This window comes from Hylobates moloch, unplaced genomic scaffold (genome assembly GCF_009828535.3).
Source record: "Hylobates moloch isolate HMO894 unplaced genomic scaffold, HMol_V3 SCAFFOLD_17, whole genome shotgun sequence".
Taxonomy (NCBI): Eukaryota; Metazoa; Chordata; class Mammalia; order Primates; family Hylobatidae; genus Hylobates; species Hylobates moloch.
Window position 1 is genome coordinate 65,877,410 of NW_026652292.1, and position 63,571 is coordinate 65,940,980.

The 63,571-nt window shown below is 37.2% G+C and overlaps 2 pseudogenes; one reads left to right on the forward strand and one right to left on the reverse strand.

Annotated features, from left to right (window-relative positions):
• Positions 1-19,843: 19,843 nt before the first annotated feature.
• LOC116456692 (shieldin complex subunit 2-like) lies at positions 19,844-22,219 on the forward strand (annotated as a pseudogene).
• Positions 22,220-40,580: 18,361 nt separating this feature from the next.
• LOC116456959 (large ribosomal subunit protein eL21-like) lies at positions 40,581-41,066 on the reverse strand (annotated as a pseudogene).
• Between the last annotated feature and the right edge of the window lie 22,505 nt (positions 41,067-63,571).

Below are 63,571 nucleotides of genomic sequence, written 5' to 3' on the forward strand. Positions count from 1 at the left end.
TAGTCACATAGCCCTGACTCACTGGCAAAGCCTGAGAAGGGAACCTCTCTGAGTGCTTAGAAACAAAAGACCAAACAGGGCCTGGCGAGTTCATGATAATACCCATGAGACAGCATGTATTGTTATCCACTTTGCAGAGAAAGAAACTAAGATTTAGAGAGTGCTTAAGAAACTTGCCCAAAGGTCACATGGTTTAGTAAATTGAGTCTGATCAAGTCAGTAAATCAGAGCACATTATCTTCCACAAAAAGTGACAACAGACCACAGAAGAGTGAGAAGCCTTTACTATTGGGGTAAAACAAGTACATATGATGTGGGAAGAAACTCACTGAAGAGGAACTAAAGCTAGAAACAGACATCTCTCTTGCATCCAATTATCTCTGCTTTAAAGACCCCTTTCAGGACACTCAGCAGATTTTATTCATTCATTTTATATTTAAAAACAATTATTAGATGCACACTAGCTATCACACACTATTCCAGATGTTTAATGTACCAAACAGATTTTCTGACCTCATGGGGCTTGTATTTTGGTTTGCAGATCCAGAGAAGGATAACCATGTTTTCTGATTTTGTTTAACTTATAAGAGAAAGTAAAATAATGTATTGAGAGAATATGGGTTAACTTAACGTAAAACAAACAAAAAATAACTAAAGAATTAAATTTGTACAGAAACTATGGCTGCTCTAAGTATCTATATAACAAACTAATGGGGAATGTCTTCGGTGTGGAACAATTGGGATAAATGGACTCCAAACATTTCAGTCTTTAAATACTTTGATTGACACTCAATTCCAGGAAGAGGTAATCTAAGTGAGCTGGATGACATTTCAACCTTTTGGCTAAGGTTGAAATATTTCAACCTTTTGCCTTCAAGGAAGGTCCCACCAAGACAGTTAAAAAAGAAAAAGAAAAAAAAAAAGGCTGGACGTGGTGGCTCATGCCTGTAATCCCAGCACTTTGGGAGGCCGATGCTGGCGGATCATGAGGTCAAGAGATCGAGACCATCCTGGCCAATATGATGAGACCCCGTCTCTACTAAAAGTACAAAAAAAAAAAAATTAGCCTGGCATAGTGGCACGCACCTGTAGTCCCAGCTACTCAGGAGGCTGAGGCAGGAAAGTCATTTGAACCAGGGAGGCAGAGCTTGCAGTGAGCCAAGGTGGTGCCACTGCACTCCAGCCTGGCCACAGAGCGATACTCCTTCTAAAAAAATAAAAATTAAAAAAAAAAATAAAAATAAATAAATAAATAAATAAATAAATAAAAAAGGTGGCCAATAATTATCTAAAATCATGATTCATGAAACAATTACTAGAAAAATAGGAAATAGATGTAAACAAACAAAAAGCATCAGAGTTACCAAAAATCCCTAAAAATAAATTAATTTTAAAAATTACTTCAAAATGTTAAATATTATGAGAAAAAAATTGAGTGACAGAATAGAAAATAATTGAGAGAGTAAGGTAGTTTAGATAAGATGGATAAGGCAAGCTGCCTTAATTTCCTCGTCATTTGAGTCCTGAAGGAGGGGATGCCAGTCATGAAATCAGCCAGGGCAAGTAACAACACAGGCAATAACAAGATCCTGGGGCAGGGCATGTTTTTAGGAGCAGAAAATTTGCTACTATAGCTCAAATATAGTAAGAAGCAAGGGTAGAGAGTGTGTGGAATTCACACCAAGTTATGATGGATTGTTAAGTTTAGATTTTATTCAAGAGGCTGTTGCTATTTTTAAAAAGTGCATATTAACTCAGGAGTGTCAAATAAGTGGATTCTTCTTTTCTTTTCTAGGAGAACATAAGAATTCCTTTTGTCTTTTGCCTACTCTTCTCCTACTACCTCTTTTCTACTACAATGTTATGATAAGAGGAGCTTCCTTGGCAGTTTCTAATTGCAGGTAAGAGTCTTAGAGGTGCCATCTGTTCTTGACAGCTCCTTTGGTTGATAACTCTCCTGTCCCAAGGGTAACACACACATTGGGAGTAACTCCTTGGAGTAACTCAACCCAGGATCAGTTCTAGCTGAGCCACTTCCTACTCACGTGGCCTTGGGCAAGTTATTTAGCCTCTCTAATCTCAGCGGACTCATTTTTTAAGGAATACAATAATACCAAATTCCCAGGGCTATGGAACAGGCTAAATGAAATAACATATTTTAAGTATCTAGTCTATTCCCCAAAACATAGAAAGGGTTCAGTAAATAGTAACATTGAAAAAACATTGTGAAACACAGAATCAGGTGCTCAAGGAGAAATCCAGCAGCACTCACTGCAGATGTCAGAGCACTTCAAAACAGAAGAATGAGATTTCTGGAGTCCTGTCACAACCAGATGATTCTTTGTGTTATTTGGAAATTGACACTCATACGTTTGTCTGCTTTTCTCTGACCATGTTTCAGCCAAAAAGGCTCACCTGGTGGATATTGTGGGAACGTATGAAGAAATCATTGGTAAAAATTTGATTTTCAAAAAGTTGAGATTGGCTTTATAACAGTCCCAAACTCATTTCATAAGAGATTTAAAGTAGCTACAAAATGATAAGTGAAAATACAATATAAAAGATAAGATATACTTAACTAATACATTAAGTCAAATTTAATCAACCTTTGTTTCTTTTATTTATACCTTAACTACATTAGGAATAAAAACTACTAAAATACAGAACCAATATTATAAGTTAGATAATGGTGAAAGGGAAAAAGAAAATAAGCAAGAAAAATAACGTGAAATGAAGACATAAATATGGGAAATATGTTACAAAAACCAAACGGTGCAAAACCAAATAATTAACGGGAAACAGGCACATGTTATACATTAGTGAAGGAGGCCAGTATGAGGTCATGTGGGTGGTGGAGACTTTGGTCATTTACTTCGTTTAAAATTCCTCATGTTGTTGCTAGAATTCTATGCACGTGTGCTTCTTTACCTATTTCTAAACCTATGTGTATTTGTAAAATTTCTGATTGTTCAAACATAATTTACAAAAACAAACCAAACAAAAGACATTTATAGAACAAATTAAATCCCTCAGGCAACCAATTAATGCTCCCTGCACCCAAACCCTACTCCAATTCCTCATAGGCCTTAAGGTTAGATGCCTTCTTGCAGCTAGTGCATTCGGGGGAATCCTAGTCAGATATACAATTCAAAATATCTACCAAATAAGAACAAACTAATTGTTATAAGAAGAATAATTGCGATCAGAAGAAGGGAATAGAGAGGACTTTCTGTGCTGTAAAAGGCAATGTAATTCACGTATCCTTAATATAGACATAGCAATTACTTCCTTGGTTCAATTCAACAATAGTTATCAGGTAGATTGTAGTCACTACTGATATTGGAAGGAAAAAAAATCCATTCAATCCCTGACAAAATATGGCAGATTCTTAATTTTCACAAACTTTAAAAACACAGCAATAATTTCTTAATTCCTTACTTAATCAATATTTGTTTTACATATCTTTCTAAAACTCATAAAAGAAGTGAAGTATTTTTTAGAATATACGGAGCTGTGAATTTTCTTTTTCATTCATTATTGAAAATTCTTATTACATTTTGAGATGGTGCAAAATGACACTTGAATATTTTTCAGAATGTAAAATACCTGCATTAAATACCTAAAAGGCTATAGTAATATGCATCATAAACACTGAAGATTTAATGAATGCTACTAAAACTGCTAACACTTCTAATATTTTGCATCATTCAATTTCACAGACTGGTAAAACTGTAACACTTTTGTTCATAATTTCATATAAACTACTTAAATTTTTTGACATATACTAAATTTAGATTATATTGTTGCTGTGTAATTATTTAATTTAGGTGAATTCTTTAATGGTTTAATATTTCTGGTCCATTTGTTCCTAAATATGTTTTGCACATCTTCCAAAGCCTAATAAAAGTTCCCAGGGGGTAATAAACAGTATGGATTGTAGATAAAATGTATTTTAAGGAAATAAGGAATGCATTTTCAAAATAGTTTTGTATGCTTGCAATAAAACTTGCCAGGTTTTTCTTAGGAATGTAGTTTAATGAAGACAAGTTAAACCATTCTTTGTGTAAGATTTTTCTATACATAACCAGTTATTTAACCAGAAATGGATTGAAATCAACTGCTATGTATCTGTGATTTCCACTAAAATTTAAATTTTTAGGCAGTAAAATTTGATTTATATTATATATAAATATATAACATAATGGAACTTCTCACTGTTTATGGCACATGGTAGGCACTTAATAAATGTATATTAAATAATTGATACGTGTGTGCATGGGTGAGGCAAAAACACTGTCCCTCTTTAAGCTAAAATTGCATTTAGCTTATAGCAATGATTGTATCTATGTATATGTGAGTGTGTATAGTGCTTTTATTCTGGGATTCCTAATACCAGATTGTTTTTTCTGCCTAGGGATAAGATTTCCATGCTCCAGTTGAAGCACGTTATATTTTTATAATATTAATTAAATATACAGTCTGCTCACTTTTACATCTGTACTGTTTTCTCCCTAGATACATTTCTTTAAACAAAATGGCCTTACCATTCTGTTTCCTTGTTAGATTTTTGTCAGAGGGAAAATTAATTGAAATACAAAATGAAAAAGCTAAAGAAAACAAGTGAACTACTGTGAGTCCCTCAGGTTCTTCCATTTGGACCAAAGTTTTTTCCATTGGTGAATAAGAGCCACTTACTGCTGCTGCAGTTATGGGTAATGGACACCTTTACTTAATGAATTTTTCAAGAACGACAAACTCCTCTTGTAAATTGGGAATTACCAAAAACAATGAAGCAAATTCTCCTTTACTTCTTATCCTTTACAAGGAATCAAATACAGGCAAAAAGAATTGCTACATAAAGAGAAAATAGAATTTGTATGTGCTACTTGCATTTGATTCACTCATATATTTAATATGCTTTCAGAAGCCAGCTTCTGAAACATTAAATATAAATTAGGACAGAAAGCTTTACATCAAAGACACTGAAGATTTTACCATAGTAGATAAAGTATTTAAGGTGAGAGTAAGTGTGAATTTAAAGGACAGGCATTGATTGCTTCTGGACAGGGTCAATGGCTGGCAATAGGATTTGATGGGGCAGATAGTGAAAAATTCTTGTGTCCTTACATTTCTCTTTGTGAATGAAGCCATTGTTCAAATGGTGATAGCCTATATTAGTCCATTTCATACTGCTATGAAGAAATACCTGAGACAGGGTAATTTATAAAGAAAAAGAGTTTTAATCAACTCACAGTTCCACATGAGTGGGGAGGCCTTACAATCATGGTGGAAGGTGAAGGAGAGAAGCAAAGGCACGTTTTAAGTGGTGGCAGGCAAGAGAGTGTGTGCAAAGGAACCGCCCTTTATAAAACCATCAGATCTCGTGAGACTTATTCACTTTCATGAGAACATCACGGGAAGAACCCACTTCCATGATCCAATCACCTCCCACTGAGTCACTTCCATGACACGTGGGGTTAATGGGATCTACAGTTCTAGAGATTTGGGTGGGTACACAGCCAAACCATATCATAGTCCTACTTTGGAAGCTTCTAATTAGAAACAGAGGTGATCTATACAATACATCTAACAGCGTATTGTGCCAAATGCACAACTCTCATAAAGCATAGAGGCCTCTGGATAAAATTTAAATGTTCAACATTTAAAACCCCCTTATTTTTCTTAAACTGGGAAGCCCCAAAGCATGAACTTCTCCTGATAAAGGTTGACCATAGGTCTCCAGTCGCCTAGACTGTTCTGGTTTATGAGGTATAATTATTAATAACATTGCTTTACATTCTCAAAATTGTCTCAATTTGGATGATAAATTATATGGTAATCCTATTAATAAGGTATTTTTCATTGGAGATTTGGGTGTGACAGTTAGGAAATATGGTCACTTTGGCAGGCTGAGGCTTCATTATAGGATTTCCTGAGCAGAAAACAGAAAGGTTGACGAACAAGGTACGGAAAAGACAGAGACAACCCTTCTTCTTATAGAGGAGAAGGCTGAGAGCAAAACAGGTAAAAGGAATTCTCCTAAGTTGTGCAGTTGGTAAGTGCACATGTGGAATAATAATCTAACTCCTTTAGCAAAAGCATTATTAAAATAAAAGTATTTCATAAAAAAATAATTTATTTTATTTTTTATAAATAAATTACTTTTTATTTCAAAGGTTAATCTTAACTTTGGAAATCTAGAAAGTAGAAAGCTCTACCTGAAATGTGTATAAAATAATTTGTAGTTCTGGTATTCTAAGTGTTTGTACAAGAAGACACTGCCCTCTTCTCCTAAAAAATTCAGCAGTATCTTCAGAAGCCTGGGATATGCAAAAATATACAAGAACCTAGTTTGGGATGTTTAGCATAGACAGCTAACAGAGACTCAGATATGGTTGGAAGTTGACAGCTGGGGAGACAGGAGGTAGAGAGAGGAAAAGCTCCAGCAATGTGGCAGGACGCCCAGTTGGAGGGAAAGAGGCAGCCAGTGGGGAATTCCCCATGGCAGTAATGGTAAGGGACTCTGAGAAACAGAAATGTTTAGCTGTAATTTATACATTTCAATCTCAGTGATGTAATTTTTTCAGAACATTTCATTAAACATTCTATATTCAGAACTGTGGGAAATTAAATGATTGGAATGAGGCAGGAAGCGAGGCCTTGCTATATCATCAGACATTGGTGAAGGGCATAGATGGTAATCCACAGTGAAGAGAAAGGAGATGTTGGGAATCTCTCAGAGTCCTGGGAGGAACCCAGCGACCAAGGAAAGCTGGCCACACAACAGGCTAACCCAAAGGAGGACAGGATCCAGGCTCTATTCATCCTAAATATATTAAAGAAAGGTAAATCTCAGTATTCAAAGCCCAGCTCACACCTCATAGCTATATGATCCTTGACAAGTTATGTACTCGCCAAAACCTGCCTGCTCATCTGTAACACTGGGATAATAAAAGAACCTACCTTTTTGGTCTGCTTGGAAAATTATGTGAGATGATGTTCTTAAGACAATCAGCCATGTGGCTGGAAAGTGGCCAGAATGCTATAGAAGCTAGCTGATAGATCTAGCATTAGTATATCATTTTGCATGATTTCTATTTTGTAAAAATCACTTGGTATTTTAGCATAAACATTCTCCTATATCACTAACTATTGTTAGAAAACATAATATTTAATGAATATCTAATAGTTTTCTTTAATGAATCACGTTAAGTAATTCTCCAGTTTTTTGTCATTTATTTATGTTGCTTCAAATTTTTAACCATCATAAAAGACAATGTCAAATTTCCATGTTTAAAACTTGATACACATTTTGGTTATTTAGTCAGATAATATTCATTGGATACTATTTATGTGTGCCAAAATATACAAATATTTTAAGATTCTTCATACATGAACAATTTGTGTTACAGGAAAAGAATACCATCTTACACCACTTTGATTATGGTGTTCCAAATTGCAAGTAAAACACAATTATCAAACTGGCTTAAATAACAAGAAGAAAGTATTAGATACTCCAAGGGTAGGGAAGACTTCAATGTTGATTAAGCACAAAATCATTAAGAACCTATCTTCTTTCCATCTCATCCACCTGTCTTTATTGGTGTTGTTATCATACTCAGGCAAATAGCAAGGTGGCTGTGAGAGTTTCAAATGTTCCATCCGGACAGAGCAAGGCCCAGTGCCACTTTTATACAAACAAGAAAGTCATTCAAAGAAGCCTCCACAGGCTTCTCTGGTTATTGGTCAGATTGACCATGTGTCCACCCCCAACCACTCCCTCTAAGGGAAGTTGGATGACCATAATTGACCTGACCAGTTACTTAGGATGGACTGGGGGTACAGAAATCAATAATAATAATACCCACGATTTCCATGTCAGTGTTGGTCAGTATGACTTTGATTTCATCCTCACCAATACTACATATTTTGGTAAACTTCCATTTCTGTTTATATCCCATTAGAAAATGTGTTTGGGTACAACATACTATGGTTCTGCACAAATACTGTTCACTGACCCTTGGACTGAATTACACAATTAATGACTAACTGATGTACTGGGAGTTACCAAGTCTTTCGTTCAATTGAGTTGTATTCTACAAAGTTGAACACTACTAGCTTGAGAGGAGATGGACCTTTTAAAATACAAAGGGGATATTATATGAAGTGAAAAGGTCTTGAGCAACATTACCCAATAGCTAAATCATTATTTGGGGGACTCTATAAATGAACTGTAAATTAAAATGTGAAAATGATTGTAGAAAGAAGTGAAGTTTAAGCTCTCAATGGGATAATCCTTCAGCTGAAATGGCCTCACACTGTTTTTCTTGGATTATTTTGAGGCCCATTGTATTATCTGAAGGAAGTCTATTGAACAGTGATTGAGTGGTGCTGACCTGGTGCTCCACTCACTTTGCACAAAAGCTTCTCTGCTGTAATGCTTGGCGAGGCTATACATTGAAGCCAATTGTGACCCTGAAACAAAACGAAACCACTTACTCACTCCTTAAAGGTTTTAAGTATGACACATTTTATTATAATTTTGAAAAGCATCATTTTTCCTGATGGCTAATTATTAACTTTCAAATAGATGCTGTGAAAATTGCAATCAAATATCTTTACTTTATTGAATGCATATGTTGTCAGGAAATATAATTCCACATTAAAGTGTTTCACAGATTTACTGACACCCAGATCTCTTTGTTCTGATTTTGGTCTCCCTCCTGCTGCTCCTGGCAAATTGAAAAACTACTTTATTGAGCTCCATGCTTCCAAATTCCCTGATGTGTATCACAGTACAACTAAGGTTACTTCTAAGCTTTTTGTTGTTGCCATTGTTTCTTTCTTTACTTTTACCTGAATGCTGTGGAGAACCTATGGTCCAGCAAAAGTGTTTAAATAAGAACACCAAATATTATATGTAAAGATGTTAGGTGCATATACACACTTCTGTCCCAAATTTTAACTTGACCATTGTTCACATCCGGCTTTGGAATCTGTTTATAAAATGGTTAGGATCTTTGGGTCCAAATAAATATGTATACTTATGAATAATTATATGCATTTATGAATAATATGAATAGAAATGTCTATATATACAAAAATATATATGCAAATATGTATTATGTATAGTATATAGAGATATTTATATGGATGTGATACATATATATGTACCTGTGTATAGAAACAGACACACATAGTATGTGTACATTGTGTGTGTGTGTGTAGGTATATACATGTGTGCTAAAATTGACAGTATGTTTTCATTAAATCTATCCCTCCAGGTTTAGGTAGATATTTCTTCTTTCTGTTCTTTATCACTCTGCATGTTCCTGTTCTGTAGCACTTATCAATTTATATTGCCAATGCCTATTCTACAATTAAATTGTTAGCTTCTTAAGAGCAGGACCAGCACGTTTCTGTACTCCCATGCCATCCATTTCCTGGATCTAAGCACTCAACAATAATATGTATTGCATAACTGGATTACTTAATAAAAGAAGAAAGAGACCTGTTTAATATTTACCCCCACTTGAAAAGGTACTTTAAAAAATATTACATTGCAGGAAAAAAAACCCATAAATGATGTCTTAAGTATTGTACTGCTAGATTTTTGAACTTGCAACGCAAAATGATTGAAACAACTGCTAAAAGAACAATAAAACAAAAACATTATAATTGGCCTGGCACGGTGGCTCACGCCTGTAATCCCAGCACTTTGGGAGGCCAAGGCAGGCGGATCATGAGGTCAGGAGATCGAGACCATCCTGGCTAACACGGTGAAAACCCGTCTCTACTAAAAATACAAAAAATTAGCCGGGCGTGGTGGCGGGCACCTGTAGTTCCAGCTACTCGGGAGGCTGAGGCAGGAGAATGGCGTGAACCCAGGAGGCGGAGCTTGCAGTGAGCCAAGACCGTGCCACTGCACTCCAGCCTGGGCTACAGAGCGAGACTCAGTCTCAAAAAAAAAAAAAAAAAGTATAATCTACTCTAAACAATATTGGAAAAAAAATGAATGAATCCAATAATTAAAGAAGGACAAAGCATAAACTCTAATCCTTGCACATTCCAGTGACCTAAGTCCCTTAGATCCCAATAAATAACATTGTGCAAATTGTGAGAATATCAATGACACTAAAGACTGTAGGATTCTGTCTTCAAGAATCGTTGTACATTTGAGATGTGTGGCTTCTCAGACATAATCTAGTTTTGCCTTTCATTTTATGTGTGAGATAGCAGACTCCCAGAAATAGGATATAATTTGCAAGGATTAGCTCCTGGACATGGAAAAGGGAGGAATTCAGATATTGAGTAGTCAAAAGTACACAGCATTGCTGATGACTGGAAAGGTTAGAAGTGACAACTGCAAAATTGGATAAGCAAATATTATGCATCCAGATCACTCAGAAAGCTTTCGTAAGGCAGGAGATGACACTAGTATTTTATCCTCAGGAACAGTGGTTCTTAACAGGGGCCAAATTTGCCCCTCTGGGGATATACAGTGATATCTGGAGACATTTTTGATAGACAGAAATGTGTACATGTATGTGCAGGGGGGTGGGCAGTGTGGCAGGAGGATTGCTACTGGAATACAGTGGATAGAGATTGAGGATGCTTCAAAATCCTGCAAGGCCCACAAGAGGTGAATAGAGAGAGTTTTGTTAGTCATTCTTTAAAGTGCATAGAATTGCACATACATACACAAGTATAGTCATGTGCGGCATAGTTGAGCTGTGCCCAGCGGAAGTAGCTCACAAGGTTAGTATTCACAGATGGAAAGATTCCTCAGCTGTGCCAGCATGCGAATTACTATGAGGCCATATATCTGTGAAGTTGTGTTACCTGTGGAGGAGAGCCTAGACATAAAATGGCACTTGGAATCTTAACCAGGAAGTCAGCCAGCAGTCAAGATTGCACCTGTTTTTCCCTCTACCAAGATGGCTGTGCTCCTTTATCTCCTGTCTTAGTGTGCTTTATGTTGCTATACTAGAATATCACACTGGGTAATTAATAAGGAAATAAATGTATTTCTAGCACTCTCACTGGATGGCACAAAGTTCAACATCAGGATGATGGCATCTGGTGAGGGTCTTTGTGCTGCGTCATCTCAGGGTGGAAGGGCCAAAGGGCAGGAGAGCATCCAAGAAAGCAAGATGGAGGCAAACTCACCCCTTTTATCAGAAACTCATTCTAGTGGCAACTAACCCACTCTCATGATAACAGCATTAATCTATTTATGAAAGCAGAGCCATAGCATCTTCCGGGGCAAGGAAGATAGCTCCTTCCTTCTTGGCAAAAAGGTTTCAGCTCAAACACCAGCTAGCAGCCATTTTTGACGATGGAATTTAATTTGACTTTGCCATCTTCAGACAATTTATGACATCACTGCTTTCATGATCTGAAATAAGAACCTTTGTTCATTTGTTTGCTTGTTAACTATTTTCCTCCACCAATCAACCAAGAGTAAAATTTTTGGAAAGGCAAACCTATTTATAGTCTTTTTCATGATGATACTTTTAGTGCTTATTGTAGGTGTTCAATAAATATTTAATTTTTCCAGTTTATTCAACCAACATTTATTGGGTGCCTACTGTATAAAAGATACTCTTGGCCAGGTGTGGTGGTTCATGCCTGTAATCCCAGCACCTTGGGAGGCCAAGGCAGGTGGATCACCTGAGGTCAGGAGTTCGAGACCATCCTGGCCAATATGGCAAAACCCCGTGTCTACTAAAATACAAAAATTAGCCAGACGTGGTGGAGCAGGCCTGTAGTTCTAGCAACTTGGGAAGCTGAGGCAGAAGAATCATTTGAAAATATACTCTTTTTTGGGGGGAGGAGGGGGAAGGACTCTCTCTCTGTCGCCCAGGCTGGAGTGCAGTGGCACCACCTTGGCTCACTGCAACCTCTGCCTCCTGGGTTCAAGTGATTCTCCTGCCTCAGCCTCCTGAGTAGCTGGGACTACAGACATGCACAACCACGCCAGGCTAATTTTTGTATTTTTAGTGGAGATGGGGTTTCGTTATGTTGGCCAGGCTGGTCTCGAACTCCTGACCTCAGCTGATCCACCCTCCTCGGCCTCCCAAAGTGCAGGGATTACAGGTGTGGGCCACCGCGCCTGGCCTAAAAGATACTCTTATAGTCATGAAGAAAATTAAGATTCCTGGCCTCATGGAGCTTGTGAATGAGTAAATAAATGGATAAATACATGAATCTACCTAGAAAGCCTAGGTAGTAGTGACAAAGAAGAAAACAATAGGCTCCCAGAAATAATAACGTAAGCATAATGAAAGGAGGTCAATAAAAGTAATGAATCACCATACTTATGACTAGAGTTTACCAGAATGTTACTTTTACAATGACTGTGGGGCAGCTAAACGAACTGAATGTCTGAGGCAGTGTTCACCTTGTTGGTGGAAATAGTTATACCCATTGATAGTAATTGAAAATGTTATAGTATTGCAATTAAGCCTTAACATATTATTCATTTAAGCTTACACTCACAGATAATACTTCTGCGAAGGGCCCATCTGATTATCTTGAGTCCTGTGAAGTCGAATGGATAACTAACATATTCATATTATAAATATGAGGACACTGAGGCTAAAATAGATAAAATAACTTGTCCAAGATCACACAACTACAAAAATACAAAACATAGCCTGTATGTATGTCATATGTATTTTCCTTACTTTTTTTGTGACCTGAAATAATTTTGCAGTATTTACTTAGTGAAGACTTTAGGTGAAAAAGGGAGATTGGTAAAGGGAAAAACAGAAGATGTGCATTTGTATAAACCAGTGAGTATAAAATTAGGAAGGGTAGTATAAATTTTAAATTTGTTTAGAAGTAGATAGACTATGAACACATCATCTAAATATGTATGTCTAAAAGGACTTTGTCTTAGGGAAATATATTTTTTTCTTTGTAAATGTCATTTTTAACTTATTTATGAATAAAACTTTTAATTTTCTTAACATCATACAGTAATAGAATGTGAAAGAACTTTAGTGATATTAGTCTTTTATTTGTTATTCTTCTCCTTTTCGAGTAATTAATTGCCATAACAAAAAGTATATATATATGAGAGGTTGATAAAACTAAAGTACAGAGAAAGCAATCAGAACTATGGAAGGAGAAAAATGTATTTTAAATGAAAATCATCCATGTTATTAGAACTGAATATCCCAGGGCACCTTGGGAATCAGAATAATTTACATAGTTTCACTTATTTAAAAAAATTGAAGCAAATCAACCACTTCTTTAGCAGACATGACTTTTTCCTGGCAGTAGATTTTATAAGTATCTTATATAGAAAAGAAAATTACTTAGTTAATATTCTAACACCATATATTCTTTTTTTTTTTTTTTTTTTGGACAAGAGTTTAGGTACGTGCAGGGATAATACGTTTCATTCACTCATCCAGTGATTCGGATGACTTCTATTGATTTTGCACATGTTCCAGGAATGTAGAAACAGACCATGTCTCTGTCTTTGTGGAATACTGAAAGGATGAAAAGGATTTTTAAATTAGTAGTCTTATGCTAAAATACAGAAATATGTAAGTATTTTGTTCTGGAACTATGGAAGTGACAGCATTCAGTTTTGTTCATGTGAGAATCCTGAGGAAGATTAGTGATTATTTTGAGTTGATTCTGGAATTGAGAATTTCACAAATTGATAAAGAATGTGATGGACATTTTAAGAAGAGTGAAGAGAAGGAAACATCAAATTGCATGAGAACTTTGGAGAAATATAAGTAATTCCATCTAAGAAAGTAGGGAGGGGTGACATTGGAAAGGCAGTTAAGGTTTTCTATGCCAGACTAAGGAGTTAGCTTTTAGGCTTTTGGAATGAAGGCCATTAAAGGATGGTAAGGGCTGAGGATTAAGATTCTATTTGTATTTTAGATGATAAGTCAGCTATATATATTTTTAAGGTATTTTCTATATTTATAAAGAATAAACCTAAATCATTTACTCAATAAGTGTTAAACATCTATATGTGCCAGGCACTGCACTGGATATTAGTAGAAAGAGCTCAATAAAGTAAACATGATCTGTGTACTCATGGAGCTTATAGACTACTCTGAAGACAGGTATTAAAAATGGTCATAAGTAACTATGTAAACAGTTACAAGTATGTAAACTACTATGAGGGAGAAATAGAAGGACCTATAGGAATGTAAAACAAGAGGGAACCTCACCTTGACTAGCGAATCTAATCTTGACAAAATAGGCTTCCCTGAGAAATTGATGTTTAAGTGGACATGTTGGTTAGATTTAGCTAGGTGATGAGAAGGATTCGCAAGACTAGAGGAGGCAGAGAGCATTTGCTGGCTTTTTAAAGATTCCTAGAGAAACCCAGCATGGCTGGAGACGAGAGACAGGGAAGAGTGGTGCAAGATGAGGTCGGAAAAGCAGGAGGGATTGAATCAAGGAGGCTTTACAGACCCCATTAAATAATTTATTCTTCATTTTAAAGGCATGGATGTTGGATATATTTATGGTATAAATTTCAGTGATAGTTGCATGGGTAAATATTTATCTCTACACTTATCAAGTTTATATTAAATACACAAAGCTTTTTGTATGTCAGTTTTACCTCAATAAAGTGGTTTATAAAAATTAGAAATAAATAATTTGATGGCCTCAGGAACTTGGTGAAGTCCTTCCTTACACAAGATTCAGCTTCGCAATAGGCCCTGATTTGTATTTGGTTCTCTATTTTCAGTAGGAAATTCTAATGTTGAATGGACTGAAAGGCCTAAGGCATGCCAACGAGCAATGGTTTTGGGTAAATGTTCAGCCATTCTTGGGCTTCTGTAGTCTGGATAATATCTTTTCTGTCAATGGAAGATTAATTTCCTCACTGAACCTGTCAGCCAATCCTTTATTTATTTAAAGGTTCAAGAGAAACATATACTTTGTGAGTGAGATATAAAATAACTCATCTGGCTTTGCCCCTTACATTTATAACAATGGAGAATGCAAGGAAAAAGCTGAATAATGTGTTGTTTTAGGGATAAGGGAAACAAACACGATGGAATCAGAAATAAGGCAGAGTTTTCACATTGGCTGAGTGATCCACTCTTAAACAGTTAAGCCCCATCTTTTGCTCACCTTACCCCTATCCAGCTTCAGGGACAGGTGCTGGGGTGCTGTTGAATCACCCTACAAAAACCTGCTATTTGGATAATAATAGTGAGGAATGGAGGTTACAAAGGCCTCATGATGCAGGGTGATACTATGTTAGAATGGAAAACACCTTAACTGGTCATTTCATGTTTTGCCGGTAACTATCCTGCAGAAGGTGGCAAAATATGTTATCGTTGACTTAAAATGGAGCCTTTTCCCTTAATGGTACAGCATAGGTCAGCACAGTGACTACTAATATTTTCCTGCATATCATATTATGCTCTGAAAGTTGTCTCATTAAATTTATATCAAATAAGGAATGAGGTTGCAGTTAGAAAACCAGTGTTGTGACTATGAAATTACAATATTTCAGTTTTATAACTTTGGCCTCATAATCACTGCAAGCATTTTTCCCCAGAGATTAGATTTTTCATCAACCATATTCTACAGGGAACAGCAAACTCGAGACCTTTTCACGCCAGTATGTAAACATCAGCAAGAACTGGTACATAGAACAACCTGCAGGTCATTTCTTCATGCAGAAGCTGCAGAGTCCCTTCAAAGCAAACATCCCTTCCACATATGGCCACCAGCGCAGGATTTCAAAACTGTCCTCTAACTCTCTCCCTGCTTCCTGTCTGCCTTGTGCCCTCAACCACAATCATCTACTTTGCATACAAATCTGCCACTACTTGCCAGATTACAATCAGGTTTTCTTACCTATAAAATTAGAGATAATATCTATACCTATTTTATAAGTATTGTCAGTGACTGTATTAGTCTGTTCTAATTTATAAAGGAAAATATCTAATTGACTCACAGTTCCACATGCCTGGGGAGGCCTGACAATCATGGCAGAAGGCAAATGAGGAGCAAAGTCACATTTTCCATGGTGGCAGACAAGAAAACTTGTGCAAGGGAGCTCCCATTTATAAAACCATGAAATCTGGTGAGACTTATTCACTACCAAGAGAACAGTATGGGGGAACCTCCCCCATGATTCTATTAACTCCACCTGGTCCCACCCTTGACACACGGGGATTACTACAATTCAGGGTGAGATTTGGGTGGGGACACAACCAAACAATATCAATCACACTACTGTCATTATCTGGTACCCAGAGTGAAGCATTTTGTAATAATATTATTAAATATTACAAAAGTAGTTTCATTAATAACCATAAAATAAGGTGAATAGTAATAATACACAGAAAAAAAAGTGATCATTTTATTTTATTGAATTTTGTGTATATATAATTATGCCAGCAAATTAAACATGAATAAATAATTATAATAAAGTAATAAATTAATATTTTTAAATTACATTGATTTTTTGATAAAGGGGAGACTATGTATACCCATGTATTAGTCTGTCACAAAAGTGAACAAGTGACAATTAAATAGAATAAGGCATTTTAATTCCAAGGATATTATTAAAATGCAGTAAACTATTTTCTGTACCACGCACAATAGCCCATCATGCATTTCTCACTATTTCATTGTTTTAAATTTTAAACTAATAAAAACTTCAACTGACCATACACAATGACAGAATAAAAGCCACTCAAAACTCACAGTATCAGCAATTATAGGATTTAAGCCAACAAATGATTTGTTTCAGGAACTACTATTTTATCATTGACATTTTAAAGAGTTACCAGTATTGGTTACATGGGGATAACAATAGTTTTACAATTGTTTTTAAATTGTTGACAGAAAAATGCAACTTCTTATTGCCTATGTAAAAGGGCAGACTGACACCACTGGCTGGCCTGTGGTATGTTGCCACTTGGATGCTGAGGAGGTTAAACTGGATTAACATCTAAAGTAGTTAGAAGAGGGCCTGGCATACAGCAAATGCTCCATAAACTTTGTTATTACTATTAAATAATTATGATGCCTCAAAATACTGTCTATGCTAAATATACTTTGAACACAAGGCCTAATCTTATTGGTATATTTAAGACCATCTATTGTCTGGTTATGTTCTAACTCCTAGTTATTTATTTCACTTAAATGAGTGAAGAAAATCCTCCAGTAACACTGAAATTTTTATTCTTAATAAAATGTATCATTCATTCACTGCCAGGTCTTCTCTTATTTTCTTGCTGGCCAGCCCTGGTTCCCCTTTTATTTCCTGAGGACCACTTCATTCTTCATTCCTCTGATTCCCGCTCACTTTTATCAACTTTACTGCTCAGATAGAAGATTCATCATCCATCTGTCCATCCATCCATCCATCCATCCATCCATCCATCCATCCATCCATCTATCCATCAGTCCATTAGTTTTCTCATCTACTATCAGAATGTTTGCAATGCTCATAGCAATATTCTGGAAGAAAAGCATGAACAAAAACGTGATTACTATCTCAATCAGCGGGAGTCTGCTGGGGAATATAGAGAAGTGGCAATTACAATTCGCTAATTTTAGTGCTATCTTTAGATATAAGAATGGAATGCAATGGGAAGAATACTTGGGAGGGTAATTTAAAGTTTGGGAGTTCACAGAAGGCTTCTTAAAGGGTATCAGAGGTATCTAACCTGAAATCCAAAATCTGCCCCAGCAGAAAGGGGTTAATAAATGGGGAGAGTGTCCCAGAATCATGAATTATAGCTTGGGGGAAAAATATACAGAGGGAACTAAAAAGAGTCTTGTGTTTTTGTAGGACAGAGAAGAAACTTGAGAATGGTGAACAAACTCTGGAGTGGTAATCTGAGGCCATATACAAAGCTCTGTCAATCCTATGTTCAGGAGTTTGGGTATAGGCTGTGAGCACCAAGAAGCCAGTGAAGGTCTGAAGAGTTTTTTTTTTTTTTTTTTTTTGAGATGGAGTCTCACTCTGTCACCCAGGCTGGAATGCAGTGGCATGATCTCTGCTCACTGCAACCTCCGCCTCCCGGGTTCAAGCGATTCTCCTGCCTCAGCCTCCTGAGTGGCTGGGATTATAGGTGCCTGCCACCATGCCCGGCTAATTTTTGTATTTTTAGTAGAGATGGGGTTTCACCATGTTGGTCAGGCTGGTCTTGAACTCCTGACCTCATGATCCACCTGGCCCGGCCTCCCAAAGTGCTGGGATTATAGGGGACTGCACCCGGCCCCACTGAAGGGTTTTAAGTGGAGAAGTTATTTGATTTACAGTTTTAAATATGACTCTGTTAGTAGAATATCGATTAAAGAAGGATAATAACTCATGAAGAAAGATACTTTGGTTGTTGTAAGGATCTTATCATGAGATGATGGATGGTGACTCCTTTAAAATGGGACAGTGGAAATGGACTTTAAGGATTTAGAAGTACAATGTACAGTAACTAGTGATTGGATATTGGTAGCTAAGGACAGGAAGGGATCAAGGATGGTTTCTGGACTGACTTCCCAGATGGACAGTAACACCAATTACTGAGAGGGAGGAGATCTGAAGAGATGATGCTGGTCACCAGGATTGGTCGTATTGCTGGTAGCAGGTTTTGAAGAAGGATGCTTTTGTTCAGTGTGAGAGGTCTATGGAACATGAAGTTGGAAGTGCCAAGGGAACATCATTTGGAATTCATTCATTAAGGGACTAGAGTGAGAATAAGCTGTCAAAAACCGTGTAAAGGGTGTGAGGAGAATCTGGCTGAGTACAGAGCTCTGAGTCATGCCAGAGTTATAGGAATGGCAAGTGAAGAGAAGCCAGCAAAATAAACTGGTTAGTGGACAAAGAGGTGCAAGGAAATCTTGAGAAAAATGATGTTGGGACAACTATTTTTGACATTTAACATTCATTAGAATTCTGTATACATTTATTCATTTTCTTGAATAGAATTCCATCTTTTGAGGACAGGAAGCATGCTTTTTGTATGCCTAGTATATATCATAGTACCCAACACACCTTAGGTTCTCAGCACATGTAAACTGATGGAAAAAGATACCTATAGTGCCCCAAAATAGAGGTAAGTTTTCAGTCTGTTATTTTTCTGAAACAGCTAAACATAGAAATGATCAGGACTGGTGAATTTAGATAGAGCTAGTGTTGTCTGCTGGAGAGAGTATGCGAGCATGTTATTCCTCATTGTGACAGTTTACACTAATCTGAATGATCTAAACGTGAGTAACCCTGGCTTTTGGTTAAAAGCCCTAAAATAGATGGCAAGTTGCAATTGTGCAGAAGAAAAGCAGTCCGTGAAAGAAATAGTGTCAGTCATAATAAGCCAGTGTAGATTCCAAGAAGTTCTGATCACATTAAATAAAACATGTCAAATGCATCAGAAACCATGGACCGCAGGGAAAAAGTTGTAATAATAATCTTGCAAGAAAGAGCCTGTCCAATCAGTGAAGGCAGGAGGTATGTGCCAGGATAGAATGATTTATGTGGAAATTTTGAAAACCTAATACACACCCTATTTAAATTAGTGGATCATGGAATATGTGGTTACTAGGTCCAAAGTCAAAAGGCTTGATTTCCTATTCTCAATAGACTATCAAGTAGGTAGTGAGGAAATGAGACTATTCCTGCCGGAAAAAGGAGTGGATAGGACAGACTTTCTCATAAAAGTGAAATGTGGAGGGAGGGGCGGGGAGGGGAGGGGAGGGGAGGGGCGGGGAGGAGCGGGCCCACGGGCAGCCGGATCTGCCCGGAGGCCCACCCGCCTCCGGTGGGGTTCTCAGTGAATAATATACTCTGACCTGAATCCTGAATTTTCCTTGATGGTCAAAAGATTAAGAAATCATGAGTGGAGGATCTCAAGTCCACATTTTTTGGGGTGCTCCAGTTGCTCCACTGAAAATGACAGTATCACAAGACACAGCTTCTTTAATGTCTGTTGCTGACCCCTGGAAAAAATTCAGCTTTTATACAGTCAACATTCTTTATATCTGAAGGATGAAAAACAGCACAAAAATCTTGAAAACTATGAAGTCCCAGAATCTATTGGTCCTCCAGATCTTAGTGGTCATTTCTTAGCAAACTGTATGAATAGCCATGTTCATGTGAAAGATGACTTTGTACATTCTGTTTCTGAAACACAGAATATAGAATCTCAGAAGATTCACTTCTCTAGACTGAGTGATATAACTAGCTCTAATATGCAAATATGTGGATTTAAAAGCACAGTTCCGCATTTAACCAAAGAAGAAAAGTATCAAAAGCTTCTCAGTGAAAATAAAATTATAGATGAACAGCCTAAACATCAGTCAGATATATGTGGTCAGAACTTTAACGCAAGTTTGTTTCAGTTAAGCCATAAATGTGCAGCTATGTTGGATTTGGTTTGTAGTGCTGAACAAATTAATATAGGGCCTGAAGTGGTACAAAGAGAGTGTGTGCCAACGGAATATCATGAAATACAAAGCCAGTGTTTGGGATTATTTTCCTCGAACGCAGTGGATAAGTCAAAGTCTGAAGCAGCAGTTAGGAAGGTCTCAGACCTTAAAATATCAACTGATACAGAATTTCTCAGTATAATTACCTCCAGCCAGGTTGCTTTTTTAGCTCAAAAGAAAGATAAAGGGCGGAGTCCTATAAATAAAGGGAATGTAAACATGGAGGCTGAACCAAAGGCAAGTTACGGGGAGATAAGAATACCTGAAGAGAATTCGATTCAGCTTGATGGTTTTACAGAAGCATATGAAAGTGGACAAAACCAAGCATATTCCCTTGAACTTTTTAGTCCTGTTTGTCCTAAAACAGAAAATAGCCGCATTCACATAAACTCTGATAAAGGTCTTGAAGAACATACAGGATCTCAAGAACTTTTCAGTTCTGAAGATGAACTGCCACCAAATGAGATACGTATTGAGTTGTGTAGCTCAGGAATATGTGTTCCCAACTAAATACCTTCCACAAAAGTGCTATTAAAAGAAGCTGCACCTCTGAAGATAAAGTGGGCCAGTCTGAAGCTCTATCTAGAGTCCTTCAAGTAGCTAAGAAAATGAAGTTGATTTCTAATGGAGGAGATTCTGCTGTAGAAATGGATCGGAGGAATGTGTCTGAATTTAAGGGTATTAAAAAAAATCATTAATAAAAAACTGTGATTTTAAAAGCCAGAAGTATAATTGTTTAGTCATGGTGCTATCTCCATGCCATGCGAAGGAAATAAACATAAAATTTGGACCAAATTCTGGCTCTAAAGTGCCTTTAGCAACAGTTACAGTAATTGATCAATCAGAAACTAAGAAGAAGGTTTTCTGTGGAGGACTGCAGCATTTTGGGCATTTACAGTGCTTCTTGGAGATATAATTTTACTCACAGATGTTGTTATTCATGAGGACAAATGGGTTGGTGAGACAGTACTACAATCAACATTTAGCAGTCAGTTATTAAATCTTGGGAGTTATTCATCTATTCAGCCTGAAGAATATTCCAGTGTAGTTAGTGACGTTGTACTTCAAGACTTATTGGCATATGTGTCCTCAAAACATTCCTACCTCAGAAATCTTCCTCCGAGGCAGCCTCAGAGGGTGAACAGTATAGACTTTGTAGAATTGGAGCACCTTCAACCTGATGTATTAGTCCATGCAGTACTAAGAGTTGTTGATTTCACTATACTGACAGAGGCAGTATACAGTTATAGAAGACAGAAGCAGAAAAAAGTTATGTTAACAGTGGAACAGGCCCAAGATCAACATTATGTGCTTGTATTATGGGGTCCTGGAGCAGCCTGGTACCCTCAACTTCAAAGGAAAAAAGACTCAGAAGACATGTGGCATCACTTCCACCAAATTCTGTTCATCAGAAGTGAGTTTAGCTGCGCATTGGAGAGTGGATTAGAATGAAGCTAGTACAGAGAAGAGGCCAGTGTTAATGACTGTCATTGATGGAAGACATGATGTTTGCATCCGTGTAGAATCAAAGCTGATAGAGAAGATTCTTCTCAACATTTCTGCCGACTGCCTCAACAGAGTGATAGTTCCTTCCTCAGAGATCACCTGTGGGATCGTCGTGGCAGACCTATTCCACTCCTTGTTGGCAGTCAGCACAGAACCTTGTGTATTGAAGATTCAGAGCCTTTTTGTGTTAGATGAAAACAGCTATCCATTACAAGATTTCTCCCTCCTGGATTTTTATCCTGACATTGTAAAGCATGGAGCCAATGCCCATCTCTGAGGCCAGAGGAAGAAATTGCAGGCATTTCAAGGAAGAAGTACTGAAATGATTTGTCTTTTGAAATAAATGAATGACAGGGCTTTTGCTTTGGATTTTTTATGAAATATATTTTACAAAGAGAATTGCACTAGATATATAAATTAAAACTTTTTTCTAAGAAAATCCTGTGAGGTTTAAAAAGATTGTTTTTGTCTTTTGATTTCTTCCTTTCTTCTGGAGAAATGATCTACCAGTCAAGGCAATATGTAGCAGATCCCTGGGAATTAAAGGTTTGCCCATTTGGTCACTGTATTTAGTCCCTACTACGTTCCAGGCATTGTACTAAGAATGGGGAACCACAGGGAAGACATTCCCTAAGAAACTACTGCAGTGCTTTCGCTTATCCCTACCTAAAAAACCGTCAATGTGAAATCATTTCCTTGATTATAACTATAATGATAATGGATTAGTTTATATGAACCTATGTTCAAGTCAAGCGTGTCTTTCTATAAAAAGTATTGAAAATGAAGGAAATGAGATCTTGTTTCAATTTATTAAAGCAGGGAAGAGCATTCTGTGGTTAGTTCGTGTCTAGGATTTGAGTGCCTTACTGAATGTATTTACCAGCAAACATGTAGCAATCTGTTCTCTCATTGTGATTGTGGAAGAAGCTCATGTAAAATGGAAGTCATTAATGAGGAAGTATGGCGTGGTACTTATTCTGTAAGTTCAGAGTATGCCGAGTGTTAATAGATTATCATATCGCCTGAAAATAAATTTATGATGACATGAAAAAAAAAGTGAAATGTGCTCAGAGATAAGTAGGTTTGATACCTAATTTATAGGCAGTTGTATGTAATTGAAAGAGGACACGTTTTGGTTTTGGAGTCCTCATAACCTCAGTTCAAATCCTAATGTAGCGGCTGGGCGCGGTGGCTCACGCTTGTAATCCCAGCACTTTGGGAGGCCGAGGCGGGCGGATCACGAGGTCAGGAGATCGAGACCACGGTGAAACCCCGTCTCTACCAAAAATACAAAAAAAAAAATTAGCCGGGCGTGGTGGCGGGCGCCTGTAGTCCCAGCTACTCGGAGAGGCTGAGGCAGGAGAATGGCGTGAACCCGGGAGGCGGAGGTTGCAGTGAGCCGAGATCGCGCCACTGCACTCCAGCCTGGGCGACAGAGCAAGACTCCATCTCAAAAAAAAAAAAAAAATCCTAATGTAGCTACATACAAGTCATATGGCCTTGAGTCAGTTATTTAAACTCTTGGAATCTCAGTTTTCTTATTTGTAAAATTGGCATAATTTTTTCTGACTTACTATGTTTTTCTGAGGATTAGTGATGAAATGCATATGAAATATCTAGAGTAGTACCAGGGTATTAGGTGTTCAAAAAAACCTGATTTTTCTTAATTGTGACTATAACTTTCCAAAAGGTATCCAGTAGTATCAGACTTATGTGAGGGCAGCTAACTCTGGTTTGAGATTATTCTTGTTATTATGTAGTTTTAAAAGGTGTATGTTTCCAAATTATTTTTTAAGTCATTCAACTTTGTAATTTGTTTCTATTATGTAGATGAGGGTTAAAGCAATTGTTATTGCCGAAATATAGGATTACAGGAATTACAAAGTCCTGTAATTATATATTAAAATTAAAACCCACAGACATACACACAATTACAAGAAAATAACCTTAAAAATATTTATTTCTGATCAAAATAAATGTTAACTTGTGATAAGTTGTTAGCACAAGTGCTAATGACTTGTGCATCATTCCTTCTGCAAAACCTGCTCCCAGCAATATGACCAGTCATAATGACCAGTGTCATCTCTTGTGGTCTCAACCCACTTAGTAACTGGTGTTACTGTCTATCTTGGGGGCCAATCCAGAAACTGTCCTTGACCCCCTGCCTGTCCTTAGCTGCCAATATCCAATCACTAGGTACTGCTAACTGTACTCCTAAATCCTTAGAATCCATTCCCATTACCCCATTTTAGAGGAGTCACCATCATCTCATGATAAGATTCCTACAACCAAAGTAGTCTTCCTTTGCTGAGTATTTTCCCTCTGTAATATCTAATTTATTCTACTAACAGAGTAATATTTAAAACTATAAATCAAATCACTTCTTCACTTAAAACCCTTCAGTGGCTTCTCACTGCCCTCAGCCTATATCTAAATTCCACTCCTATCTAAGCAAAAGCTTTTCCTGCAAATGTATCCAAAGTGAAAAGTTAAGATTTTATATTATTTCAGCAACATAATGGAGGGTCAGGAGTTATAAGGAAAGTCGCAGGAAATCAAAACTTGCCCCCATTTTTTTTTCACCTTACCTACAGAAAGTGAGAGAACTCAGGAATCTCCAAAATAGTAAACTAAGCTTTAACAGCAAGAGAATCCAGGGGCCTTAGTGATAGTAACCTACACATCATTATTGCCTACATTGTGATATAATTAAGGTACTTTTTAATGATTTAAAATTATTAGAAAATAAAGGATAGAAATAACTGTATGATTAATCTTTCCTATAACTATTAAAGTAGAATGAGAATATATAGCAAGAAGGTCATGCATTTTTATTATGAGTGATAAAGTGAATTGAACAGGCTTTCCACAAACATTATTTGAATTTGATTTTGATAAAACTTCGGAATCACCACCAACCATTTAAGATGTGATAGTATAAGTTGCTAAACTAACATAATTTTCTTGTTTTTGGAAAATGAGATTTTAAAATATTCAGATTGCTTTATCAAAGTGTGATGTTATTTATATCTGGCCACAAATAAAAGGAAACGTGTATTTTGACTAGAGTTTTTAAGCTTGATTTGCAATGCTGAGTATGGATGCCACATCTCAAGTGAACACAGTATGTCTATTATAAAGGATCTAAAGATAGTCATGGAATTTTGAAGACAGAATGGAGATTAGAGGCTAGAAACAAAAAGAAATGATAGTCAAAATGGAAGAGGAATATAAATCATAATATTCGTGGAGAGTTGTGGTTGATTAGGATCAGAAGTAAGATTGCTAATATCTAACAACTGGTATAGCACCAAACTGGGTGCCAGTCTTACTATGGGAGCCAAGTCTTGGAAAGTCAGTATATTTTCTAGAAGAGTCTGGGAATCTATTTCCCAGTGAAGGGCTGAGATGACTGCGATGGCTAAAGGTATAGGAATATTATAACAAGTACTGTGTACTGGCTGTCAACTTTGGATATTCCTTACTCAATTTTCATTTGAAGCAAGCCAGAGTGTTGAGGACTCAGCCTCGGGTAGGTAGGGAGTTTCATATGAAATCTTTATATACACCTAAAATCTAGGAGAATGTGATTTCTTTCCTCATTAGAATCCAAAAATCTCCAGTTACCAGCCTTGGGTTCTGGCCTGGTAGTAAGCCATACCCCTCATTCCCAGGAGAAATCACAGCATCCAGCAAAACCTCATGTATGTGGAACTCCAAATCATTCATGCAGTGTGAAAACCTCAAGCCTGAAAACTAATCTAAAACTGGCCTAAAAATAGAAATTCCTGTAGAGACTTTTCACAGACAAATGTATAAGCACTTCTTAAGAATGTCTCCAGAAACCGGGAAAAAATGTGATTCCTGTGAGAGAAACCTCCACTTAATGAGATGTAATAGATAAAATAACTATGCATCGAAGAAAACCCACAACCAGAGACACGCAAGTCCAAAATCCAGTGGGTCAAAAATCTTAAAGCTCTAAAATCTTAAAGTCCACAATCTTAAAGGTCCGAAATGATCTCCTTTGACTCCATGTCTCACATCCAGGTCACACTGATGCAAAAAGTGTGCTCCCACAGCTTTGGGCAGCTATACCCCTGTGGCTTTTCAGGTACAGCCTCCCTCCCAGCTGCTTTCATGGGCTGGTGTTGAATGTCTGTGGCTTTTCCAGGCACATGGTGCAAGCGGTCAGTGGGTCTACCCTTTTGGGGTCTGGAGGATGGTGGTCCTCTTCTCACAGCTCCACTAGGCAGTGCCCCAGAGGGGGACTCTATATGGGAGCTCTGACCCCACATTTCCCTTCCACACTGCACTAGCAGAGGTTCTTCATGAGGACTCTACCCCTACACTAGACTTCTGCCTAGAGAATGTTTCCATACAGCCTCTAAATTCTAGGCAGAGATTCCCAAACCTCAATTCTTGTCTTCTGTATACCTACCCGCAGGCCCAACACCATGTGGAAACTGCCAAGGCTTGGGGCTTGCACCCTCTGAAGCAATGGACTGAACTGTACCTTGACCCCTTTTACCCATGGCTGAGATGCAGGGCACCATGTCCCAAGGCTGCATAGACTAGGGGGGCCCTGGGCCTGGTAGACAAAACCATTTTTCCCTTCTAGGCCTTCAGATCTGTGATGAATGGGGCTTCCATGAAGGTCTCTGACATGCCCTGGAGACATTTTCCACATTGTCTTGGTGATTAACATTTGGCTTCTCATTACTTATGCAAATTTCTGCAGCTGGCTTGAATTTCTCCCCAGAAGATGAGTTTTTATTTTCTATCTCATTGTCAGGCTGCAAATTTTCCAAATTTTTATGCTCTGCTTCCTCTTGAAGACTTTGCCACTTAGAAATTTCTTCCTGCAGATACCCTAAATCATCTCTCTCAGGTTCAAAATTCCACAAATCTCTAGGGCAGGGACAAAATGGTGCCAGTCTCTTTGCATAGCAAGAGTGACCTTTATTCCAGACCCCAACAAGTTCTTTATTGCCATCTGAGAAAACCTCAGCATGGAATTCATTGTCCATATCACTATCAGCATTTCAGTCAAAACCATTCAACAGGTCTCTAGGAAGTTCCAGACTTTTCCATATCTTCCTGTCTTCTGAGCCCTCTAAGTCTCTAGGAAGTTGCAAACTTTCCTACATTTGCCCGTCTTCTTCTGAGCCCTCCAAACTGTTACAAGCTCTGCTTGTTACCCATTTCCAAAGTCACTTTCACATTTTTGGCTATCTTTACAGCAGTGCCCCACTCTCTGCAGTACTGATTTCCTGTATTAGTCCATTTTCATGCTGCTATGAAGAAGTACCTCAGACTAGGTAATTTATAAAGAAAAGAGGTTTAATTGACTCACAGTTTCACATGGCTAGGGAAGCCTCAGAAAATTTACGATTATGGTGGAAGGCAAAATAGGCATGTCTTACATGATGGCAGGTGAGAGAATTGAGAGCAAGAGAAGGGGGAAGCCCCTTGTAAAACCATTAGATCTTGTAAGAACTCACTCACTTATCATGAGAACAGTATGGGGGAAAGAGCGCCCATGATGTGATTATCTCGAACTGGTCCTGCTTTGACATGTGGGGATTATTACAATTCAAGATGAGGTTTGGTTGGGGGACACAGAGCCAAACCATATCACAGACATTGTTGAAAGGACATGATCTCTTTCTAGTTTCTCACCTTATTGGGTCAGATATGTAGCAGGACAATGAAACTTTCCAATAGAATCAGCAGGATTTCTGAAACTTCTTTATATCACTTAAGAAGTTGCTAACTCATTTGTAGGTATTGCGTATGGTGTGAAGTAGGGACTTTTCCTTTTTTTTTTTTCAATCCTAGACAGATAATTCAGCATTCTAGCACTATTTATTAAATATGTCATTATTTCCTCATTGAATTGAAATGTCAGTAATTGGTCTTTGTGAAGTTCACGTGTATATTCCCATCTGCCCTTAGATTGTCTTCTTTTCTACTGATGTATTTGCCCTTTCCGTACCAATTGATTAAAATAGCTTTAGGATAAGTTCTCTTATTTAGCATAAGCTCCCTCACAACTTTTTTCATTCATACTTCTATTGGCCAGTCTCATACCTGAAGTATTTTAAATGGGTTTACAATTATTTCACTTACCTCCAGAAAAAAAGAAAAAAAAGGAAAAAAAACTCTTATTGACTGGTAACATGCAAATTTGATGTAGAATTATTATTTTTTAAAATTTCTTTCTATTTATTGTTATTAATTTATTATTTACACATATTATTTCACTTATCTTTATTGTATTATATTGAATGTTGTTTTTATTCCTGTGTATCTACCACTTATATAATAAAATTAATCATTTAAGCATAATTTAAATACATATGGAGATGTATTTTCAATTGGGAAGTGAAGGTAAAAGTCAGATTTACCAAGATTTAAACCCTGACTCTTCCATGCCCTAGACGTACAGTAGTATTTTGTAAGTTGATTCACCTCACTGTCTTAATGCAGCAGTCAATTCTTTAGAAAACTTCTTTGTTAAGTTCCTTGATTGTATAAAGTCATATCATTGCATTCTTAGAATAGTAGCATAATTGGGACAATGTAAAGTTTCTCTTAGTTGACTAAAATGATATTTTTTGAAGGAAATTTCTTTAACAATTTTTGAGATAACCTAAAATCTATGTTGAATTTCATCCAGGTCCTCAGAGAATTAAGTAACTGGATTGTGTTGATTTTGCTTTGGGGGAACACTATTAATGGAATTGGACTTTGGCCTTTGGCTTTTTGTTTACATTGTAGGAACGCTATAATAAATGATGTGAGGACATCACTGATGTATCTACTGTAGTGATATTGGCGAGTGCCTTGTTTACCTTTTCCTCTCTGGTGTCAATACCAGCAATACCGCGGGCCCTTCTGAATTATCAGTGGCATTTTTGTATAAGGGATTTATTTCAATATTGCCATTGGCTAGTTTCTCTTTGCAAAGGCTAGTAGAATGCTCAAAAATAAAATTTTGAGTTTACTTCTCTTATTTGGAAAGCAAATTTTGTATATGAATCTGAATCTTTGTTTATTTTACTTCTCTACATTGTTGCCCTTTGCTTGCAATTTCTTGGTCCCTTTTTATCTTCTGTGACTTTTTTTAAGCCACCTAAAATCGATTTTGAATTACAGAAAGGGCAAAAGTAAATACACAATTATATAATAAATGAAACAATCTTTCTTAGCATCAGTTGCTTCGATTAAGACATCCCTTCTCCTCTGCTTATTGAAGCCTGTGCATCATTAGCATGTCTGCTTATTGAGGGTTTTCTTGATCACTTTCAAAGACAACACTTGCCCTTGCAAACTCTATCCCTCTTTCTCACTTTATTTTTCTCTACTGGACTCACCACTATCTTGCTTGCTAAATATATATTTTACTTATTTTTGTTACTATTTATTTTTATCTCCTTCAACTACAATGTGGTTTCATATTGACTGCTTTATCTTCAGAGTAGCTGGCACAAATAGGTGCTCGAGTAAAATTTAATGAATATCTGCTTCAAAGGTGTTCCAAACCTAGTAATAATATACTTTTGAGACAGTGTGTGACTCTACTCAGGCTGAAGTGCAGTGGCCTGATCAAGGCTCACTGCAGCCTCAGCTTCCTGAGCTCCAGTGATTCTCCTGCCTCAGCCTCCCAAGTAGCTGGGACTACAGGCACGCACCACCACAACAGGTTAGCTTTTTATTTTTGGAGACATGGGGTCTCCTCAGGTTGCACAGGCTGGTCTTGAACTCCTGGGCTCAAGTGATCCTCCTGCCTTGGCCTCCCAAAGTGCTGGAACACTGTGCCTGGCCCATAGGACATATTTTGAAATCACTTGTGCAGTGCCCGGTACATTGACCTTCCTTCTTCACATTTAGAGCAGGCTCGGTGTGAGGGACTCTGGCTGTAATCTACTGTGATGGGCATCCCCAAACTCAGGGTTCAGTGGTTGTTTTTCCTATTTCAACCCAGATGACAGACAGGGAGGGCAATTTCTATTGAATATTCAAAGATGAAATGTTTTAGAATAATAATCAAAGACAAACATATGTGTTTTAGCTTTGTGATGGCTGGAAACAACTTTGGGTTACCCTTTCATAACTACTTTATAGCTGCGAGTAGCACAAAGCTGAAGAACAATACCTATTTGTTGGTAATGAATGGATAATGATGATTAGCAGCAGCTGGCTGGGCCTGGTGGCTCATGTCTGTAATACCAGCACTTTGGAAGGCTGAGGCAGGTGGATCATAAGGTCAGATCAAGACCATCCTGGCCAACATGGTGAAACCCCATGTCTACTAAAAATACAAAAATTAGCTGGGTGTGGTGGCATGTGCCTGTAATTCTAGCTACTCGGGAGACTGAGGCAGGAGAGTCACTTGAACCCGGGAGGCGGAGATTGCAGTGAGCCGAGATTGCGCCACTGCACTCCAGTCTGGCGACAGAGCGAGACTCCGTCTCAAAGAAAAGAAAAGAAAAGAAAACAAACAAACAAACAAACAAACAAACAAAATACATATATATATATCTGTTTCTTAATGGGTTGTTATCACCCTTAAAATATTTTAACTAATACTTACTTTAATTCCTCGTATAATAATGTAAGTTGAATATTGTTACCAATCCCCTCATTGTAATCCCCATTTTACATCTGAGAAAACGAAGGCTAAGAGAAATTAAATAATAATTTTTATAAACTAACTCTGGTAATAAGGACAGAACTTGGACTTGAAACAAAAGGTTTCTGATTCTAGCACTATATGCTTAAATTTCAGCATCATTATTCTTGACATGACCTCAATTCCTTTTTTATGCCAGTTACATTTCTTTTGCGTTTCCTCCTAATTGCCTGCAACCTTCAGTAAAAGTTTTAACAGGTAAAAGTGTAAATAGCCCTGTTTGAAGATATTAAAGCCAAGTTCTAGAGCTGCAAGACTTTATTTTCCAAGAAAAAAGCAGTTGTAATAAAAATGTCTTTTGAGCCCCTTAGATTGTCTGATAAGCCACATATAATGCCTGAGCTAATCTTTTCTGAAAGCTCTTAGGGCAAATTGCTGTTAACACTCAGGTCTGACAGTTTAATGCTATTACACCACAAAATATATGTCTTTTCCCAAAATAAACATGTTTTATAATAGTAATACAAATGTCGTCAAGGGGCAAGGTTATCGGGAGATAATTAGACTCCAGAGAGATTACAGGCTCTTAGATCATGAGAGTAATATAGCGAGCCTGCCTTATTAAATAATTGTAAGAAAGTCAAAGTCAACTATAAATACACACATTTCCCTGTAATTACTTTAAAAAGTACAAACCCAAGTTGCATGCCAATGTGCTGAGATGATAAGCCCTCTCTCTCTCCATTACCTTAAAATATCTAAATATAACCTAGAAAATCAACTTTCAATTTGAATTTTAAATAAGAATGAAAAACAAAAGACACCTCCTTTTTCTTTTGCTAATATTTTTAGGTTAGCTGTTTTCAGGACATTTTTAAAACCTGGCAAATGAATGGCTGGGTTTCAGGAAATAATCCACCATCCAAGTTCATACTCCATTAAAAAAAAAAAAAAGCTAACAACACGCAATTCTTCTGATACAAAGCTCTATTTATTTACACCTAATATACCCCTGTCCTGAAAGATCATCCTCTCTCTAGATATTAAATTTGCAAATAGAATTTAACATTTTCTTCCAAAATAGTTTATTATAACCTTTGTGATGTCTTCTCTTACTACCACTACCTACCCCATCTCCTCAATGTTCAGACATTTAAACATTTCTTTTTTGGCATTTCAATAGCATCTTATGATAAGTTCTATTAACAATTATCTGATTATATTGTCCATGAGCAGATTTTTGTTCATATTAGATTAAGAAAAAATGCATACATTTCCAGTTCCTGCTGTAGTGCTTAGCACGATGCATTTGCTCAATAAACATTTACTGAATAAATAGATGAAGAAAAAAAGAAGGTGAGGTTGTCCAAAGCAGGTTAATAAAATCAACTATGCTATGCAGGAGAAATTATTTTCCATAGATGACAAGTTTTTTGTTCACTGCTTCTACCCTTAGTCCCAGAGTGAGGCTATTAACTCTCTTCTTCCAGGAGAAGATATATATTCAAGTGGAAGATTTGCAACCTTGAGAGTCACATTCCTATATAAGCAGCTCAAATTTACATATAAGCTCCCTGAAAGACCTGAAGGGATGTATTTGGTCCTGCATCCCCAACACCTAGAACATTGGCACAAACTGGTTCATGCCTGATTCCAAACCTGCAGGAATTCATTTTCATCTTTTTCTCTTAAAAGTTTTCTAAAGTTTTTTAGGGTATTACAAATAATTAGTGATATAGCTGAAATTCAAATAATAAGATTTTATGTGTCCATGTATGTGCATTCTCCCTGATATTATTTCCAGCTGGCAATCAGCCCCACTTAACACAATAATCCTGTATTAGGGTTCTCCAGAGGGACAGAACTAATAGCATATATATATATATATGAAAGGGAGTTTACTAGGAAGAAATGGCTCACAGAATCACAAGGCAAAGTCCCCTGATAGGCTGCCTGCAAGCTGGGGAAGAAAAAAGTCAAATTCAGTTTGGCAAGTTTAATATAGGCAGACAGGGTGATCTTTCAGGACAAGGATATGTTAGGTGTAAATATATAGAGCTTTGTATTAGAAGAATTGCATGTAGTTAGCATTTTATTTTTTTAATGCAGTATGAACTTGGATGGGTGGAGTATTTCTTGGAATCCATCCATTTATTTGCAGGATTTAAAAATGTCCTGAGAACAGTGGCTCAGTCTGATTCCCAAAGCCTTCAAAGTAGGGAAGCCAACAGCACAGACTTTGGTCTGTGGCAGAAGGCCCAAGAGCCACCAGCAAACCACTGGTGTAAGGCCAACAGTCAAGTGGCTGAAGAACCTGTAGTCTGATGTCCAAGGGCGGGAGGAGCAGAAGGAGGCATTTAGCAAGGGAGAAAAATGAAAAGAGAGAAGTCTCAGCAAGCCAGCTTATCCCACCATCTTCTCCTGCTTTGTTCTAGCCATGCTGGCAGCCAAATGGATGGTGCCCATCCACATTGAGGGTGGGTCTTCCCCTCCCAGTCCACTGACACAAATGTCAATCTCCTCTGGCAACACCCTTCCAGACACACACAGGAACAATACTATACCAGCTATCTAGGTATTCCTCATTCCGGTCAACTTAACACCCAATATTAACGATCATGCCACCCCAAAATTGTTCCTTATCTATGCACTTGAAATTTTCTGGAATCTTTAAAGAAATATGAAGTATCTCCACCTCTTGGGGCATTGAAAACATTGTAAACATTCATGATTCTGAAATTCTGCCCTAATGAAAGATCTGGTTATTATTTTTTACTGATAATACAGCAGCAACCTAACAGAATTCATTGAATATAAAGCCTTTTTAGGCTCATGGTATCCATGAGCTGAGTCAACAGAGAATACAAAAGTTAGACTTATCTCATTCTTTTCTACTACCATATATATATTTTTTCTTTTCTTTTTTTATTATTATATTTTAAGTTCTAGGGTACATGTGCACAACGTGAAGGTTTGTTACATATGTATACATGTGCCGTGCTGGTGTGCTGCACCCATAAATCGTCATTTACATTAGGTATATCTCCTAATGCTATCCCTTGCCCGTCTCCCCACCCCACAACAGGCCCCGGGGTGTGATGTTCCCCTTCCTGTGTCCAAGGGTTCTCATTGTTCAATTCCCACCTATGAGTGAGAACATGAGGTGTTTGGTTTTTTGTCCTTGCGATAGTTTGCTGAGAATGATGGTTTCTAGCTTCATCCATGTCCCCACAAAGGACATGAACTCATCATTTTTTATGGCTGCATAGTATTCCATGGTGTATATGTGCCACATTTTCTTAATCCAGTCTATCCTTGTTGGACATTTGGGTTGGTTCCAAGTCTTTGCTGTTGTGAATAGTGCTGCAATAAACATACGTGTGCATGTGTCTTTATAGCAGCATGATTTATACTCCTTTGGGTATATACCCAGTAATGGGATAGCTGGTTCAAATGGTATTTCTAGTTCTAGATCCCTGAGGAATCGCCATGCTGACTTCCACAATGGTTGAACTAGTTTACCGTCCCACCAAGAGTGTAAAAGTGTTCCTATTTCTCCACATCCTCTCCAGTACCTGTTGTTTCGTTGAATGTACACATTTGAACCACACACACAAATAGTATAGGGTCTAAAAAGTATATGGTAGTAGACCATATACATTCAACTCTTCCATACTGTGTTTATTTTCAATTCCACATTCAAGCAATAAAGGACTCCTTTACATTTATGTTTTCAGTGATTTCACTTCAATTTAAGCATCAATGTAAAAAAAAATCCTGCCATGTTCATGAAGATTTCTTGCTGGCAATAGATATATCTGTATTTTGAAAATTGCAGTATTCAAATTGAATTTTTCAGGGCTTTTCAAGCTACAGAACAAAAGAAGAAATATATTCCAAAATTAGATTTTCCCATGAATATTTATATTAGTCAGGATAAGATAAGCTATGCTATAGGAACAAATAAGCCAAAGAGTATTAATGTATTCACAATAAGAAAAAAGTATATTTTTTGCTGATGTCACATATCAAAAAAGAGTCTTTTTTGGGGTGGAAGTTTAGTTGAACAGGGGAATCTGCTCCATGTGATCACTCAGAGACTAAGGCTGATGGAAGCCCCATACTTTTATAGCTTTGTGACATGGAACATGAGGACTCTGGAGTGGCTTTAAGATGGGAACAGATAGCATAGAAGTGGTACACCAAATCTTAAATGCCTCAGACTTAAAGTAATACTTAGTGATTCGATTCACATTTCTGTGGCTCTTTGGCTAGAATTAGTCACATGGCCCCAAAATAACTGCAAAGAAGTTTGAGAAACGTGAGGAAGGAAATTTATGTTTATTGATCACAAAATGCCTTTTCTACACTACCAAGGAGGGTTAATTTGAAATAAGTTAATCTAATTTAATATGCAAAACTAATTTTCATGACGTATGTAGATCTGCCAGTAATTTAGCTCCCAGGTCTTTATTGTACGAAAGTTTTAAAATAAGTGATGTCATACATGGTTCATACTGATAGTTGAATTACAAAAAAAAAAAAAAAAAACCCGCCATATTATAAATGTTTTGAGATAGTAACTTAGAAACAATATACTTTTGTGTTACAGTACTATCTTTTTTCTAGCTGAAATATTCAAACATTAAACAAGATGCTCTCTCTCCCTCTTTTTTCTCCCTTCAGCAAACATCTTAGCTGGATGGATTCATTGGAAATGAATGACTCCTATCCACATCATTTGATTGACAGAAAGGGATTTCAAAACACAAAATTTATACTAATTTAAAAAATTAGAATTTATTCCTGTAGCACCTTTGTTTTTAGTAAGTAAATTGATTTATGGAACAATGTAAATAAATTAGATTTATTTAGGACGGCTAATTAAGTTATGATATATATTTACAAGAGAATGTTATGCAGCTGTTAAAAATGAATAAGGGAATTCACAATGTATGGATAAAAAATATCTCCGTAATATATTGAGTGTGAAACCCATAGGCCCAGTACAGTATGCATGGCAGCTACCTTTATGTGGGAGAGCTAGAAAAATATACGTATGTGAATTATCTCTGAAAGAATATACATGGTAACAAAGAAATTGGTATCAGTGGCAGCTTCACAAGAGGAAGACCCTCTACTATAAGCACTTTTATACTTTTGAAACTCATTCCTATATAAATGAAGATATAACCTGTTCAAAATACTAAAAATTACTAAAGAACATGAGAATTTAAACTATTCTTAAATTCCACCTTGTTGTGATAAGGAGGTCATATTATATGTGAATGAATGAATGGCCACGATGAATCATGATAGTAGATGGCACCCTTACCTCCCCACTGGGTTTACCAATAGTTTTGGGGGGCGAGTATTTTTCTTTCATTCATTTATTAATGCATTCTGCAATCAATTATTAGATGATTGCAATAGCCAGGCTTTGTTCTAACTCTGTAAACACAGCAGTATGTGTATAAAAAGCTTTTTGTTCATATGAAACATAAATGCTAATATGAAAGGACAAAAAACAGACAAATAATGGAAATCCAAGAGTCATAAGAAGGAGAAAATAAAAAGAAAACACTGCAATGAAACATACAGTGATTGGTGAACAGTGTTAAGAGATATTTTCAATGTTATCTGATATGATAGGGCAGAGCAGAATAAAGGCTGTTGAATTTGGCTTTTACTATTTTATTGGCATCTTTGCCAGTAAAATAGTAAAATAAATAGCCAATAAAATCAGATTGAAACTTCTTGAGTGAAATATGAACAAGTGATGTCAATGAATAGTTGTTATTCTTTCAAGGTTGGTAGTGAAGAAGTCAGTCAGTTGCTTTGGGAGGAAGTAATTGTGAAGGCAAGATTTTTTTGTTTCTTTATTGTGATGAAGAGGTGAACCTTTATTTCTTATAGTGCTTCTATTTTTATATACTTTTTGTAAGAAAAAAAAACAACGCCTGAGCTTTAATAGGTACATCATATTCGTTGAGCACTTACTTTGGGTTTGATAATATCGCAATAATGTTACAACAACGTAATGAATTACTGATAACCCTTCTTACTTATGCGGTCAACAGACTCTTAAGGTAGTCCCATGATCTCTGCCTCATGGAGTTCATGTGATCCCCTCTTCTTGGGTGTAGTTGGGTGTAACTTGCTTTGAACCGATTGAAGTAGCAAAGGGAATGGGATGTACAAGATTAGGGATATGTGATTATATTGTATTAGATCGTAGCATCTTTCTTCCTAGAGTCCCAGTCCCTGTCTCTCTCTTGCTGCCTTCAAAGAGGTTTAACCCACACTGGAAAGCCTCGTGTGTAAAAGAACTACAGGTGGCTTCTAAGCTATGAGAGTGTTCTCTAGCCAGAAGTCAGGATAAAACAGATCTTTGGTCCAACAGCTGCAAGAAACTAAATTCTGCTAACTCCCTGAACAAGTGTAGATGCAGTTCTTTCCCTGGTCATTTCTCAGATGAGAATGCAGATCAGGCCACTTTGATTCCAACCTGGGAGACTTGAAGTAGAGGACTCAGCTAAGCCATGCCCAGAGTTCTAACCTGAGTTCTTTTAAGAAACGTGGGTTGTTTTAAGCTCTTAAGCTTGTGGCAATTTGTTATACAGCAATAGATGAGGCAAATAATTTAAAAATTCAAGCACAGATAATTTATTTGATCAAAGATAAAACAACTAGTGTTGGAACCAAGGGTTTGGAATGAAAAGGAAGTTATACAGATCTTGGATTTACTAATTACAATTATTTGGAGACAATTTACCAAACTCAGGCCTTGTTTTCTCATCTGTAAAAACAACAATATCAATTTTAGCTTGCTTTGATGATCAAATGATGTATCAAATATATGAAGTCTGAAACCATTTAGATACCTAATAAGTTGTTTTTCATCCCTTTTAGTTCTGCACCGTGTAATACTTTCTGTATGAGCGTCACAATAATTGAATGAGCAATTTCAATAATGTTCTAGACTCTATTTTGTTTGTCCTAAGGAAAGCAGTACCTCTTTTTAAATATGATGCTGGCTTTTTATATTTGTCATAGGTGAATGGTAGAATTATGTGCCCAAAGACTATACATAAATATGGCACCTTTATAACCAAGAAGGATATTCATCTTGGCTAGCTCTTTCTAAATGCCCAGAGAGCTGGCAGGAGGCAGGCATGAAGGAGTTAAAAGAGAATGCTGCTGGCAAGTTTCCTTCAATCAAGTGCCTTTCACCAAAACTGGAGAAGTAGTAAATGGGGAGGGGGGTGAGAACAGGAGGAGGTGAAATAAATAGTCCTTCTCCCTAGTGCAGAACTCACTTCTATAGGCAAGAGAGGAAGGGCAGAGACAGTTATAAAGGGTCTTTTATGCAAAGCATTTCAAAGGGCTATGATGAAAATACAATATAAAATACACTCTTAGCATATTAGCCGACAGCTAAGCCTAGACAAATAAGAGCATTTTCAATTTGTTCTTAAAAGTCTCCAAGGAGCTGGGAGTTCTTACAGCTGCAGAGAAAAAAAAGGTGAGTTTGAATGCAGCCTGAAGAAAATATTCTTGCCCTTATTGAATCAAGTTGAACAGGGTCACTAGTGGAAAGTAAATCCCTGAAGATGGATAGCATATAAGCAGCAATAGTCTCTGAAAAAGAATTGAGGTCTTGGTTGTAGAAATCTCTGAAAACCAGGAATGAAGTGTACAAATGGGCCCAAAGTCTGAAAGACACGAAAGATTACTCCATTAAATGCCGAGAAAAAAGACAACTGGGTCTCAGGGAGGACCCTCACTAATCCCAGTGTCTCTGGAGTTAAATATCAATGCTGAGTGTGACATGCGTACCGGCCATAATGCAACACACATTTATTATCTCAGGTTTTGAAGGTCAGGATTTTGCAGTCCCATCTGAGGAATAACTAGGGAAAGATCTGCTTCTACATTTGTTCAGGTAGTTAGCACAATTTAGTTTCTTACAGCTGCAGGATTGAAGATTTCAGTTTTATCTTGACTGTTAGTCAAATGCCATCCTCATCTCCTGGAAGCCACCTGCATTTTCTTGCGACATTTCATTTCCTAGTGACATTTCATTTCCTAGTGTGGGTTCCACCTTCTTGAAGCCAGTGGGGTGGGGGGAGAGAGAGAGAGAAAGAGGGAGAAAGAGGGTGAGAGAGACTTCAGCCAGACAGGTGCTACAATCTAACACAATGTAATCAGGTAACCATAATCTTGTACCTTCCATTCCCTTTGGTATTTCTATTGGTTCAAAGCAAGTCACATGAAGCATATTATATGGACAACTGATATCTGTTATTATATGAATGTATTTTCTAATTTATTAAATACAGGTGTGTTCTATCATTTAGGTTGAATTAAAAGGCTAAATCAATGACTATCTTTAAGATCTTAAGGTGTCTAACTAGTTCTTTTCTTTGTCTAGCTGTTCTTTTTCATTTGCTTTTGAAGTTTTCTTTATATGGATGTTTTTCCCTTACTTATCTTTTTGAGTAACCCAAACGTACTTATCTCAAAACTCTTGTCAGCAAGTTCTAAAAAAAAAAAAAAGTTTCATTAAACTGCATTCTTAACCTAATAATTAATTTTGGTGTCTGTTTCCTAAGGATAATTTTAACACAATTATTTGATATGGTTTGGCTCTGTGTCCCCATCCAAATCTCATCTTTAATTGTAGCTCCCATAATTCCCATGTGCTGTAGGAGGGACCCAGTGGGAGGGTGGGAGATAATTGAATCATGGGTCAGTTTCCCCCATACTGTTCTCATGGTAATGAGTAAGTCTCACAAGGACTGATGGTTTGATAATAGGAAACCTGTTTCTCTTGGCTCTTATTCTCTCTCTTGTCACCACCAAGTGAGAAGTCCCTTTTACCATGATTGTGAGGCCTCCCCTGCCATGTGGAACTGTAAGTCCAATAAACCTCTTTCTTTTGTAAATTGCCCAGTCTTGAGTATGTCTTTATCAGCAGTGTGAAAATGAACTAATACCTTATTCAAATAGAGATTTAAAATAGTAAACATTCATTACCTCACAGTGTCTGTGGGTCATAAATTCTGGAGAAGATTAGCTAGGTGGCTCTTGTTTATGGTTTCCTATGAACTTGTAATCAAAGTATCAGCCATATTTATATTCATCTGAGGGTTTGACTAGAACTGTAGGATTCTTTTCTAGGATAGCTCATTCATGTGGCTATTGGTAGAAGGCTTCCTTTTATCAGCAAATTGACCTCTCCATAGGGCTTCTTGAGTATCCTCTAACATGGCAACTGGCTTCCCCAGTGTGAGTGATGCAAAAGAGAGTAAGATGGATGTCATGTATTTTGTATGACGTCACTCTCATTTCCACAGTACCTCATTGATGATAGAAGGCAGCCCTAATCAATATATGAGGAGAGTAAACAAGGACATGAACACCAGGAGGCAGATTGGGGCCCCACCTTGGACAGTGGTTACAACAATTATCTCTTGGTTTTGCAAGATCTGTAATGTTGAGTCACAGGTCCTGCTCAAAATTGGTATGGGGACATCAACATAGTGGGTAGATGTGTCTAAATTTTTCTTGCTAGGTACAACTTCAGCTTTGTACCTATGGTCAACAATCAAGGGATGGAAGTGGTTTTTTTTGTTTGTTTGTTTGTTTGTTTGTTTTTGAGACAGAGTCTCGCTCTGTCACCTGGGCTGGAGTGCAGTGGCGCGATCTCGGCTCACTGCAACCTCCACCTCCAGGTTCAAGTGATTCTCCTGCCTCAGCCTCCCAAGCAGCTGGGATTACAGGTACATGTCACCGTGCTTGGCTGGCTTACACCATGTTAGCTAGGATGGTCTCGATCTCCTGACCTAGTGATCTGCCTGCCTCGACCTCCCAAAGTGCTGGAATTATAGGCATGAGCCACTGTGCCCGGCCTGAAGTGGTTTCTTTTTTTTTTTTTTTTTTTTTTACAGCCCAGAGGTCCTTTTTTTTTTTTTTTTTTTTTTTTTTTTAACACCTATTATGCCATGAATTCATAGGGAATAGGTTCCAGCAGCTCAGACTCCTTCCCATTGGTTCTCACAAAGTGTGCTTCTCTGGGTGGAGCAGGCTGGCGCTTTAGCTGAACCCAGGTACCTTTCTCTTTGGCTTCTTTCTTTTTCTGATCATTTTCCTTCACGCGTCTCAGGAAGCTATCTCGGCTCTTAGAGTGCTTAATGTGCTCAATAAGCACATTAATTCTCTTGGCAAGAATCTTGCCCTTAACTTGTTTGTTTACAACAATGCCAACAGCATGCTGGGTAACATTGTAGACTCTTCCAGTTTTGCCATGGTAACACTTGTGGGGCATTCCTTTTTGAACAGTACCCATTCCCTTGGTGTCTACAATATCACCTTTCTTATAGATTCGCATATACGTGGCCAAAGGAAAAACTCCATGTTTTCTAAAAGGCCTAGAGAACGTGTATCAAGTGCCTCTCCTCTTTCCCTTTGTGTTCATCATTTTGGCGAATTACTGGTTGCTTAAACAGCTGCTCAAGAATGCTACTCCAGCCTCTGGTTTCCAGCAACAAACCTTTCCAGGCCTTCTTCTCACATGGGGCAAGTTTTAGCCTCCACTTTCTTCATGCTTATGGATACAGATTCCATCAAATATGTTCTTGGGTTCCACACAATGCTTTGTATTTCGGTTCTGATTCTGGTTGCCCTGATCCCCAAATATTACTTTAAAAAATTAAATATATAAATATAATTTGTATCCATCACTACCAAGTATTTGCCACAAATAAATACATCATATTGCAAAGTTCTTATTATAAATGGAAGTTTTCCTGATACAAGCTGGGCAATTTTGTGCATGTTTTATGCTGGTATAGTGCAGTATTAAAATCAGTTGATATACAGCTTCTGAAAGAAATGGATAGAAGTGGGCATCAAGAATCACTATTAATGTGCCAGAATGGTCTCTGGGGAATCATGAAGGTGTGCAGAAAAAAATGTTTGGTTACTTGACCTAGAAACAATTCAAGACATGTTACCAGAATAGCATATAATTGGTCATAAAGATTAAGCAGATCTTTGACTTCAGCGAAGGTAAAGGTAAGAAAGTAGCTCTCCTGGCACGCTGATACCTATCACAAATTTGCATTTAATTATGGCTCTTTTATGGTTAGAAAATCTAGATTGGGTACAAATACAGAATAGAGTAAAATCCTAGACTGGAGCTGTGTTCATTTGTATAGTGGAAATGAATTTATTTCATTTGGCTTCTTTCTGATATTGTTTGGCATTTCTCCATTACTGAATCTCTTTATATTAATTGCAATTCCACTGCTTGACTTCATCTGACACTTGTGATGCATATGATATCTTATTTACTTATTTATAAACTGTCCCATTGTAACAAACTGTGAAATCCATGTCCAAATGACTATAATCACTCAGTCTTAGAAAAAAAATGAACACCATTAGAAACATCAGTGCCCAAGCAGAAAATTATTTTGACTAGTGAAGTGGAGGATTTATTGAGAATTATCCTTCCAGATATATCTCTACAAGGTCAATTTATCCAACCAATACAATGAGAGCATAGAGAAATTTAAGTACACATTGACTGTCGATTATAATTCTCTTAAAGAGTGAATAAACTTTTACATAAAACATTAAAAGTGTTTAGTTTGCTGAGAAATAGTGTTTATATTCACAAATGAAATAAGAACATGACACTAGAACACAAAAGAAAGTTGAAATTTCAGAGATGATTTAGGATTCATCAAGAGAAACAAAAATGTTAAGATTTCTAGAGAATACACATTCAGACTGAATATCAGATATAAATAGTCATATCCTTGACTTTTATGTTGAAATAGACACAGATTTTCAGGAAAGTGGATGGTGTTGAAGAGAATTTGATTTTGCAATCCTTAAGAAACTAGAGTGCTAGGAAAATAATTCAAAAGAAAGATCTATTTCAAAATTTAATAAGCATAAATGAACATACTAAAGATCAAGTACCTCAAAAGGAAAGAACTCCATCTAAACTGAGTGACAGCTATCTGCGAGGTACTGTGAAGGATGCTTTGGCATAGAGGATGTCAGTAATTTTCAAAAATGAAATGCCTGACTAGGCATTTACACCTATTGCATAGGTGACAATGAAGAATAAATCCCTTCCTAGATCCTTCATTCATTACACAAACTAAATTTCAAGATCGTGGTGGCCTTTAGTTTCCTTAGTTTGCTTAAACAATTTAGTAAGTTACTGAAAATAATATCGAAGGAGAAAGAATTACAACCAGACTCACAAAGAGAGAAAAGATAATTTACATAAGAAAAATTAACACACATCAAGATGGAAGGATAATGTTATGAACTTGGTATATTGTTTGGATTTCTCAAATTCTAGCACTCAGATAATGATTTTCTTGAATCAAAGCAAAGCTAATGTGTAATATCAAAGAAAACCAATAGGGAATTATTTAGCAAGCATCTTGAAATCTCTGCAGCACAAATAAATATATACTTGGGTCAACTGATAAAGTTACCAAATCATCAAAATTGACAGAGTTCATTCATCATGAAATCATTGCTTATTAATCACTAATCATTGCTTATTCTGCCCAGCACTGTGAAATAATAGGACAAGCTGCTAACTTAATATTACAACTATAATATAAATACTTAATTTTAAAAGTGTGATGCTTATCTGTATTGTGTATTATAAAAATAACAATATTTTTGAAATATTTGCATTATGATTTACATCTATAAACACCTTCTATCCTGATAGAAGTTTTGCAAGTAGTTGAGGCAGGGAGAGTTATTTGCATTTTATGGAAGCCACACTCTGCATTTTGAGATCACATTAAATTTACCCAAAGCTGCGTGTTAAGTTGGTGGAGCATGTTAAACTGAAACATAAATTTACTGATTCCTAACATAGTGCTCCCTCCATGAAATTCATCCTTCATAATGCAGCAGAAAATGCCCTCTCCTCTGCAGAAGGAACACTGGATGCTTCTTCTTTGGTGCTTGTCAACGCTTTAGGCATATTTCCAATACATCACTCAACATGTTGTTTTCAAATGCAAACAGAGGGATAGAACTGAAGCAGATTGTTATTAAATGGACATTGCAACAAATTAGGAGCTAGTGTTTCACACAGTTCTTTAGATCAGTTAAGACATGTAAAAAAAAAAAAACAACCAAAACCCTTACTAAGAACTAAATATTATAGGGGAACCAAGAAGTGATTAAAAGTTTGTGAATATAAACACAGGGATTAGTTAGGGGCAGCCATTTTTAATTTTCTTTACCAGTTGAGAAATCTATCTAGGGCACTTTATTTAACTCATTAACATATCTTAGAAGCCAAATGAATTATTTGTCAGAAAGAATTATCTGGAAAGAAATTACTGAGTTCAGTGTTGCATATCTTTGTGGATATTGCCACACCAAAATTAATTACAATTATTAATAACAGTTTTCTCTGGGGATGCTTCTCCTGCTACCCAAGTAAGTCATTCAGTGTTTAGGCTGCTTATGATCTGTATTTTCCTTGAATGCTATTGCATATTTTAAGAAGTCTGGAAATAATGGTTACTCTGGATCACATATCTTAGAAAAGTAAAAATGCATTAGTAATGTAGCTGCTCAAAAATTGAAATTCTGCAGAAATAGCTCCATAGATTAGCAAGATCAAAGATGCAACTATCCTCTGCAAGAGGTACTTGGCAATATTTCTCACCTAGAGATGTCTGTTGTTAATAATTCCATGAATGTTAATGGGAGCTTTCCGTTTACATGACAAAGAAAATGGTCTTATTTGATGTGGGATTATTAAATGACCACCTATCATAGTTGAGCAAGACTGGTTGCCTTTACATAGATGCTGGCTGAAATATTAGACTTCAAATAAATGAAGCAAGTTATTTTTCTACAACCATTTTTTTCTTGTTTGCCAAGAGCTCCTTATATTTGAGCAAATTACTTATGTGTTACACTTGATATTTTGAATGAGTTTGTCAGAAAGCAGATCTTATCTATAAGTCAGTCATTTTCTCAGAGGTTTAGGGGAGATAAGAGATTTGTGTGAGGTCACTTAGCCAGGGAACCTGGGGCTCTCTTTACTGAACAATTTCAGCAAGCTTTTTAGTCAGATCATTGGAAGGTCAATGATATTTACTGCTATATTCCAGACCCCACATTTTTTAAAGTTTATTCAGTTCTAAGCACTCAAGAAAAAACCTAGAAAAATGGTAGTTGTCTCTTTTGAACATTCTACCACAAATTTTTGGAATTATATCTATCTATATAGATGTCATATCACAGTAATTTCATATATACATCTTAGACCAGAGATTTATTTACCAGTGAGGCTACTAATAAAACATTTTCTGACAGTTTTGGAGGTAATAATAGCTATTGTGTTTATAGTATATAAGCATATTATGTAGTCACACTATAAACTATGTTACATTTTGTTGTTTAAAAAGCCTCTTACCAGGTCTGGAAAGGAAGGCTTTCAGTTGTCTCTGAATTTTTGCTAAGGCCTGTTAGCTGCAGACAAAAGATAATAGAGCAGTGATAGCCACATCTAGGCTTTCCAAGACAGCAAAACTGGTACACACATTATCAGCCCATTACTCACTGCCAATCTTTAAAGAAACATTTAGAAATCTGCAATTTTAGATAGAGAATCAAAGAGTGAGGACGTTTTTGACTCAGGAGACAAAGATCTGGTGTTTCCCTTGCACATCCAGTCTTGGGGGGAAGAGAAAATGTCATTCTAACTTACCTCCAGGCAGGAGAAGATGGTTCTGAGAAATGCATTCCTGAAGATTTAGTGGGTACTAGCTGAATATGCACAGAGCTATGAAAACTAGGGCACTCTTTGTGCCAACGGGCAAGGGCAAATATGACAAGAAAGTTCTTGGAAGGACTTGACTTATGTCTTCTGGAGTTTGGGGACACGCGTGACCAAAGATGAATATTTTGTTTCTCGCATACGTAACTTTGAAGGCAGGCAGTTACCAGGATCATACTGCAATGGCCAGAAAGCAGAATCTGAAGGAAAGAAATTGTGCAGTGACTATGAAAACTTATCATAGAGCCTGGACTCAGAGGCCCTCTCTAATTAAAACATAATGGCCAAGAAAAAATGATTGTAACACCAGGATGTGAGATTTGTGCTCATTTTCTTCTAAAATAATCCCCTCCACTGACCCTAACAGTGAAAGACCACACAACAGCCAGTGTGTATTCCATTATTAGGAAAGATTACACTTCAGTTGCAAAACAAGGAGAATAATTAATTATATGTGAAATTGAAGTACAGATAAAAACCTAGGTCAAAATTCTAAATTCAAAAAATTGAATGATAACATTTTCACTTATCTCTGTTTTTTTTGTAATCAAATTATTAGAGCCAAGATATCAGCCCAATTTATGACTTTGGGATAGGAGAGGGAAACCCAACATAGTATAGATGGATGGCATGATGGGAAAATGATAAAATTAAATCCTATTTGCACATTCATCAGATTTAACTTATTACATTCATTCCGTGTGTATCAGTTAATCTTTACAACAACCCTGTGAATAATATCACCAACGCTTTCTTTACAGATGAAGAGTCTGAAGAATTCAGGTAGTCAGGAAGGATCTGGCATTAAACCATTTGTGTCTAAACCTAACACTTTAGCTTTAGTAGCTACAATTTAGCATTGCTCACTAGAACTTTCTGCAGTGATAAAATATTCTTCATGTGAAATATTCAGTATGATATTCACTAACATATCGTTGCTTTTGAGTACTCAATATATGCCTAGTTTAACAGAGAACGTGAGTTTTTAATTGCATTTATTTTAAATTAACTTAGAGTTAAACAGGGGCATGTGGATAGTGGTTTCTATATTGGACAGTAATACTCTGGATTGTTCCACATGTCCAATGGTCTTATTTCTGTGGATCATATATATGTGAGACAATTGTTCTAGCTCTTAGCGGGGCTTCACATTTCTCAGGCATTGAGAGCATAAAGACACACACATACACACACATGCACAGATACACGGACACACATTTAGAATCAGTTTAGAAGAGCACTGTTGGAGTGTGAAACTGTTGAAGCTACCACTCTCTGTGCCTCTGTGAGAGGAGTAATAATTGTGAGCACTCGAGGATGGGACAGTGGCCATAGGACCTTGTCCTTCACCTCTGATGAAACCTGACCAAATTTACTTTGTTATGTCCTTGGCTGTATAAAATTTTATTTTATTTGAATTATATGAATTATATATTATTTATTTTATTTAATTTTATTTGAATTATATGAATATATAAATAAATAGATGGATACATAGACAAATAAATGAAATCTATTTTAAAATGCATTATGAATTCTGGAGAGCTTAGATTTTTCCGCTGACTCTTTAAGTTATTAAGAGTGTAACCATAGGCAACTTTGTCAACCTCTTGGGTTTCTAATATCTCATCTGTTAACTGAGGAGGATACTAGATCTGCTTCCCTCAGAACCTTTCCTGACTTTTTGTTGATCATAAATGAGGTGCTGCACGAGAAAGGAATGTGTGAGCTGTGAAGTGTTACACAAGTGTGGATTATTATTCATTTGTTGCCACAGCAACTGAAGGGCATCTCTGTGACAACAGAACGGCTAACTGAAAAGCAATGATTAAAAAAAAAAAAAAAGTATTGTCAGAGCTGAAGTACATGATACTTTAGCAGCCAGAAAGCCCTAATACTTATATTTTTCTCACGTCCTTTATTGTTTTTCCAATCAAGAATGTATTACATATACATATTGATGATTCAGAAAATATGGAGAACTGTAAAAACAATCGCTGTTTTGATGTGTCCTTTCAATGTTTTCTTTTTGCTTATAAATATGTCTATATATAGATAGATATAACATCAAATTTTGTTTTTCTTGAGAGTCTACTGAATATGCATATTCTACTGTACATTTATATTCTGTTTATTATCTTTTGTCATGTTTGTTTATGCAGGTTATGAAATATTTTCCTAGAATATCACATTTATAATTAATTGCATAATATACTATCATATGGCCGTGTCATAATTTTTAAATAAACCCTTCGTTAGATGTTTTAGAGTTTTTTCTATTTCTCTCTCCTTTTTTTCTTTGTGGTTACTTAAGAATGCTACAGCAAATATCACTGGCTTCTAGATATGCATAGACAAGAGCTCTCTCAAGGAGTGGCATTTGAGCCGAGTCTGAATGACCAAAAGAAGCCAGACATTAGGACAGAGCACTCAAGGCAGAATAACCAGCGAGTATAAGGCCTTTGTAAAAGCTGTGTTAATTGATAAGGCACTGTGTTACCTCTCCAAGGAGGATGTATACCTTACACCTTATTCTGACCATGTAGTGGATTGGATAAAGTTATTTCCTTATTCCATTCCAGACCAAGGCATTTGGGATTGATGTTGTCTCCTATAGACTCTTTACATTGTACATATAGGATAAATGCTGAAGCCAAGATCTTTATACATCTCACATTACCATTAGCTCTTAAAATACTTGCCATACATTGTCTTGTTAGGAAACATGCACTGAATGAGAGCAGAGGGGCAAAATACTTGCAGTTTCGTCTACTATTTTATAAAGTAATAACTTCAAGACAGATTCCCACCACATAGTGCCTATTCAAGAAGAAAATATTTTATACGCTAATAACTAATATTTAATTCATTTATAGAAAATATGAGGAAGAGCGAAAAAGAAACTATATAGAACTCCAGATCAATTAATTCCTTCTAAATATAAATTTCTGCTATCTCATACCCATATACAGAGTAAAAATATTAAAAAAAGGAAAAATATTTGGAAGAGAAACTATGCAGTGATACCAGTTATGAATAAAGTGGTGAGTCTCATATATTTTAATTCTATTTTCCATATTGATAATAATTCATAGTTTATATATTTATAGTCAAGTGTAACATATAGTATGTTTATTTCAAGATTAATGCAATTAGCATAAGCATTACCATATGTTATAACTTATTTTCCAAACAGATTTTTCTCCCTTGGCCGGTAGAATGCATTGGAACGCTTAGGGCTTAGAAAATATGTTGCAATATTACACTCTGATGGCGGGCAAGAGAGACACACTTAGCTTATAGGCATCACCACCTATACCCTCAACTTCTCTATCTCCTAGCTTAGTATTTATTCCAGTCCTCTGTTATCCTAATATGCTAGAAAACCAAGTTATTGATACACAAAAATGTATATTGTTTGTGCTGAAGACCAGCTGCAAAGCTATTTTAATACACCAAATTCATATTTAAACCAACTGCTAGAGAAAATAATCTTAACCGGTTCATGTCTGATTAATGCAGATAAAAATGTCGTCTAATCATTTGATGGCAGGGATAAAGACCAGGTGTGCTATTCAGTTCTCAGGTATCCTCAAGAACGTCACTGCTAATAAAACAGTGATTTCAAATAATCAAGGGACACTGGCACTTGCTGTGGGCTGAATTTTGTTTCCCCCAAATTTATATGTTGAAGTCTTTACCTCCAGTGTGATATCTGGAGATGAGGCTCTTGGAAAGCAACCAGGGTTAGATGAGCTCATGAGGGTGGGTCTTCATGATGGGACCGCTACCTCATGAAAAAATACATCTAAGATCTTGCTCGCTCTCTCCATAAAAGCACAAAGAAGAGATCATGTGAACACGCAGTGAGATGGTGGCTTCTGCCACTCAAGGGAAAATCCCTTAAATTTGACAATGCCGAAAACCTGAGTTTGAACTTCCAGGATCCAGAACTGTGAAAAAAATAAATTTCTGTTGTCCAAGCCACCCAATCGGGCAGTATTGTGTTATGGCAGCATCAACTGACTAATACAGTTCTCCACTGAGGAAAAATTAAAAGGAAACACTGAGAAGTTTGTTTGTTATGGTATATTAGTCCATTCTCATGCTGGGTAATTTATAAAGGACTGGGTAATTTATAATGGAAAGCGGTTTCATTGACTCACAGGTCTGCATGGCTGGGGTGGCCTCAGGAAACTTACAATCATGGTGGAAGGGGAAGCAGACATCCTTCTTCACATGGGGGCAGGAGACGGAAGTGCCGAGTGGAGAGGGTGAAAAGCCCCTTTTAAAACTATCATATCTTGTAAGAACTCAGTCACTATCATGAGAACAGCATGAGGGTAATTGCCCCCATGATTCGATTACCTCCCACTGGGTCCCTTCCTCAACACGTGGGGATTACAGGAACTAAAATTCAAGATGAGATTTGGGTGTGGACACAGCCAAACCACATCATATGGGTATCTCACTAAGAGACCTACTCCACAAGAGAACTGGAGAATTCCAAGAAAGCCAGGTCATTCACAGCTGCTCTCAACAGAAATGCATATCTCCCCTCACACAGCTCTCCAAAGACGTGCACATCCACTGTGGATTATGTAAAAAAAACAAAACAAAAACAAAGAAAACTTCATTCTAATTGTTTTGATTGTGTACTCTATGGTCAAAGTAGGGGCTGTTCTGGGAAAATCAGTGAGTATATCTCTGGGCCACCCTAATTTAAAGACAGCTGAACTGAGCTGAGCTGAACATCATCCCTGTTGATTTCCTCATGCCTTAAGACAGTCTGGCTGGCAGACCAGGCAATAGGACATTCTCCCTTTCACCTCCATGGAGACCTGTATGGATATTTGAAAACTGCCTTCCTCTTCTCAGAACCTGAAGCCATCTGAAAGTCTCTTTTGTGACTTGTTTCCTTTAAAGCGTTATAGGAGAGGAGTCCATTGACCTCAGAGAGCCTCAAAGAAAAATATAACACTGAAATACAGTAAATACAAATTTGAAAGTCTTCATTAAAAAGAACACTGGCAGAGAACTTGGCCCAGTTGTTTTCTAGTGTTTTGTGGAAAGCAGAACTTTTAAATAACGATGAACTTGAATATTTAACTGAGGCAATATCTAAGCAGGGTTGAAGGCACAGCCTGATTCTCCTTGCTGATTACGGTAAAATCAAGAGGAAGGAGGTGAACCAAGGAAGAAACTGTTAAGCAAAGAACGTAACTTGATGACTGGGAAGACTCTCAGCCTACTGAGATAGTGTGTTCTGGAAATAGGACCAAGTTTGTGGATGAACAGTTGTTCACTAGACAGACTAGATATGTGATTCATGGATCCAGTAAACTATCTCAGCAGAAGGCAAAAATGGAGATGCATTTATCTATGAGAGATCTGTTAAGGACTCTCTCTTTGATGGCTTTGACTTCCATGAATTCTTTCTTGACATCAATGTCAGGAACAAAATTACTGTCAACCTGGATTGAAAAGGGTAGAAATAGGATGGAATGAAGAACATAGGACTTTGTGAGCAGTGCCACAGATACAGAGACAAGGAGTACTCTTACTGTCACCATAAACCCAGAGGGCATAGTCCCAAGGGGCAGAGCATCTCCTCCTGGCTACAGAAGGACAGAACCATCTCTTAGGTTCTAGAAAGAGTCCCACCTTCCGAGCTGTTGTTCAGGCTACCACCTGTTGTTCAGGCTACCACCTGTTGTTCAGGCTGGGCCTAGAGGCAGAGCATCAACCAAAAGGATGTTTTTTTAAGCCTTAATATCTAATGGAATTTGCCCTGAACATTTTCAGATTTGCTTGGGAACTGCAACCTCTTTTTACTATATGATTTCATCATTTTGGAACGTGAATGTCTCTCCTATGCCTGTCCTACCATTGTATTTTGAAAGCACAATAACTTGTCTGGTGTCACAGGCTCAGAGATGAAGAGAAATTTTGCCCCAGCATGAACCATACCTTGTGTCTTACCCATAACTGAGTTGGATGATGTTTGGAGGAGAGTTTAGACTTAGAGATGATGCTAGAATGTGTTAAGATGTTTGATCTTGCAAGTGAATATATTTTGCATATAAGAAGGACATGACTTTTAGGGGAGTCACAGATCAGACTGATATGAGTTGAATTATGTCCCTGCTACCAAATTCGTATGTTGAAATCCTAACCCCCAGTAGCTCAGAATGTGGCTTTGTTTGGAGATAGGGTCCTCACAGAGGTAATTAAGTTAAGATGAGGTCATTAGAGTCGACCCTAATCCAGCATGGCTGATGTCCACATACAAACGGGGAAATGTGGTCACAGAGACATGCATGCATGTGGAGATGATGTGAAGAGACATAGGGAGATGATGGCTATCCAAAAGCCAAGGAGAGAGGCTTGAAATAAAACTTGTATTCATACCCCTCAGAAAGAACTAACCCTGCTGATACCTTGATATTAGACTTCTAACATCCAGAACTGTGAACAGTAACTTTCGGTGGTTTAAGCCATGCAGTTTTTGGTACTTTTTTAATAGCAACTCTAGCAAAGTAATATAATAAGACATGATTGAGATTCACTAGTTCTTTCACAACCTGTGATTAAACTTATAAAATAACCTCAGTGTTATCAGTTCAATAAATAATTAAATGCCTACTCTGTGTGGTGCTTTGCAACAATAGCTAAAGAGAATAATAATAAAAAAACACAGTCCATGCTCATGGGTTATGGTTTGGAATAATCAAATTCTAAACTGTCTGAAAAAATGTGAGTTGGCTGCTAACAAATGGATTCTTAGAGTAAGTCATACATTTGAATGGGAAACATTTTTTTTTTTACTTTTGAATTGGAAAACATTTTTGTTGTTTCTTCAAATGACCTGACTCCCACCTTTAATAAGACTCAAGCAGCACTGCTAGAAAGTGTAAAGTTATTTTCAGTAGGGTGACGATAGAATGTCAATGAAAGCCATTGACATTCTCATAGTGAGTACAATATATCACTGCCTGCTTCACAATTGTGCACAGAGCTATATCAGTTTTTCAACTCAAATATATATGAAAAGTATAGTTCTTATTTGTTCTATGCTTCTGGATATGTATAAAGTATACGCCAGTTACTTTGATGAGTTGTATTGCTACTGAACAAAACTACCTAGTGACAATCTGTGAGCTCTTTGTTTTAAAGTATTTTTTTAAGTTTTTTTAAAAATTTTTTTAAAAAGCATCACTTAAATGTAGTTGTTTTAAGAATTTAAACTCCAAATTCTTTCAGGTATGATTTGCACATGTTCTTCTATTTTATGTAGAGGCAGGTTTTCCAAGTACTTTACTAGGCATTCTTTGATTTTTATCTGAGGAGCTAGATAATTACCATTATGTTGTACTGCTATCATTTTTCAAAATAAATTTGGTATTTGATGACAATACGTCTGCCTAATATATTATAATATATCATGTTGTGAATCACAGGACAATTTGTTGATAAATTCTGCTAGTAATGATGGCAATCATTCATAGAGACAATTCATGAATCAGGACAAGACTACAACCTTTAGATTTATGAAACAATAAATTTAAGAATAGAGGTAGTTTAGGAAGAAATAATGGTACTGACAAAGCTTCATACATTTATGAAAAGTTTAGTTGTAGAAACAAGAGTAGAGAATAAAGTTTGTTAGTGTGGCATCCAGACCAATCAAGCAGTAGTGGATTTTTTATAATGAAACGTCTGGGCCATATATTGCTCCCAGGTATACCGGATTTTCATAGTGCGAGGAAATTCTAAAAGCTAAGAATGGAAAAGGATGAGCTAGGTAACAACCTGGACACTTGGGTTATTAACTTTTAATGGGTGAGAGTGGTCATAGCTATGGAGGATTCACATATGCAGGATTAATGTAGACTTTTTACCACTGTTCTACCAGGATGGTTTAATGTGGCGTGTGGGACATAGCAAGCTCTTGACAAGTACTAAATGATTTCCCTTCTTTCACAATGTGGTGAAATATTGGGAAATAGGTTTGACTTTTAGGAGAAAGGGATATTTTTATAAATAAATCTTTGTGTTAGTGCTACCCAAATGGTTTGAAATTCAAGATTAAGATTATGTTTCATGTAACATATTATATTAATTATTAAATTCATTTATAGATGTGGAATCTATTTCAAATGAGTAAACTCTCCAAAGAAAAGTGTACCTTTTTTTGGCCACAGGAATCTTAAGTGACTTAAGTGGCATTGCTCCTGAACAGAGCTACCTAGCATAATCTGTGTTACCTTTGCTTTAAAATGTTCTCTTTACTCCATTTCCTTAGTTGATATGCTTGAGGCATCTTGTTGAATCCATCATTTATTCACCCACTCATTCATTTAACATGTATTTGCAGTTGCAAAGCAGGCAGTAGGAATAAAATTAGGATCAAAATAAGGTAGTAGTAACGAAATTTGCTGAGTATGTTCTGAGAGAATAACTGAATATACATTTCTAAATGGACGACAAATCCATTTGGAAGTCTTCTCCTCCTGTTATTTTGTAAATGTCCCTGCTCCTCACAATTGGGTAGGTGTGATATGGTGAGAGTAGTAGGATTAACCGGAGAGGGGATTGCATAGCATTGCACTGAGAGGAAGGAACTTGTCACATACATGATTCTCTGTAATGATGGATAAAGTTCCTTTCAGGTGTGCTTGGTGATAGGTTTTAGTTACATTACAAGGACCCAAAAGAAGTGAAGACTACTGTAAGTCTGGTATCACAATATTTATCTCTCTTCCCTTACTTCTAGAGTAGCCAGATTTACTAAAGAAAAGTAGAGATACCCACATAAATTTGAATTTTAGATAACCAGTGAATAAATAAATAAATGAAAGTGCTGTGGTGATCATACATCCCACATAAAGCTCATTACTTCCTTCTACAACACAGACCCTTTAAGCAACATCTAGAATAGTGCCTTCCAGTTGAAGATACAACCTTCTCCATCAGTAGCAGTATATTAACTCTGACAGTAATTCTTAACTCAGGCAGTGGGCACGTTCTCTGGGGGACAAGTTTTACTTAGCTTGTGAGCAAGAGGGTAGTCATGTTTGTTTCTTAAAAAGAAGTCTTCTTCCATGTGTGATTGCTATGTAATACGTGGTCCCCAGAAGTATCATATCCAGCATCCATACTCATCTACTCTGAAAGGGATCACTGTACTGTGGTAAAGACAGCAGTGTGTATTTTCTGTCATTCTGCGGACGGGCACATTGCTTGGAGCCTTACAGTAGTTATACCGTTATTATATTAAGTTGGATGACTGCTGTTACTCCTCTTGTTACTGCTGCTGTTACTCCTGCTGCTGCTATTACTAAAATTATCTAATGAGCCTTTAAACAAATGACTCTATTTTAAATCCTCTTAACTTAGTAGCCCTGTAAACTATGACTATGTGGTCATTATTAGTGCTATTTTATAGACAGAGACACAAAGACTCAGAGAGATTAAGTAATTCACTTTCTGTCATATAGATAGGCAAAATCAGAAATGAAATTCATGGTCATAACTAAGTCTTCTAATTCAAAAACTAAATCTTTTTCTACTGCATCACACTTCAGTTAGCATAGTCTTTTCCCTTTTCCAAGAGATAACTAGAAAATTGAAAAAAAAGGAGATATTCCTCCTTTACATTTGTAATACACTCCTAATGCATAAATGATAAATAGGCCTTTTCATATCCTTCTGTTTTTACAAATTTGTAAATTATAAAATTAATTAAGAACACAACTATATCTGCTCATCTTCAAAGATGTTCTCTCATCAAAGAAGCAAGATCAGAACACTAGACATGGAAAGGCACATACTAAGTCATAAGAGAATGTTTTGCTCCATCATCACTAATACGTTAACTGCTGTCAGCTAATAAAAACAAGTTAAAAGTATGTCGCTTTTCCTGAATATTTTAATTATGTATTGGATGATGTATTTATTTAAGGATTATCTAGGAAATTACCTTATTAATTATACCACATATTATATTAATCAACGGAATGTAATAAACAAAACATCTCATTACAAATATCTAATTAAATAGTGTCTTTCTGTGTTTTGATGACAATTCAGTTGGGGAGGCAAAACGTGAATATAGAAAATGTTAATTATAATAAAAACAAAAGTTCTGAAAAGTAATATAAGATAGACCACAAGGTAAATATGGCAGCATCATTTTGAAAATGATGTGGAGTCACTGTGATCCCTCAACTTTATTTCTTATGGCCGATGCCTAGAATATTACCTTATTCTAACTGTCTCCAGAGTAGTTATAACAATCTAATATTTTCTCTAAGTTTATTAGTTCATGGCTCCTTTCTTCCGCTAATGTGAAGTCTTTATGAGAACAAAGACCCGGTCTGTATTTTTCACCGTAGTATTTCTAGAACCTACAAGAGTGTATAACACATAACACGTGAATTAATGAGTAAGCCAATGAATAAGTAAAATTTCTAATTACAGCTCCATGGTCTTGAGCTTTTCTGGGCTCTTAGTTTTTCTATTTGTTGAACAGCATTAAATAATCACTTTCTCAAAATTTCTGTTGATTATTAAGTACAAAGTAAGCAAATTATACTCCAGAATGACACCCAGTATATAAAGGTTCAGCAAATGGTAGCTATTAAAATAAATGTGGTGGCCAGGCACAGTGGCTCACACCTGTTATCCCAGCACTTTGGGAGGCTGAGGCGGGTGGATCACCTGAGGTCAGGAATTCGAGACAAGCCTGCTCAACATGATGAAACCCAGTCTCTATTAAAAATACAAAAATTAGCCAGGCATGGTGGCACATGGCTGTGTAATCCCAGCTACTTGGAAGGCTGAGGCAGGAGAATCGCTTGAACCAGGGAGGTGGAGGTTGCAGTGAGCCGAGACAGTGCCATTGCAGTCCAGTCTGGGCAACAAGAGCAAATCTCCATCTCAAAAACGTAATAAAATAAAATAAAATAAAATATGGTACTCTCACCTTCACAGTAGATGATTATACATCCCCTCCTCATCGTTAGGTTTGCCAATTGTCATAGCCAATGCAATATGACATGTGCTACATCTGAGCAGAAGCTTGACTTCTCTCACTCTTCTCTCTTTCATGAGAATGTTCCTTTTCCACATCAGGGCTGTACCTTAATCCTGGATCCAAGAATAAAGATACATGAGGCAAACTCCAACCTAATTGCCTGCTTGAACCTGAGATTCAGGAATAATAAGTCAACTTGTTATATGAGAACAACTAGTTGTTGTTGAAAGCCACTGATATGGTTTGGATGTTTGTCCCCTCCAAATCTCAGGTTGAAATGTAATCCTCAGTGTTGGAGGTGGGATCTGGTGGTAGGTTATTGGATCATGGGGACACATCCCTCCTGAATAGCTTAGTACTATCTCTTGGTGATGAGTGAGTGCTCACTCTGAGTTCTCATGGGATAACAGTTTGTTTAAAAGTTTGTGACACCTCCCTCCTCTCTCTTTTGCTCCTACTTTTGCAGTGTAATACACCAGCTCCCTCTTCGCCTTCTACCATGATTGGAAGCTGTGTAAGACCTCACCAGAAGCAGATGCCAGCATGATGCTTCCTGTACACCCTGCAGAACTGTAAGCCAGTTAAACCTCTTTTCTTTATGAATTGCCCAGCCTCAGGTACTTCTTTTTTTTATTATTTTTTTCTAAAAAAAAATAAAAATAAGGGGGCGGGGGGATACATGTGCAGAACATGCAGGTTTGTTACTAGGTATACGTGTGCCACGGTGGTTTGCTGCACCTATCGACCTGTCCTCTAAGTTTCATCCCCTGACCCTCCCACCGCCCAACAGGCACTGGTGTGTGTTGTTCCCCTCTCTGTGTCCATGTGTTCTCAATGTTCAACTCCCACTTATGAGTGAGAACATGTGGTATTTGGTTTTCTGTTCCTGTGTTAGTTTGCTGAGGATGATGACTTCCAGCTTCATCCATGTCCCTGCAAAGGACATGATCTCATTCCTTTTTATGGCTGCATAGTATTTCACAGTGTATATGTACCACCTAAGAATTAACACAGCCACTAGGGCTTTAGAATTGTTATGCAGGATAAGCTATTGAATACTGACTATTGACACATTCTTGGAATCCCAGAAGGTGAGCTGTCCAACTCTGCATAAAATATTTCTTCAAGAAAGGCTGTTTGGTAGTGGGACAATGGAGTTGGGTTTGAGTTGACAAATGAAAAGAAGCAATACGTTCCTGCCATGAAAGTATGACATAAAAATTGGCCGGCCCCTGTTTCAGCATGTCAGCATCTTATTTTGTTTTATTGTCTTTAGGCTTATGCTCTTTTTCTCACTCTCCCTCCCCCTAATTCAGTCCATTAACCATGAATCTCATAAATCTGGTCACATCACTGTTGGCAGACCAAGCACATTGTGAACGTGGGTCACTTCCTCTGTCATTTCTATTCTGGAGTTTTGCTCTTGCTATACTGAATTACTTGAGTCAGTTAGTTGCTTGTAACTCTCATGCTATTTTCTGTTTTACATACTTTGCATAAGCCTTCTCTTTGCCTGACATGTCCTCCTTCTCCTCAGAAACACCATATTCCCAACTTCCGTAAGTGAGGTTCTCCTTGTTTCAACAATCCAGTTCAAGAGCTGGTCAGTGTTTAATTACCATCATCACTGTAACATCTTTTGAAAAGGGTCATTATTGAATTGCCTTCATTATCCCTGGTTATTAACACAAGGCCTGGCCTGTAATATGTGCACAATAAATACATGTTGAAAGAGATGATTCACAGGTCACTTCAAACACCAAAAAAGTTTAAATATGTCACTCTGACTAAAATCTAGCCTGTTAAAAATGTGATTCTAACCATTGCATTTCAATGAATTAGGTTGGGGACAGATGTTTTTAATAGATAAAATGGCATTTGGAAGGATTCTTAAGCCCAGAATATAGATCTCTTTTCCAATTATTCCACCAGCAATCAACACTATGTTGTCTGGTCTTCAAGTCTCCAGTTGGTAGGTTAACATCTTCATGCCAGGACTGCATTAAAAACTAGACAAAGGTAACAAAAATAAAAGAAGAAAGAAAGAAAAGTGAAAAATAAAGATCTCTGCTCAATTTCTTTCGTTTAAAATCACAATAATAACATTTTGCTACTATATCTCATAGGGTTGGCATTAGCCCATGAGAAATCGTGATATAAGTTGCTATAATTATTATTAAAAAAAGAATACCTCCTCATTTTTTACATATTCTCCAAGCAGATATGAGCAGGCATAAGACACAAGAAAACCTGAGAGTTTGTATATATAGAAGAAACGCTACCCAAGAGCCAGATAATGAACCTGTGAGAGGTGGGAAGCATAAAGGCTGATTTTTCTGACATTACAATTTATCCTCAAGGTCAAGAGTTGAGAAGTCATAAAGAAGCAAACAGAAAACAATAAAGTTGTATTTTCAAAAAGAAAATGGTGAAGAGGAAAAGTAAATCCCCAAAAGGCATGAAGAAAAAAAAAAATGAGAGCTGTATTTTCCATGCTATATGAAGTTTTATTGTAAAGGATCTTTTCAGCTAGGCTTACAAATGCTTACTCTTTTGACGTATGATGCCTTGCTTATATACTTTAGAAAACATATTAATTTCCCATTTGCTTTTATATGTCCTCAGTAGGAGAAATGCATTTGATTTTAATGCCAACAAAAGCAAGTAACTAGGAAGACCTAGTTGGCTGCCACAAAGAAATAAAATGTTGAATAGAGTCATCAATAATTCACATGCTCTGTGTAGAAGGAGCAGATTACATGACTGTATAAAGATTATTTCTGCCTTGATGCAGAACCAATGAGTCTCTCCTCATGGGTTCTTTTGACTCCCTCTTTGACTGATGGTCACCTGATAAAATACTACATAGGAGAAAAATAAATTGTATAAAATGTAACGTCACTTAGATCACTTCCTGCATAAATCCTATCCTCAATCTCTAAATTTAGAGATTGAGATAAGTCTTAAACTGGGTTGTATGGTCTTGTGATTGCTGAATCAAAGTATTAAGATTACTGGGTTGGATATACTTCCAATCAGTTTTTCCATATACTCTCTTTATGCCACAAGGCTATCTGGTTAGAATGAAACAAAACCTAACCAACATAAAGTTTGAAGAAAATTTACAGATCTAAGAGGCACATTGGCAAAATTCTTTGAAGTTTCTCAGCTCACCTGTCCCTCCCCACAAAATTGCCTTGACTACATTAATGGAAGCTTGTAGTCCGCCTTACCTTTCCTGCTTTGAGGGAGAATTGTTCTTATAAGTATGCTGTGAACAAAAGGACAATTGATACTTTAGGCAGTGAAAGATAAAGTAAAATCTGCTGGATAAAGGAAAAGCCAAGAATTAAAATGTTCCCAGGAATTATGGCTGAGCTATAATAGTGTATGTAGGATTATTCCACAGAAGTAATTTTGCAAGTTTTTTTGTGGCAAACATAGAATGATAGGGGAACACTGTGATGTATAGGATGTTTCCATTATATTCCATAATTTTGCATTAGAAGTTGAGAGTAACATAAATAATGCATGATAAGTTATACCAAAAGAATTTCTGGCTGGGGTGAATGCACACAGGAATCTGCTTGTAAGGCCATTTAAAAATGGCCTGGCTGGCCTCTTTTACACCCATAGAAACTGGGGTTTGCAGTTTGTTAAAGATTAATAGAGAAGCAAGATAAGTAAATTTGGTTGGAACTTTAAGCTGGTTTTCAATGTGAGGAGACAGAATACTAGCATAGTACTGTTAGTACTTCCATCTCTCTATATAAAGAAAGTAACATAGCATTGAGACTGATGTAAAGTTAATGTAACGAACCCCCTGATCCTGTGTCCTCTTCTCAAACAATAACTGGACATTGAGAGATGAAGGTTTGGCTGCAGGAAAAGGGCACACCACAGGCAAAGGTTGGTGAAGGACAATAAAGATTGAGAGCTGTATTAGGGTTCTGTAAAGGGACAGAAGGTATATATGAAAGGATATACATATATATGAAAGGGAGTTTATTAAGGAGAATTGACTCACATGATCACAAGGTAAAGTCCCATGATAGGCCATCTGCAAGTTGAGGAGCAAGGCAGTGAGTGGTGGATCAGTCTGAGTCCCAAAACGTCGAAAGTAGGGTAGCTGAAAGTGCAGCATTCAGTCTCTGGCCAAAGGCCCGAGAGCCCCTGCCAAACCACTGATGTAAGTCCAAGAGTCCAAAAGCTGAAGAACTTGGGGTCCTATGTTTGAGGGCAGGAAGCATCAAGCATGGGAGAAAGAGGGAGACCAGAAGTCTACTCTTCCATCTTCTTCTGCCTGCTTTATTCCAGCCGTGCTGGCAGCTGATTAGAAGGTGCCCATCCAGACTGAGGGTGGGTCTGCCATTCCCAGTGCACTGACTCAAATGTTAATCTCTTTTGGCAACACCCTAACAGACAAACCCAGAAACAATACTTTCCAACCTTCAATCCAATCAAGTTGACACTCAGTATGAACCATCACAAGGGCTTTACTGTATGCCCGTACCCATCCCCCAAAATTGATATATTATCTTGTAATTATCTCATTGACTTCATACAACAACCTTAACACAGAGGGGTTATTCCTGACTAGCAGATACCTGCCTCAGAAGGGTTAGATGACTGCAGACCCAATAGTTACATTATAGAAAGCATGTGCATCTGACATCATTTTCCATTTCCTCACCACTACATTATACTGCATAATGACACAAGCAGTGAATTTTGAGGTCTGCTAGAGAAAAGCAAGTCTGGAGAAACCGACTTGCATGAGCCAAAAGGAAAGAGACTCTTGGTGGCACTTAGCAATTAAGCCTGCTTCAAATTGTGTAAGGCAAAGGAATGAAATAAAAGTGAGCTGTTCAAATACTGGGACTAGGGATGCAGAAAGAAGGTCTGCAGAGCTGTCTGGACCAGTGAAAGATCCTGGGGGATGTCACAATTGGCTGGGCAAGTTGGGTTGTCTGGAGAAAACTGAAGCATTGGAAATATCTGTAAAGTCACCTTGATCCTTATCTTTCCAAGTGGGAAAAACAAAAGTCCATTAAAATTCCTGTACTCCCTCCCATATTTTTCTTATCTTTTATCCATTTCTTCCAGTGGATGTACACTTTCTTATTGGTCGATGTTCTAATAAGCCATTATTTGCTCTTGCTAGATCCATTCTTCACCCCCTTCTACCCTGAGGTGTGCCAATGTGGTTGAAGGCAAGGCAGGCAAATGAGCCCTGTGGGTGGCATGATGCTCTGGCTTCTTGTTGGCTTTGACCAGTGACACTCACAACAGGAGATTGGAGCACAAGAGACAGTGTGTCACAGTATTTATTTTCTTTGACTGTTTCTCACCTCCTTTCCACCCACCTTGATCCCATTTCTCTGGAAATAGCTATGTTTTTTCTACAGCTGTATCTCCCATGGGTGGCTCTTCTTCTAAGGCCCTGGTCTTTACTGTGTGCCAGACACATAATTTTCTTCGTGTCCCTTAAGCCCTTATGGTGGCAACAGCTTCCCACTGTGGCTAGTCTTCCGGTCACCTCCCATCCTTTGTTTCCCAAACACTAATCTCACCTCTACAAATAGTTCTATCATTAAAATCCTTATGTGTGAGCTATTTGGAGTAGATTCTGTTTCCTTCCAGGGGTCTGAGAAATACCAATAATCACTCTTTCTTGGTAGGAAGTGCGTACCTGCAGGGAGCACACTTTCTTTCCTCATCCATGCTTCAGTTGTAGTGTCAGGTCCCAGTGAAGAAGAACTTTTATGGTCCAGCTCTTCCTACCATGGCACAGAACTTCAGTTTGAGAGTCCACTCAAAGAATGGAAACCCATTTCTCCACAGATCTAACAATTTAATATCTAACTTCTAAATCTATTTCTCAATTGATTCTGTAGTTTACATAAGAAAAAGGAAAGAAGTAAATTTTTGAGTCCTTCAAACTCTGGCAGTTTTCATGTTTTTCCTTTTTTAACTCCCTTCCCAATACTAAGGAGGGGTTTTTACTCACATAAAGGAATAGCAGGACCAGTGGGTCCTTCTGGTCTTTGCAGAAATAGCTTCTTAATTCCAAGAGAGTTTTGACAGCATCTGTGGATACTGGAGTCTAGAACAAGAAAACAATTGAGGCAAGCATCCGACTCCTGATGTTCTTTTTTTTGAAGGAAGAAATCTGAGATGTTTGGCACTACTGGGCTTTTTGTATTGCCCCCTTCCTGCAATTTCTGAACTGGTGAAACTTGCGCTAGACTAAAAATAACAACTTGAGGAGTTAGAAACTGATCTTTGGGTAAAGAGACCAGGGGAAGAAACTGGTCTGTTGTTTATCATAAAGGCTGCCCTCAGTGTCTTATCATATGGGAAGTGAAAGAATACTATCTCCTCCTAACTTTCCCTTGGGAAAAATGACTTTGTAATAGTATTTTACAGGCCATGATACATAGCATTTTTTGGCATTTGGCCAAAACTGGGGAAACAGTAGAGAGAGAGGTGAAGATATTTGTAATATTCAGGAAACAAAACAAAACAATAAAAGGAAATGAAGTCTTCCTGCCAAACTTGTCCTTGGTGTTGCACTAGTCTCTCCTGGGTGTCTGAAGGGGGGACATTGGCCTCCTAGAAACACCCCAATAATTGAATCTCTGCATGAGGAAGAGTAATCTGAAACCATTCATTTCACAAGCATTTATTGTGTGTTTCCTGAGGTTTCACATGCTGCAACAGATGAAGGGCACTGGGGCAGGAGGATGATGTTGAGGCCACTAGAGGCAGAGGTGAGCTGGGTGTATATAGAATAAAATAATCACTGGAAAGGTCTACCTGTTGTCCCTCAATCCTCACTCCAGTGAGGGGAACCGAAAAGCACTTTTTTTTCAAAAGCAGTGTGATTAGCATGATTAGAGGAGTGTGCTGGAGCAGCGGTCCTCAACGTTTTTGGCACCAGGGACTGGTTTCATGGAAGACACTTTTGGGAGTGGGGGAATGGATACAGGATGAAACTGTTCCACCTCAGATCTTCAGGCATTAGATTCTCATAAGGAGCATGCAACCTAGGTCCCTTGTGTGCACAGGTCGCAACAGTGTTTGCGCTCTTGTAAGGATCTAATGC